Source organism: Hirundo rustica, chromosome 5, assembly GCF_015227805.2.
Source record: "Hirundo rustica isolate bHirRus1 chromosome 5, bHirRus1.pri.v3, whole genome shotgun sequence".
In the NCBI taxonomy this organism is placed as follows: domain Eukaryota; kingdom Metazoa; phylum Chordata; class Aves; order Passeriformes; family Hirundinidae; genus Hirundo; species Hirundo rustica.
In genome coordinates this window covers 6,390,033-6,462,121 of record NC_053454.1, presented here as the reverse complement: position 1 = coordinate 6,462,121, position 72,089 = coordinate 6,390,033, and the positions used below count along the sequence as shown (strand labels likewise).

Here is a 72,089-nt window from a genome sequence, read left to right as displayed (position 1 = left end):
GAAAAAAGATCATAATATTATTGTAAACCAACCTCATCATTAGGGTATAGAACTTAGAAATATTACTTGGTGGCACAGGAGGGGGGAAAAGCCTGGTAAGTCAGAGGATATAAATAACAAAAGCCACAGAGAATGAGACCATTTCAGATCCTCCATCTTGTCTATTATTACAAACTAGTGTGAAGTAAAACTGCTCATGGTTCTGACTGCACTGATGTAAAACCACTGAGTTAGGTAAACTCAGATAAGTCTGAAAATTTTAATAGAGTGAGTTATGAATTTGAAGTTGCTTTAAGAAGGCAGAGCATCAATCTGCTGTATTAGCAAATAAAAATATGGTGAGTCCAATACCTACACTGTAATTTGAATCAAGGTTTATTTTTAATAAACACCAGGAGGGGTAGCTGGTCCAGAAGATTAACATATGAGGCTCTTATCGCTATGCTGGTTCCTTTTAAACCAGGTTCAATAAATTACTGATTTCTGTGCAACACCCCTACATAAGAAACAACTATCAAGCTATTTAATTGTCCTGATTAAATGCCTTGGGGTTCTAATAATGAAAATCACCCATTGCAGAAGCTAACAATAACTCACTAGTACAGTGATGGCCTTGGAAACACTTTGCTTACAAAGAACAAACCACGACAACTGCTTGTCTTACTCTTTCCATAAAATGCAGTAGTCTTTAACTTTTACCTGCCTGGGTAACTTGGCAAGCAGCAGAGCTGTGCAGAAGAAATGCCTATGGAAGGTACTGCCATAGTCACCACTATGGTATCCAAAAGCACTATAAATCCACTGCAGGATGAACCCCCAGGAAACACTGCTAATACTGGGGTGAATCTCGAACCCACAACCTTCTAGCTGAGGTACAGAACTGCTACCAAATGAACCAAAGGCAAATGAGAAACATTCAAAGATAAATGAATATATGCCAAGGCTTATGTGTGCTGTCAAGCAATAAATACACTAGGAGTAGGAAGTGCAAAAAGTAATTAAGCTTAAGAAAGAGGCATATGCAAGCTATAAAACATTAGATAGAGAGGAGGACTAGAAAGATTGCTGAAGGAAGTTAAGAGAGTGTAAAGGAAAAAATTAATACAAGAGGCAGAGACTGAAGGGGAGATTGCATAAGAGGTTAAAACAAACAAGAAGATAATTTTCAACTCTGTAAGGCTCAGAAGTAAGATGTTGGAAAAGGGTCTCTAGGAGATGGTAGAGAAATTCTATTCTGAAAAGCAGACACTGTGCTGAACAGACCAAAATCAAATATTTCTAACCCCACATTTGGACTCTCCAAATGTGGATTCTTGTGGTATTAACATACATATCTTGGGGAAAACTGTGCGACTTTCACAAAACACTGCAAATTGACCAACTCACATATACATTATGTTATATTATGATATTGTTGGTTTTCCTTTGTAAGGACAAATGGATAAACTCCACTTGGTGTGAAATCACGTTCAGTGGGGTGGCTTAAAGTGTTTGGAAGGATGCCAAGAGACAGGGTGCAAACAGGCCAGATAGGGCAAAAACACTCAAAAAGCATTCTAAAAGTGATCTAATAATGGCCAGTCATATGGGTGAAAATGACATTTTAACTGCTAGAGGGCTCTTTTACACTTAGACAATGATGTAGAAATATCAAATGGCCAGAATACAATGGGGGACTGTAGAAGGACCTTTTTCATCTTGAATGTGTTAATATTGACTATTTGGGAAGCTGCTGTTGATGTAAGAACAAATATTTCTTACCAAGAGTCCATGTAAGTACATACAAGGACAGTTTCACCTGCAAAATCTATATTCCAACTGTCTATGGGAGGAAAGGTCCTGGGCAGAATGGCAAAAGGAAAAGTATCTTTTCTTTCTGGCAGTAAGCGGAAAGGGGTGGTGGTGTGAAAGTTTATTCTTCTGTGATGCATTTCTCTCCCCACCATGTGGAGTTTTAATTCTTAGTATTTCCTATGTAAATATTTTTTGAGTATTTACATTGAACAGTGTTAAAGTATATCACTTACCAAAGTTTGCAAAATACAGGTAACAGGGCACATACTAGTACCTGTACAGTGGTGGAGGTAGCAGCACTACCTATTCAGCTGGGTCTGGTTAATGAATCCAAAGGAAAGGTTGGAAAAGGCTGCAATTGGCTTCCTCCTGCTTCTCATTACATCTGACCAGTTAAAAAAGAAAGTGACTGTAAATTCTAATACAGTCTAGTCACCTTTGGCACTGGGCTGAGGAAATGAGACTTCACTGAGACAGAGGACCCCCACAAAAAAGTGTGAAAAATTGAAATGACAAGGTTGTGTTGATAGCTTGTTGAATAAACGAAGGGAATGAATTGAAATTTACATTTATATAGCACCATTCATCTACACTATCACTCAGGACTAAGGAGTTGGTGAAGGCATACTTTGCCAGCACAGCTGCACTCGGGAACAAAGTAGAATTGGACCAAACATCATTTTCCCAGAACCAAACCTACAAAAACAGTGGAGAAGGGCAAAGAACCTGTATAAAGCCTAAAACGGGTGGCAGTCGGGGAACAAGAAGTAGAGAACTTCATGCATGGAAGGTTAGGTGATGAGAAAGGTACTGAATATTATTTTTAAGTTTAGATCACCTTTGTAGGAATAAAACAAAAAATAAATAATCTAATCTTTTTATCTGTTCCAATCCAGAAACAGGTATCCTACCATTTCTCACTCTAAGAAAGTGAAAGCCTGCAGATATGGGGATTCAATAACTCAGCTGTTGAATTGTTACCAGTCCTTACAGTTAGAAAGTTCTTTCTAAAGTAAATCCTAAATTTTCTTCAGTTCATTTAAGTCTATTACTTCCTAATCAATTCTTGCTGAGCATGAGGTTCAACAGAAGAAATCGATCACAGTGCTCTTGATAACAGCTTTTTATATACTGAAAACTGGAATCATGCTCCTGTTGGTCCATGGTATAACTAAAGTGTGGCTCAGCATTTATCTCTGATGATCTGACCCTCCTTTTTCCTATGTATAATGTTACTGTTAAAATACCAGAATAAAGCACTCTTTCAGAGTCTAAATTGAGATATTTTCCACATGTTTAATTCATGTAGGTAATTGTATGTTGGATGTTTTGGAGCAATTGCTACTGTACACTCACTGACCTCCTTGTGCATAAGGAGAATTTGCCAAAATGACACTTACATACCTGTGGAACTCACGAGTTATTGACCTGATTCATCCTCCAGGGTCCTAGAGAGGAGCTCATCTCCAAGTTATTCCTTCATCCATCTCTGCTGGCAAATCCCAAGGCATCTCATGCTGATGCTGATGCAAATCTGCCTTTTTTTCAAGCATTTGCCTCCTAAAAATTAAATGCCTTAAAAGCAGCAAAACAACATCCACAAGGCAAGACAAGCTGGCTGTTGCACTGCTACCACTTGCTGGTGCAATAGTTGGTTGATTTCCTGCATAATTCATCGCTCAATAAAACCATTATTCCAAATGCAGCAGAACACATGGAACACAGATCCCACTGCATTTTTCCAATTTGTTCTGAATTTTAGGGCTATTCGGAAGTAGCTTGACCAGTATGTCTGACATGTGCATTCAGCAGAACTCTGTCCTTTCCTGTACGACATCAAAAGTCATACAACTCAGTCCCAAAATCATGAGACTTTAACAGTCCACAATGCTACAAAAATAAGTTCTGGGGTTTTTCTGCGGTGACATTTTTAGCTGACCAAATACAGGTTAAAAAAGCAAATTGCATAACTCCCACAAGCCATATCATCCCATATCTGCTACATGCTGAAAGCCAAATCCCACATGAACTGGACATGCAGATATTCACATTTTCAAGGCACTTCCTCCCACATTTCCTTCTCCCATTCTCCCCTCTCACCTACACAGTGATTTCCTGACAGCTATTCCCTGACCATCCCTATCCTTCAACTCCTACCCTTTGGCTGTCAGGGTTGAGGTGCAGACAGCTCAGGCTACTGTCCCCACTGAGCACGCATCTCCAAAGGGAAGGGGTTTTGTGAGCTGGAACATTTCTGACCTGTCTATTTTCTTGATGGTGGCAATGGGCATCCTGTGCCTCCTGATTTCAGCTCTGCCCCTGCATCAGAGCAGGCAAAGGCAGCCAAGGCTGCTCCTGAGAGCATTTCAGGTGCAGCCCACAAACAACCTGGTGAGGAACTCTGCAATACAAAATAGCATCGGTGCTGGTACCAGTAAACATCTTTCTTGTGGTTTCTTTTACCCAGATGAAAATGCTACTAATTCCAGGTACTAATTAATTCACCATTTTAAACAGTCTTAGACTACATATAGATTCATTTTATCATTACAATGTTCTTAATGTATTATTCCATAATGTAATATTCCATTAATGTAATATTCCATAACAATTGCAGGTCCTTGTTCCTCAACATTTACTTCTGTGAGTAATAATGTAGCATTGGAGAAGACAGTTTTGCTTAAGTGATAAATATTTTGCTTCAGGTGATAAATTTCCAGTTTTTAAGAAGAGTTTCTTGATTTAAATCCCTAAAAGTTCACATTGTATTTTATTGCAGAAACAAACTCAGAGAAGACCAGTGACTTCCTACCTGGCCTCAGATCTGATGTGCCTTACAGGTGGGTTCTGATGATGCCTCTGGCAAAGACACATGATATCTACATGATACCAAGGAATTCGCTCAATTTTGCTAGAAGAAAAAAGAAACAGCAAACCTTCCTTTCTCCTGAACTTTCCTTAACTTTGCAAGTGCTTTCAATTAGCTCATAGCAAAATGGGGCCAGGTTTGCAGGCAGAGAAAAACATAGAAGATTACAATGGGTCAGAAAGTAATAATGCAAATAAGGATCTTTGCTGGAGCAGGATTTAAATTAGTAAAAATATTACTGTTGCTCTGGAGGTGAAATCAGATATGGGAGAAAAATGTTAAATTAAACTTCAAGGTAAATTAAATGTTTTTCACCTTGAGAATAGACTCCTGGCCTGAGATACAAAATGTTGGGGTAACATACTCATATTGAGAAAATATATCCAGAGGAGGAAAATCCATGTGTGTAGAAATAAAATTTTAGAAACTATAGTGCAACATTAAGCAGAAGCAAACAAAGAACAGAGGGTTAAAGGAATAAAGAATATGAAGAATTCTGTTGAGAATATATAGTCCATACTCACAGAATAATTAAGGTTGGAAAAAATATTTAAGATCATTGGGTCTGACCATTAATCCAGCACTGCCAAGGGCACCACGAGGCCATGTCCCTGAGCACAACAGATATGTGTCTTTTAAATACCTCCAGGGATGGTGACTCCACTACTTCCCTGGATGCCTGCTACTCCATGAAATACTAGAAAGAAGAGGCAAAAGATGAAACTGAGTGGACATCAAGGGAGGGAGGTTTGAAAAGTCAGCAAGCTGTCTTAAAATCAACATTAGAAATTTAAAACTATGCCATCTTGGAGAGAGGACAGAGTCAAGAGGAATAAAGCACTTATTAGCGATGTCAAAACCTCTCCAGAGTACAACTGGCTGGAAAAGAATTATTTCCTCACATCAGAAATAAGGAATTTATTTGCTGCCTTGAAGAAGAGCACTGAATGGAAACCAAGCAGAAAGCTAGCAAGACGTTTGAGTGGGAGTAAAACTGAGACTTGGAGATGGAATACTGGTTATTCAGGGACAGCCAGGCTCTCCTCTTTGCCTAGTTCCCCTGGGATGATGTCATTCTGAGCAAATGAAAGCAAGGTAGCTTTGGGAAATTTGAGGTGGCTGACGAGAAAGGAATATTTTTTACCAACCACCAGTACCAAGAATCCCTGCAGATGAGTGGGTGAGATCTTATAAAAAGCCTTAGATGGCCAGGTACTGAGAAAGAGGCAGAAGCTAAAGGTCTGAGGATCAATGGTGTCAAGGAAAAAACAGACACAAATCCAAAAGCAGCTCATTAGAGTAGGAAGAAAGAGGGCAACGCTAGGCTGGGGTCTAGGCATGGACAGCTTGTTAGATAAAACTCCCATACATCTTGTGAAAATTATAGCATCTGTATGCACATCTGACATTAAGCTGAGTTCCCAGTTGTTCCTCTACCATAGTTTCTTCTGGGGACATCTGGAAGTGTCCTGGACCTACCTGGTTTGAGCTCAGAAGTGAGAGCACAGATGGTGGACCAGATGTACTAGACTTTGAAATATATTCATGAAGAGTAAAGGGGAGTTTGAGCTGTAGACAAGAAACCAAACTGTGTTGAAGGTTCATCAGGGGAGACAGAAAGGACGTGAATTAAACGCATAAAATGTAAATTTGGAATGTGGGGATGTTTTAGAGAGGAAAAGGAGCAAAGAAATTGGAGGCCTGGGGAAAGCACAGATAAGCTGAATAAACAAAATATAAAGAGCTATCATAGCAGTCATGTGCCTGCACAAAAGAAAAATATTCATCCAAAAAATAGATTCCCTATTAAGTGATTTTGCTTGATTTTTTTCATGCCACTCATGAGTTATCAATCTCCCCACCCATAAAGACAAATGTCGTATCGGCCCTAACCCATCAGCTATTCTCAATTTATCACCATTTAATATATATTAAAATGCTCTTACCTCTGATTGCAAAAACAAACAAAATAAGGCAACATAAATCAAAAAGAAAGGGAAAGACAGACGAGGAGGCTGAAGAGACGGAAGGAGATCTGCTGCTCAAAAGAATGGATTTTTTTTTACTCCTGATCTTTGCATCTAAGCTCTCAAGGCCTCTCCACCACAAAATAATCCAATGGTCTCACACTGTAAATCACATCAGTAGTTTATTAATCCCCTCACAACACAGAAACAAATGCTCAGCCCTTGAAGGAGAGTGGGGAAGCTGCAGAGTAGTAACAAACTCAGCAACCCCACGACTCACTCTCTCTCTCTGATCCCATTATAAACTAACACAATATTTTTCTCCAATTTTCAGTCAGTATTGCAGCTCGCAGCAGAAAAGATACTGAAAGCAGCAGGAGCCAGGCAGAGGTGTCAGACTTCAGAGCGGACACTGCCTTGGGACCTGGGGGGGCCAGTAAATCAGTGCACGCTTGTCAACAGCTCCAAGCTGCAGGAATTACTCGAGCGAAAATAACAAATGGCTGTCATTGTGGAGCCAAAAACCTGTGATTATAATTATCACATCCCCAGTGACCTTGCATAAACTTTAATCCCTCTCCAATGGAGCATTTAAATAGCCTGCATCTACTGGCAGGGGACCGTGTCCCCTTAGTTGAAAATACAGAGAGTAGGAAAGAAACGAGGCACAAAGAAACCACCAAGCCCCTCTGTGTCTTACAGCTTGTATTAAAGAGTTGTACAAGAAAAGCCCTGTCACTGTCATTTTAATTGATATTACATAGTCATCCTGAATTCAAAATGCCGTGGTGGTGTCCAAACTCAGCTAATCCCAGCACCAAGCATTTTAATCAGATGAAAAGGTCAAATAACACCAAGTTTTCATCACTGCATTCAGTGGGCTGAGAAAGTGGGTACACAAGGTGTGTGGATGGGTTGCTGAGTCAAGGAATCTTCAGGGAGGAAACCTCCTTCCACCTTGGAGATGTTAGCTCACCCTTGAAGGTCTCACCATGATCAAGACTTGAATGAATTCTTCGGGTTTAATAAACATCTTTTTCCATTGCTAAAATCAGGTATTTCAGCTGTTTAGGTATTTTCATAGTACCCTTACAGCCAGGACTTGATGTCTTTAATTACAGAATTAAGGAGAGGTATCTGCTAGTGCCTTGTTCTATTTCTCTAGGTTGTAAATATACTTCTATCCTATATAGACGGGTGTTGCAGAAAACACTAAAAGCTCTGAATCTGGGGAAAAAAAAAAAAATTGATTCTAAAGGATTTCATTGTCCTCATGTTTCTGGTCCTGAAAGGATTCTTTTAGGGGAAAAGAAATATCTTTTCATGTTGTTCTATGAGTCCTCCAAAGCACATTGAAAGCATAGTAGATGCAGGAATTTGATGGCATTGCTTTAAAATTTTAAGAACCAAGTTTTTCCATTATAGTCAGATTACTAGTTCACCAAAATTGCTACACTTGCAAACCAGGTGATTTCCCTCAGAAAAAAACAACTCCTGGAGTCAGCAGATGCTCCCACATACATGCAAACAGCAAATATGGGTTTAAAATATGAGACTTTATATCTTCCATACAGGTGTTAACAATGTTCTGCACAAGCTTTGCACCATGGTATCACACAGCAGAGATTTTTTTTCTTCAATGTTGCTGCAAGAAGACAAAACTAACTTATTACTGGAAAAGAGTTTTGTTAATTGCACAGTCTTTCATTAGGTTTCAGAGAGAGTACGAGAGAATTGCACATTCAAATTAGCAGTAATTTTAACAAATTCAAAACTTTTTAAAACAGAGAAATCAGAGGAACATTAAGTCTTAAGGGAAAGCCATTTACTGAGATAAGGCAAAACATATTAGTGTGTAGACTGGTGTATGTAATCCCCATCTGCACTTCTCTTATGCTAAATAAATAAAGTAAAAGTAATCTACAACAAGAGGTATATTTCCTAAAACCAGGAAATTGTACTGTCTAGAGAAGCAGAAATATTTGAAATAGATTAGTTCATGCTCACACTAAGTTTTAACTATGAATGTTGGAATTAAAGATAAAAATAACTAAGAAATAGCCTTTATATAGTTAAAGGACTAAAGTGGATCACAAAGGTGCTTAGTTATTTAAGGTGGCTTTCCAAGTCAATAAAACCCCAACACCTATTTCAAAGGGAGAATTCTTCCAAGCAGCTGCTTTAACCTAAACTCCATGTCCTGGTAAGCCTCCACCAAGCTTTCTCCAACTGTGTCAGCCCCACTTGACAGGGGAGTTGAAAACACAGCTACAGCTAAAACAAGTCTCCTTTCTGCTCTGTGTTGGAATTAGGATGTTCTTTGGACCAGAGAGACAGGGTGAGAAAGAGAGCCAGACCCTCACAGAGCTTTGCATGCCTGTGACACTCTGGAAATAAGTGGTGGCATAGGAGAGACAGGTCTTTTCAGGTCTTTTCTGGCACAGAACAGGAACTGGATTGAATCCAGGTGCCCTCAGAGGCTGTGACACCGAGGCCACTCCATTGCCACCACATAGTAACAAATTCCACAAGCCTCATTCATTTGAAATAAAAATTCTCTGATTGCAACACTGCAACATAAATAAATACATTAAATATAACGTAAAAATAGCTTGGCACTTTTATCCTCCAGTCAAGAATCATTCCAAATACCATCTTTCCTTTCCTGATTACCAATGTGATGCAAATGCCTGAATCTAGAGCTGTGTATTCTATGAGTTTCATGTATGAAGATCGGGTCTAATCCCTCTATTGTATCCCACATATTGGTGATGAGCTATCATCAGTTATCTTCTGTTTTGTTTCTCTTTTGACACAAAATCCAACCCCACCCATCCAGCATTTTTTTCCATCTCATCTTGGAGAATAAGCAGTTTCAGATTTTTTTTCTTTTTCTTCATAACTGTAAATAACTGTAAAACAACTGACAGTAATTATCATCAGTGTTAGGTTGACTTGATGTGGTTGGATTTGATTATATTAGAGGTCTTTTCCAACCTTAATGATTCTATGATCATTATAAGACCAATTTTTAGTTGTTTGTCTCAACTTGCATGTATATTACTTTGTGAATTCATCTCTAAGAAAAAAAGGACAAAATCTGGATTTTTCTGTGTGGCAAAACCTGGCAAAATCAAAATCATACATAAACACCTGATATCATTGGCAATTAGCCATTATTTACTATGAAGTTAGTACCATGAAAGAGGGCGTTAACCTGTTGGCCCTTTCTTCTCTATCATGAGAAAAATCACAGGCACTTGCCACCAGATATTTTATATTATGATCCTGTTCTGGCTATATGTTCATCAAAATTGAAATTCTTTTGTAATAGCCACTGCTGAACTGTAGAATTCCTTTGAAATTCTAGAAACTAAATGGTTGTGAGAAGAGAATTACACTCTGTGAATGAACATTTCATTTATTCTGATCTAAGTGGTCTGGGCTTTCTAGTCCTGTGTCCCTGACATTCCAGAAGGTGTAAAATAAAAATACAAAGCAGTGATGTTTGTGGGATACAGTGGGACCAGGTGACCGTACAAATGGGCCATTTTTGAGGAGTTTCAATTTCAGCACAGACCAAGTTGAATAAACAGCTCATAAACCTGCCTTCACATTATGGGGCAAATTGCTCATCTCTGAATCACAGTTGCACTTGGCTTCCCGTTCAGAACTCTTTCCACGAGTCCCACTGGCATTAATGGCAGCTCCACAAGCAGAACAAATAGACAATCATTTCATACTGAGAGGAGAATTTCCCCCACATGGTGTGTGTCCATCACACAAACCCACCTTGCACCGAGGGAGGGAAACAAACCCTGTGAGCACCCCCATCCCTACCTCTCCATCCCCTCCTCTCTGCTCTGCTGCCTGTGGCCACCAGCACCAGGCAGGCAATCTGACATTTTTAACAGCTTTTATCTTTTCATAACCCCAGCTCCCAGCTGTTTCACGTTTCCCTGCACTTTTCTGCAGCAATGCTGGGTTCACTCAAAAGACAACCCTAGCGTACTGAAATGCCAAAAGCAATCTCCAGCCCTGTGATATTTTGGCCTCCTAAAGACCCCATCCTGAGGAGAGGGTTACTCTGAGAATGCAGTGAGACCCAGATGAATAGAGATGTCACTGCCTTTGGTGAGATCTTGTGTACTTGAGCTAAACAAGGAACCTCACCACCCCTCAGCACAAATCAAAACCAGGTAGGAATGAGAAGACAGAAACGGGCTGCCTTGCCCCAGGTGAAATCACCCCCAGGGCTTCTGATCACCATGAATATTTGAGTGTTGGGCAATGCATAAAAATCTTGGCACTGTAGTGTCTTTTTTCCCAGCTTTCGAGGGAAAATGTACTGACTGGGATTATCTATTTTTCCAAATTTAATTTTTTTCCTTTCTAAGCCATACAGACCACCAGACTCGTGCTGGGTAGAGTTTAAATGCTCATAAGCTTCAAGCACTCAATAATTTTTTCCACAGGAGAAATATTCAAAGTATTTCTTTCATATCTTGCCTTTTTACTCCTTTCTCTTTCATTTAGCCCGTTCCTCAAGACATATGTATTGGTATGAAGTTCAGACTGGGCTCCAAGAGAGAAACATCTATATTTAGAGAGTGGTATTCCTCTGCCATGACTTCAAAAATGTTTCTGAATCCTAAACCTTTCACAGTGTTTCAAGACTCCAAAGAATATGGACCTGAACCTGGGATCTTCATCTCAAGATCTCAAGAAGCTTTTCTCCTGAAACTGGTGTGTTTTCCAGCAATAACAGTAGCCAAGCTGTTTTTTCTGAGAGAAAAAAAAACAAAACAAAAAAATAAAAAAAAAACCAAAAAAACACAAACAAACAAACAAAAAAAACCCCACACAAACAAGCCATTTATCAGAAAATCTTCATCTAGAATAAGCTCCAGCCAGCTTTAGTCCCAGGTGTCCCCCACAGTGTAGCTTCATTCCTCAAAATGACCTCCTGGAGTCATACAAATACAGCAAAAACAAGAGCCTGTGTATTTAAAAGATGATTCGGATTGGTACCGTTATGTCCAAAACCTGCAATATAAAACCTATAGGTTCAAAATTGAGAAGTCATTTAAGAGGCACAGAAATCACATTGACTACTTTTAGGTTTAAATTTTTGAAGAGTGTCGCCCTCAATTTCTCTGTCCTTTGAGGCAGAAATGTAGTTCCTCTTCCTTCTGGTAGGAAGCCGTAAGCACTGTTTTCATTCCTGATTCATTTCAGCTCTTTTCTCTGTGAGCAAGGTTCATGTGGTTTGATGTCTGATAATGAAGATTTGGCACAGCTTTAAATATAAGTAATTAGGAAATCCATTGACCATAACAAACAATGGACCAAAAAAATAAAAAAAGATGTTTTAGAGAAGGTACTTCCCAGTTGCCCATTATAGCAATTTTTGCCTGTAATTATAATTCACAAATTTAATTCACTCAAAAAACAAATACCTTTTTTCTTTGCTTAAATATCCTAAATCAAGCATTAAATTACAGCTCTTTCAGGAATGAACCTCATCATTAGCTTTCTTATGTGAAAGAGAAAAAAAAGTAACTCTTGAAAATCTGCATTTAAGGGATAAGTGCAAGACATCTATGCAATAAAATCCCCTAGTACACTTCCACATATCACATGCCTGTATGCTTATATATACATATATGCACATATGCATTTATGGATGGGTATTTCTATATTTTATATGTTTACACACACAAACAAACACCCTCAGAAAAATAAACCTCCAATGATAATGTGATCCCCACTAGCCCAGCACTTCAATTATAAAGCAATCCTAGCACAAATCCAGAAAATGTCACTGTCACATGCTTCTTTTGTATGCTGTTGAAAATACCTCCAAAGTTTGGAAATTAATCACACAGCAATGCCAATCTTTTAAGCCAGGCATCTATGAACCAACCTCTTCCCTACTGAATGAATTACATTGAAATCATATAATTGCAGGCTGCCATTCAGTCACCCTTAACAATAGGAGACTTTGAAAATTGGAAATTTTTTTCCCATCTGACTCCCAACTTGCAAGCATGAAGCATACAGCAAAAGCTTGGTGCCTTTTAAATTACCTCAAATCTACATCCTTCAGACAAATGAACAGGGGGGGGAAAAAAAGGGTGCAATTTAAGGGCAAATCATTTTGTGTTAATCCTTGGGAACTCAAAGCATGAAGATAAAAGAAGAAAAAATGCAGGTTTCACTTTGCTCATTATGGGACATTGACTTTCACCTAATAGTATGCAATTAAAATTTCTTCATGAGATTTCCTTATTGAAATAAGAAAGATAGTGCCGTGCTGAATGTGGTGATAGATCTGGTATAAACGTGCTTCCTGGACAAACTGATTTATCATGTCTCATTCCAGCAGTACTTTCTTGCTTGCTCATTTCTCATCTTATTACTGTGAAGTTGTAATTAAAGAGGATCCTCCCACAGAGAAGAGCTCTCCTTCAGGACAAGCTAAATTATAAATGCACTGTTCTTTCTCTGAGACAAATTTAAAGGGGCAGTCTGCTGTGGGAAAAATGCACAGTTAATTCTTGGGGCTCCTGGCTCTGTAATTTTATGCAGGTCTCTTTCTGTTAGATACAGAATAAATTTGGTTTGCAAACCGGGTTTCCTGGGCAAATATACCTCTGCAATTGACTATTTCAATTTAAATACAAAGACAATTCAATTAAAATGGTATTGAACCACTGCGGCTGATTTACTTCGTAGATACTTCATGTATGATCACTCGTATAATACACCGAAATATTTCAGAGGGAACAGAAAAACTATTTAAGGAATACAGAGCCTGCAAAAATTCTTCCTATTCTTCAGGAAACTAGAACAGTAGAACAACATTTGACCACAATCAGCACTGACCATTATGAGATTAATTTGCCAGGAAGACACTACCATAAAAAAAACACAAGCAATAGGCATGAGATCAATTTGACAACCTGATATCCTTCCTCTACCAAATTCTCAGCCCTTCAAACACATAGACTTGCACCAATTAAAATAAAAATAAAAATAGAAAACATTATTTGTGGTCCTATATTTGAGCTCGTATCCTCATTGCAATAAAGTATTTGTACTGCAAGCAATAGCGAAAATCCAGTTTTCGTCAAGGGAAGAGATTCCAAGGAAGGACACCCAGTCGTGCAGCTACTGGTTTTTGTGGCTTTGTATCCGAACACTTAAACCTGAATACAGCAATACAGGGTACCCCCATTAGACTCAAGCCCTCATTTTTGTTGTTCCCAATGAGAACATGAACTCCAGGAATAAGAATTATACATATCCCTTCACAGCAGCTCTTGTAGTAACTTCTGATGCTTCCCTGAGGACTCTGGAAAGACAGAATCAGTGGGTGAACTTCATAAACTGGGACAAGTAGAGAGGTATGCACTGAAAAATAAGGGTGAGCTATCTGAGCTTGGACTGCTCATCCAAGAATAAGAATCCTCTCTTAGCTATGGAATATATATGTACCTTTATATTAAGCATTACTGTCATGGTAGCCTGCCTTTAATGTCAAAGTGGGGTCTAAAAGAATTCAGATCTCTTGATAATGAAAATCCATCTGATACTCAAAAGGCTCACACAACAATGAAATAGCCTTTTACACTGATACATCCTATAGCTTTATATTTCTCCTTGAGCCCATTAATTTAATTGCATCTCTGGGTTTCATTTTAAAATATTTTATTGTAATCACAGGAGACAGCAATAATTTATTAATGTGCTCAGTAGCACTATGACACAGTAAGGGCAGAATTATATTTGCAGACATATAATTTCAGAGCTAATTCCATAAAAGTATGGGTGAACTTGATCCTTAAATTAAAACCATTGTCTTTTGCTAGAGAATTAAGACAGGCAATTCATCCTGTGTCATATCTACAATGTTTTAAATGTGATGCAAAGACCTGCATAAAAGTGAGGTGTTTGCAGCAGCCGATATGACTATAAGGGTCTAGATCCCATGAGGAAGAAAAATGAAAAAACAGTATTATGCTTATAGACAGTGACATATTATAACTGAGTATTTTTCAGTCCTTTTCAAAATATAAAGCCTCAAACTTTATATGTAAAAATGCTGAACAAAAATTACCTGAATTCAGCTTCAAAAACCAATATATATTGTATAAGTAAATATTATTTCATTGGTGTCTGTTTCTCCTTTACATGTTTTCTTTCCCATTTTGCCAAGAGAAGAGAAATTGTGGCAAGGAAAAAAGGAAGTAAAAGTAAAAGAAAACAACACAGCACCCCAAAATCCCACCATGGCTTGCTCCATCTCATTTTTTGCTGATAATTCTGTGTGCTCTAATAGTACTAGAGATTGCCTGTGCTAATGATTTGCAAATTTTCATATTCAATAGCTCATTTCCAGTTTCATGGAACACACAAGGTCACACCAACATAATGTGTTTCACAGTGTGTGTTCCTATGGGTGGCTGCAAGTTCTTAAGAAGGGGGAACATCAGACTGGTGACCTGTTACTAGTGGGGTTCCACAGGACTCCATCCTCGGCCCTCCACTCTTCAATAGCTTCATAAACGACCTGGACACAAGTCTGGAAGGGACACTGAGCAAGTTCACAGATGATACAGAACTGCCAGGAGCTGTTGACTCTCTCAAAGGCAGGGAGGCCCTGCAGAGAGACCTCCACAAATGCGAGGGCTGTGCAATCACCAACCGTGTGAGGTTCAACCAGGGAAAGTGCCGGATTCTGCACCTGGGATGGAGCAGCCCTGGATGTACGGGCAGATGGGGAATGAAGGGCTGGAGAGCAGTGCCATGGAAAGGGACCTGGGGGTCCTGGTCAGTGGAAAGCTGAACGTGAGCCAGCAGTGCCCTGGCAGCCAGGAGGGACATCCCTGTCCTGGGGACATCCCTGTCCTGGGGACATCCCTGTCCTGGGGACATCAGGCACAGCCGGGCAAGGGAGGGGATTGTCCCGCTCTGCTCTGGGCTGGAGCGGCCTCACCTCGAGTGCTGGGGAGCTTTGGGTGCCACAATAAAAGAAACACATTAAACTATTAGAGAGTGTCCAAAGGAGGCCACGGGCATGGTGAAGGGCCCTGAGGAGAAGCTGTGTGAGGGGAGGCTGAGGGCACTTGGCCTGTTCAGCCTGGAGGAGACTGAGGGGAGACCTCAGTGCAGTTACAAATTCCTCATGAGGGAAGAGGAGGGACAGACACTGATCCCTTCTCTCTGGTGACAGTGACAGGACCCAAGGAATTGCCTGAAGCTGTGTCAGGGGAGGTTTAGGTTGGATATCAGGAAAAGGTTCTTCCCCCAGAGGGTGTCTGGGCACTGAACAGGCTCCCCAGGGCAGTGGTCACCAGCCTGACAGAGTTCAAGGAGTGTTTGGAAAATTTTCTCAGGTCCATGGTGGGACTCTTGGGAATGATGCTGTTCAGGGCCAAGAGAACTGGATTTGATGATCCTTTTGGGTCCCTTCCAACTTTGCAGATTCTGTGATTCTAAAATCCACTTCAAAGCTCCTTTTCTATAAAATTTCTAACGCATTTAGATATCATATAAAAGGTGAGGTCTATAAACAGTCACAAAGCAGTCAGAAAAAAGAAACATAACCATTAACTCAATGTCACTTCTAGTCAAGTAAACATCCACAAGAAATTCTTTTTTGAGACATATTCCCTGCTCTGACAAAAACTTCAGTTCCATTTGAAATTATACATGGTATTGGTTGTAAAGAGATTTTTTCTTGTTAGATCTCTTAACACAGAGAAAATATATAAAGTTCCATAAAGTGACTTAAAAACCTCAAATACTCTTGCTCTCCTTTCCAAAGTGTCTATTATCAGAATAGGTCGACATACCTGAATCTATAGAGAATTTCTTGTGCAGAAAATTCTCTGAAGCTGCATATTGCTTGCCCAGCTTCTGACAAGGAAGAATTTGTTTTATGGATGAATTATTACCTATTAACTTACAGCATGGCAAATAGAGGTGCTGCGAGTAGCACCTGGTCAGAGCCAAGTAGACAAGATGAGCTCTCACCAGCTCATGGACTAAAGGGACAACCAGATACCAAGCAGAAGTAAAGCCAGAAGTGTCCATTAGCTCTCAGTCACAGGACAGGCAGGGATTCAGATATTGCACATAAAGAATTACAGTCTAGATGCAGAGAATAAATAAAAGAACATCCACAGCCAGCAGATTCTTCTCAGTCCCTACTCCCTTTTGTTCCTACCAGTTACTTCTGCTGGCTGACAAATCATCTCCCTGACACAATAAATTTGTTATGGAACATTATCTCAGGCTGAGGGAGGTCAGGATATGCTAAAGGTCATGTATGTATTAACCCACTACATGAGAGTCCCCACCCTTAGTTTAGAACATAGTCTTAAATTATAAACTATTGAACTGGCTATAACAGACCCCTCATAAACAGCCTCATTTACCTGACACGGTCTCAAGATCTGCCTGCACACCTTGAAAACAGGCTTGTGTCCTGTCGCTCCAAGGTATTATTAAAGGCAAAATCCATGTTGTCAAACACTGGGCTTGTTGAAGCCCCAAAGACAAGGGAAATGAGGACAGTCTGATTCTAGCACCAGGTAAATTTGGGTGCAGAGCACACGCTGGATCAGGGTCTGGTCTGAGACAGCCCAGTGGAGACCATGGCTATGGGAGTCTGCACTTGACTCCAAGATTACTTCAGCACTTACAGAGGTATAGGTATATTGTATATTTATGTTTTCTGACAGAAAAACGGTCATGGAGTTTTGATTCATCACTTCTTAACCTAGAGGAAGAAAAGGAGGAAAGAAAGAGGAGTCATTAATGTCTCTATATACTACCATTTACTTGCAATTTCTAGCTAACTGAGATTTGGGACAGGAGATCAGAAATCAAAGGCCAGTAAAAGGATCTTTCTGCAAGCAGCATTTTTGACTCACTTTCCTTGACAGAAAACCATTCTCTGGCCAACTGTGGGAAAGGGAAATGTTGGCTTAGTGCAAAGAGCAAACACAGAAATCTTTTAAAGACACAGATATCTTGTATCTCTGCCTTCAGTGAGCTGTTTCTCCTTTTTATTCTCATTTTCACTCTCCGTCTGTCTTCATTAGTCTGCTGGCACTCTGCTAGGATTAGTGGGCTAGTTTCCATGGTTTCTTATTTTCACTTTCTATCTTTCTTTGCTTAACTCATTAAATTGCTCATTACTTCACTGCACTTTACAGGAGACATATTTATTGTATTAGTTACACAACGGCCAGATTAGTAAGTGATAGGCAGTTTGCTATTTGAAAGAACATATTCTAATAGCAGAAAGGAAATTCAGAAGACACAGATATTATCTACTAGTTGTAACATAACTGGGAAAGCTAGTAACTGCTAAATGTTTACCCTTTATCACTAGAAATATGCTACATGATTATAAAAAACTGGTGCAGCACCCACACTGCTCTTGCTCCCTGGAAAAGGGAAGACACAAGCACAGCTCTCAGGATCAACACCATGATTACTTTCTCCTCTTTATCTACCATGAGAAATTACCATGATAAAGATACCCAGACAATGGCTTTTTCCAAGTTTGGGAGGAACATACTCGAGCCTTGCTCTGACTGTTGGAATGGAGTGGAGCAGGGGAAACAGGGAGGAACCAGGGCATCACAGGCATCATCCTGGCCATAAGAAGTCCTCCAGCATGAAAACTGAGCTCAAACTCAAAGTTTTGGCACCATTTCTCATATTTCCACCTGTCTTGGTTTGAAAGACAGGTATCTGCTAGGGAGAGGCAGGGACTCCCTAGGAATGGGGAATTCCAATCCCTTCCCTCCAAGTTATTATAATTTAGAAGATTAAAAAGGCTTTTCAGTCAGAGCTATGGGGAAAGGAATAACAGTTCTTTACTAGTCAATATAACAGGACAAACAAACAACAACAACTACAGCAATCATAATAATAATAAACAGAACCAAGAACCACGAGGGGCTTTGTCTCACAAATCCCGGGCAGTCTGATCTCTTGGGACCCTGAGAGCACCAAGCTGAAACGGTGGCAAAACTCTGGGGCTGATGGCTGGAAGCAGTGGGTTGTCCCCAGCAGGCAGGGGGGTGTCCCGGCAGGCAGAGTGAGCAGTGCTGAAGAAGCCACAATGGCTGGACCGGGGCTGACCCAGCTCCAGCAGGGCAGGTGAGGGGCTCCGAATTCCTGGGCGTTCTGGCAGATGATGGATGGTGGAAGAATTCCAAGGACCAGATCCCCCGTTAACAGTGGACTCTTCACACAGCCAGCGATCGCCTGACCGTCCTCTCCGATGCCAAGAGCAGGAGGAGGGCACACTCAGCTCCCAGAGCACTGAGCCTTTCCCTCCTCCAAACTTAAGTGACCTACCAACCTTGCCACTTCTTTAGTGTGGGTCGAGCACCCTCTAAGCATCAGTATGTAGTCTCTTAGCAACTTATGGGGGGGGGGAAAATTCTATAGGGAAAGAAAAAAAACCCCAAAAACCAAAAACAAACCTAACCCCCAACACCACCGTACTTGTACTAATTGTATTACAAGAAAATTAATTCTGATTAATTTCTGATACTCATGTCCTAGTAAAATTCTTGAGTAAAATGACTTTTTACTTCAATGGGAGCACAATGGGGCTGGCTGAGAATACTCGGTCAAGCCTGTATTTCAAAGAAGTTTTCAGTCCTAATTCAGTTTCCTGTGGTCAACTTATGGAGTTTTTTATTTGTTTGGTTTTCTGACTGAGCCAACCTCAACACCCAGTTCTCTGCCAATTCTCCTCCACTGTCAATTCTTCATTTTTCTAATAAACCCCACTTCCTCATCCTCTCCATTCAAGTACAGTCCATTTCCATCTCTGGTCAAGTCACCAAGGGTGCAGAACAAGACACACTACCTTGCACCTCTCACTTACTCATTTGATCTTTCCCACAGTTAAATCTAACCTAGTTGATTCAATTATGCTGAAGTTTCTCAGATGCTGAATGTAATCATCCATGCTCTGTCTCTTTAGTTTGACAGGCCTCCAAGACAGAATTCCTTTCAGCTGAATTAAGATCTTTCCTGCAGTTAGTGAACAGTATATACAGGGGTTCATGCCACTCATTCATCTTCTCTGGGAGTTCATTTATCACTTAAAGGTAATCTACTGTGGAGAATTTTGATCAAGAGGATGCCTGATTTTTTTTTTTTCCTTTCTTTGTTTTTTTTGTGGTTTAAAGAAAATCCATCAGTTTTTAAAAGATTACCTTGGTCCCTTGGCCAAACTTTGTAGACATAAAGGGCTCATCACGGGATTTATGAAATGCAGCTTTCCTTTTTTATGAGTTGCATGGAAATGACATTTCCTTTTTCTCCAATAAACCCTGTGAATGTTCTTATTTTTTAGGATGTGAACAGGAGCAATTCCATTTCACCATCCTTTAATGTTAGCCTTCTGCTTCCTGCTTTACAATTTCATTTTACACATTCTGGCATAGGAAGCACTGATGTTTGCTAAGTTTGTCAGTAAGGCTTTTCTACAGTAAACTTTATCTTGAATTCCTAGTGATAACAATTTTGCTCTTCAAAATATATCAAATCTGTCCAAGATCACTGTTCTATCATTGCCCTTGATAGGGAATAAGATCATCTTTTGTCACGAAGAAGAACTTGTTTTCTGATATTTTTATATCCTGTAAAGCCTTCAAAAAACTGCCCTAGGTTTAAGAATGCTGCATATTTGAATATTTCACAGTTCTTCAATTTAATTAATTTTCTTTAAAAATATTCTTGATGTAATACAGTGAAACAAAAAATATATCTCCTCAAACTTCAAAAAAAGAAATATATGAGGGTACAGCAGAATAGCTCATATAAGTGAGACAGATATGAAAAAGACATTACTAAGGTTGAAAAGCACCAAGAGTAACCCATTTATTTCTCAGGGCTGTTTGAAAAACACATACACTGCAATTCTGTATATGTATGTTGTTTCTTAAAAGATAAATGCTTCAGTAACCCCTGCTGTATAAAAATCTCAGTGTTAAGTCTAAACAAGAAACTGACTATCCCTGAATCACAAGCCCACTGAAAAAGGGACGACAGGAGAACAGGGTTTGATGATAAAGGGAAGAGGAATGTGCTACTTGCAGGCAGGGCTGGTGATGGAGAGCCAGATCTCCCTTAGCACTCATCAGGCAAAAACCTGCTCCAAGAAATGGTGCTGGGAGTTTTGCAAGGTGGAACTGGTTGTTACAGCTTCAGATATGATGGACATGGATGTTTTTTATCATTGTGGCTGGAGCTACCATTACTGTTAGAGCTTCTTAGCAAAACCAAAAACTGCAAGGATTAATATTACTTTTTAACATCTGCATCTAAAATATTATTTTGCATTTCAGTAAGCTTTCTTCCCATGATTTATAAACAATAAAATACATGGGTAACCAAGGGAGTACTTTTTCCTCTTACAAAAAACGGACAAAAATCAAATACTTTTCACTGTTCCTTTGTTAAATTAAGGCTTTTTAGATGAAAAACTACTTTCTCCAGAAACCTATAAAGTAGCATGCCTGAAATACTTTTTAAATGGTTTAATATTTTTTAAATGGTAATAAAACTTGATATTTAATTATAGGAAAATAAAACAACCTAGTTTTAAAACTCTACTCCTTTTTACTTTGTCCTTCACCTCTATGTCTTTGGCACCTGATGGTACCAAATTTCATTCTCTCTAGAGCAGGACCACTGGTCAATGCTTACACAGTTCTGTCAAGTCAGGAAGACCATGTTTCCTCTTTGAAAATATAATACCACCAGAGCTTGGCCTAAGCTACAGTCTGGCAGAATACACCTCCTCCAAGGGGGAGTAATATCTGGAGGTGTTCAGACTGAAAACAGCTTATGTATTCACTCAGAAATTGTTTCCCACGGTGGGTGGGTGGGGGGAGGGGGGGGAGGGGGGGAGAAGGCGGAATATTGTCACATGTACTCTGCCTATAAATTAAAACATTGAAAATACCAAGACTCTATCACATTCAATCCAAAAAAAGCAAATTTGGGCCAGCTCCCATTAATCCTTTTTGAATTACACACTTACAAGCAGAAAGCACAGCTCTGTGGCTCTTTTATTACTACCTTTGAAGAGCAGACAAATCTCAGTCAATAACATTTTCATATTTTTATGAAGTTGAGAACTAAAAAAAATTGTGCCATATTTTAGCACATTATTCAACATGTGCTTAAGAATCGAACACTTCAAGTACAGCGTTTCCTTGACATCCATCACCAGGTGGTGGCACCAGGCTTGACATGCAGTGAACTGACCCAACAGAGACACCTCCACCCCATCTCACTGATGCACTGCAAATTATGCACACCTAAAATCTGCTGTCCCACCACAGCATCTTGCTCACCACACCACTTCAGCATTTAGGGTATCCTCTTTCTTATTTAGTCCTCTTTCAGTGAAAGCTCAGCCCTGTAACACCCTGACCCTCCTGTCCCCACTTCATCAGAGCACAGACCTGCGAGGACACGAGTGGCTCTGTGAGCCCTGGGGTCCAGCACTGGCTCACATGTGTTACTGGATTGGAGCCAGTGTGTTCAGCATGAGACATAATCAACTTCCTGAGACTTTTAGATTCCTATGTTGGAGAGCATGTTTACTCTGTGCCTGCTCTTATTTGTTTCGACAAAGATACTGTGTTCATTAAATAATCAGAGCTTTGCTTTTACTCATTAACAAAAGCATTCATTAGTACATCATGGACATGTCCATGTGTCTATAGATTACTGTGTGGAAACGCAGTAATTACAAAATTAGAGATTCTATGCCACTGTTGTTATTTTAAAATCTCTAATAGAATTGGTACAAAGAGCAGAAATTCCATCCCTCTTTCATCATTACCTGAACCTGTAAAGTGAGAAAGTCTGCAAAAAAAGGCCTAATAACTCACCATATTCCCCGACCCTGCTGCTATTACAAAATAACTGCACATCTTGTGGTATATTATTACTTAAATAAAAGCATTGATACTATCCTGTCCTAAAGGATATTTTCTTTGTTTCATTGCAATGCTCTAAGTTGTGTACAATTATCCCTGCTTTCTTAGAAAGACTTAGTAAGGAATAAGTAGGATCAATTAGAATAAGAACAGAAACATTAAGTATTAAGAAAAGCATTGGCTTGCAAGGAACCTATAAAAGACAAGATTATTGCATTCTTTGTTTAGTACCCAGGCAGCAGAATGCAGGACCTGCTGGTACTTTTTATGGCAATTTGCTGTGATATATCAGATGAAGCTCTATAAATACTAGTAAAAAACTATAATTGCACTCCAGAGCAAACAAACTTCTTCCAAGCATTGTAATCTGAATGCATCATACCCAAGTGAGTGCAGGAAGGGCTCAATGAATCAAGCTGTCCCAGACTCTAACTGAAAAGGCGTAATCTGCTTAAAAGAAGCACCAAGGGAACAGAAATACTATCAGTTTCAATGACAACAGTTATCTGGTTTATTTAGCAGTCCCTCTCTTCCTCAGCTCCCAGCATCCAAGATACCCTACAACTTTCTGCTGTCTTCTTGTCCAGGTTTCCATATGGCCTGAAACTCACCAGAAACAAGGGGCTCTCTCATGACACACCAGTTTGGGAGTTTGGCCTGGTTAATTATTCTGCTGGTAGTGTAGGAAAGGATCGGAATTAAATTGTACTTATCAGGTACGTGAGATAAACCAATGGAAGTATCCAGTCTCCCAAGCCTTTTCTGCCCAGGCAAGTACCTCATCACATGTGGTACCATGCAGACATGTGCGGCTTGAAGAGGTGATGTGATTTACTCAGTGAGAGAGAATAGGCATTCAGTTCCAGTCTGAAATGAGGAAAAAATGAGCTTTGTGGTAAATCTAGATACAAAGAGATTTTTGCCCTTGCTCCTGAGATAATTCGGTCTGTTAAAACTCCTGCAGTTTTCAATGAAATAAAGATGGAACAATAATAAAAAAGAAAATTCTCAGATTTAGATTAATTACTTAATCCACAATGAAAAAAGAAAGTCGTTATAAGATATACACAGTTTTCTTTCTTTTTGAGAAATAATTCTGTAGTTCTGTTCCTTGATAGTCAATTCATTTATACAGTTATAATCAAAACCTACTTCATTTACAATAACTCTTTGATATCTAATCTATTCAATTCAGTAGCAAGTTATAGATGTGCTGTTTCATATCTGTAAGATAAAACATGTTAGTCACCTAAAACATCTAACATATAAAAAAATACAAAAGCATAATGATGTTATCTTGTTAGTACTATATATATGCAAACATTCTGTAGACATTTCAGCCAGGAATAATAAGAGATCCTTAGAAGATAGGAGCAAGATACCAGCAGGCTTTAGCCCAAACTACAGACCAGACTAAACTCCTATGGAGCGGTTCAGTCAAATTTACACCACTCCAGAGTATTATTTCCAACATTTTTTAAAATCACCCCAACACAAATAATACACTAGTATTACGACAGGATTACCATTACTTACTGCAAGAAAAATGTAATTTACTGCAGGTCTTATTTAGTCATGGTTTTCCTAGAATTTGTCTGCTCATGTTAAGATTGATTTGGCTAGTCTATATCAGTCAGACAGCAAAAGCAAAAATTCTGCCATAGAATGTATGAACCCAGAAATGAACAGGGAACTTTTCACTATAACACTTGAAGGAAAAATCCTGGCAGCATATTAAATATTTAAACACAGCTCTGATAGCTCACATAAATGTGTGAGCAAATCAGAAAGATTTTAAAGGTACCAAAAATAATCCAGGAGGTTTGAAGGCAGAGGAAGAGAAACTTAATAATAGCAAGATATTCTTTAACAATTTGGTCGAATGAGGCTTTGGGCAACCTGGTGTAGGGGAACACATCCCTGACCATAGCAGTGGAGGAGTTGCAAAGAAGTGACCTTTTAAGTCCCTTCCAGCCCAGCTCTTTCTAGGATTCTACTGAGCAGCTCAACAGCCTTAGACTGTTACCCTGTGGAGCTTTCTCTGCACTCATGCTCAAGCCAGTGCTGGTACCTCAGGACTGGTGTTTGGCACACTCAGCCCAGCAGAAAACCCTCACTCCTTTCCCCTCCTTTGTCTTGCACAGTTCATAAAATCAGGTCCCAGTGGGACAAGAGCACGGAGATGGTACAACCCCTTCTCTGCCTTCAGGAAGGGAGAGTCTGTGCTAGGGATATTTGCAGTAACTCAGATAGCACTTGGTCCACCTGACCTAATGGTATCAGTATCTTTCCATTAATTACATGGAAGTGGCATCATTTGTTAAGCTGGTGTGAACGTATGACACTGGCGTATCGGGCCCCCTTAAAAATACATATGAGTAGGCAGAGATAAAGGGGAAAAGAGAAAGAGAAATCTTGAGAGCGAAGAAGAGAAGCACTATTAAACACTTTGTACTTATCTTGCTAAGGAAGAGCTTTGTTCCAGGGGGAAAAAACTCTCTCTTTGAAGCTATCCAAACAGTAAACAGCCCATTTTTTAAACAGTGGCGTATCTACACCAATGTGTACATCAGAGGACTGGCATGAAGAAAGCATTTTTTTCTCAGAGATAAAATAGCAGAAAGGGTCTCTTGCCCTGGTGATAATTTGGATCTTCCATTTTACTTGAATTTTCAGAGCAAATCCAGAAAAAGTCTATTAATCCCTTAAAAAAAAAAAAAAAAATATATATATATATATACACAAATAGATAAAGAAGTGTTAAGTACGCTGATTCATTGATTCTTGCAACATGTTTCTCTCCAGAGATAAATAAAAAGGGTTTCAAAGTCTTCTCATCATATTTGTGCTCTCTGTTTTAAGAGACATCAGGGCTCTTACACATTTCCATTGTCTAGACAGATGTTTTGGTGTTATAGTCCAAGAGGAGGACAGCTTCTACAGCCCAGCTGCACACAAATGCTTGAGCTCTCGGCCATGCAATCACATGCTGAGCTGGCAAGTGGCACAAGGGGATAAGGAGAAATTCATTCCTTAAAGATTCTAAAGATCCATACCCTAAAGGCCTTAACTTTCTTAGTGAACTTTTTCTCTCTATGGGGAGCTCCCCTGCACCATTTAATTGCCCTTCAGGCTTGCCTGCAAGGTGAGAGATGGGTTCCAGGCCTCTTTCACTTCTGGGGATTCTAGCCCCCAGAGCTGCCTTTGTTCTTCCACAGGAGAGAGGCAAAGGCAGGTACAAGACTCAAGGGGGCAGAGGATGAGGAGCAAAAGGGAACATGACTGCATTTCCATACTGGAACCTCTCCTCAAAGACAAGGACCTCAGCTGAGCTCTTTCCCATGCAGAGGTGCAAGATTTAATTTTTTCTTCAAAACTTAGAAGCCCCTTCTAACCTTTAGCTGGGTGAAAATAGTTCTGCTGACAATAATTCATAATCTAGGAGGGTGTTAAAAAACATTCCGTATTACATAGTGCCATTCCAGATGTTCAAGCTTCTGCAGGGCAGGAAGTTGCCATATTAAATTATTTCTTCTAGTTTTGCAATTTAAATGGAGAGATCAACATTACAGCCTTGGCAAGCAATGGAAGTGAAAATAGACACTAAAAAACGTTGTGATTTCTCCTCATGCAGCAACCACCCATTGATGAAAGGCAGCATGTGTTTCTCTCCTTCAGAGGCTCACAAGTAAATAATCATCAATTTACGCATTCTAGCACAATACCTCTGCCTACAAATTGCTTCTTCAAAGACTTCCTTTTCCCCTGGAAGCACGACTTCTAAGTGTGTTGAAATTACATCTTATTCTTTTCTTTGAAAGATCTCTCACTGCACAGCCAAATAGAGATCATTTGCATAATTCTTCTTTTTAAATTACTTCAGGTTGATACACGTTCTTTAGTGAATTGTTATTCAGCAGGACATGGTCAGATGCAGATAAAGTGCTATAGAAGGTGGAAGTTAACATCCTCAAATCTGATAAAATAACATTTCAGTTTTAAACTGATACTGTAAATCACAAGGGATTACAAAGCTCTAGCTTGATTCAGCTGTTGAAACAGACTTAATATCAGAGCATCCTTTTGTTCAACAAAAGATTCTGCTCTGAGCCATTCTCAGACTTGTAGCAAGCACAGATTATCATTCCAGCAGACCCTTACAGCCAAATGGATTATTTCCTGAGTGGGCCTGATCTCTGACTATATGCTGACTATAAAATAATACATTTAAGATAAAATTGTAATATGATTGCTTATACACTACATGTATAAAAGCAATAATAATTCAATAGTTGCTTTATAAGGCTATTTTCAGCTTCCCTGATTGCATCAAACTTTTTAATAACTTCATAACTCAAAGTGTTCTCATTTCCTTTTAGAAGTCTACAGATCTGTTGTTCTTATTGTTTACAGTGAAAGAAAACTTCCACAGGGTTTTCACAAACCTTCACAAGACTTGTGCAAAGACTTGATTCTGTTTACCAAAAACGTGAAAGCACCCAAAACCCCACATTGCAGAGGCCACATCCAGAAAAAAGGTTTACCATTTGTGCTCACATGAATATCAGACCTAAATATCACAGTCTGAAAACAAACATCGTCTTAATCTCATGGCTTATCTCTGACCAAAATTCTCAGGGCAAGCACACAAGAATAATCTGTCAAGGCAAGTTGAACAAGGACCATTTCTTGGCATTGCAAAAACAATTTTGGAGTAGGTACAGTTCAGAGCAATCTTTCACTGTTTGGCAGCCTTTCACTGAGGCTACCAAAACAGTCTTGTCTCTGGTGTAGAAGCACTTAGACCAAAGGGAAAATATCCCCAGCAGTCATTTCTCTCAAATCCAAATGCATTCACACACACATTCATATCCTGAAAAAGGATATGCTAAGGACAGATGGTCCAGTGCAATGTCATGTATTTGCAGTATAAAACATTCAACCCGAGTGTACAGTCAGGCATTTTTGAGGTTTTTCCGATGTTTGGGCCTGTTCTCTCTTAACCTTCTCTCTCCTCTAGACTCAGCCTCAAATGGAGCCAAAGCATAGTGTTGTAATGCTTTTTCTCTGTAACATGTGATCTGTCCTTGCCCAGCAGTGCCCATCCCCCACACTGAAATGTAACCTAACTCTCTTCCACTCCCACTTCTCCCTTATGGGGTAGTGGTTTGTCCCTGCCTCTGGGCCCTGCCCCCTGGGGAAAAAGCCCCGACAGGGGAGGGGTGAGCTCTCTCTGGCACCGGGGAGTCATTGGGACGGGCTCCAGCCAAGCAGGGCAGGACTCAAGAATAAAAGCTGTAATATCCCACCCGGTGAAAGAGAGCAGACTCTTTTCCTTTTGCCATTGGCGGTCGTCTAGTCTCATAAAGAAATACAACAGCATAATAGGCAGCTATGTCCTGGTGTCATTAGAAAATGGGCAGCAAGAGAAGGTGGGTTTAAATTAGGATGGTTCTGATGGAGTGAAGGAATATTTCTTCACCGCCAGCTTTAAGGGGTCTTGATACAGTTCTTACATAAAGAGCAGAATCAGTAATGTGTTTGGCCATGGTGCCTTGGTTTGTTGCTGCAGCACTGGGGATGCCTAGGCAACTTTCCCTCAAACTTTGGATGAACTGATTGCCATTTAATTCCCAGAATCAGGTAAGAGGAGGTATATTATGCCCAGTAAAGCAGGGCTTTTCCTTTGAGTCATGAAAACATTTGAAAGTTTATGAAAACTTTTGTCTGAACTGATACAACTTACAAGAAAAAATAACTTATTTTTCACATAGCTCCAGACTAAACTCAGCAGCTTGATCCATGCTGTCTTTGGACTGTCTTTCACAGTCCCAAGAAAATCACCATCACTTTTCAGCTAGCAAATATTTCCTGGGGAAAACTTGACTCTGGGTCCATCACCCAGTGTTACAACTGCCCACTTGTTCTATTTTTAATCTTTTCTGCTTCTCCCTTTTAGTACTATTTTCCCACTAAGGAGCACTCTTGTCACAAGCCAGGCTCACTGAAAAGTCTCAAAGAGTCAAGGATGTTGCATGGCAGTATCAAGAGTAATAATTAACACTATGAAAAAAAAAATTAAACTGCTAATTCCCTCTTAGGAGACTTAACAAATAACATTAGCCTAGAGCATAACTAAGCACATTTTAACACAGTTCTTTACAATAGGGGTTCAATTACCCACAGCAGATTTTTTTCACTGTAGTCATAAATTTAATACCATACTAATGAGTCAGTGAAGAGCAATCTGATGGGTAGTTTCATTCAGACTACAGCTGTTAAGAACGTTTTCAATTAAACATTCTTTTTTCTGAAGATACGTTTTTGTCAGAATGTAAATGCTTTGCAGTTAAATATTGATTTCAAGAATTTATCAAGAAAAACATTTCATGAATCAGGATGGATTCTTCAAACATCTCAAGGAAGAAACAAAACAAAAATCTGCTCTTCTGAGTGCAGATCTGGTATTTTAACATAGCTCTGCTTTAGAAAATAAGTTTGAAGAACTGTGATTTCTTTCAGCACAAACCAAAAAATACTTCCCAAAACATCTGCAGAAACAGAGTTCTTTGACCAGCTTTGATTCCTTACTTTAAATATCTGGGAAATAAATACTGTCATTGACAATGAATTTTGGGAGGTTATTTTACCATTCCGTGGACATCTGATGGAAAAATAAAGCAGCAAACATTAAGTGATATCTTGTTGAATGTTTAAATTGTATTAATTACATCTGTTAAATGGACTATGCTGTTTATAGACAAATGTTGAGTTACTTTTGTGTGTTAATCAATAGTTTTGATCTTGTATTGATAACATGGTTTTAGCTATATAGCTTCTCTATTAGAATGAAATACTGCTAAGTTTATAGTTGTCTTGTTAGTTGAAAAAGTTTCAGGCAATTCAAGGAAAAGTTGGCTTAAATAACACAGAAAATGGAAAGATAATAGTGCCTAGGAAAAGTTAAAACATAACACAAACCCTAAGAAGTACTGGGAAAGTAAAAAACAGTGTGAATAATGAGATCAAAATATATATTTAGAAGACAGCTACAGATAAACATTTTTAAAATAAATATGACTTTGGTCCAAGGTCTGAAAGTGGTCAGCTGCCAAGTTCTAAGTAAAATTCTTACTTTCCATCAAAAAATATTTAAATAAAGGGCCAAAGTATGGTTCTTCATCTCAGTATGGTTGTGTAGAAGCTCAGATGATCTGTAAGGTTTCTATCTCCAGTAGAAGTTCCAATCTCTGAATAAATGTGGACTCCAGGTTCTGGATTGAGGCAACCATATGATTTCTTAAATTATACAGGATCTTACAGTGATGTCAGAAAACTCAACATTAAACATTACTGACTCTGATGCTGACAAAAATGCTTTTGCATTTTTGAGCCTAGTCAAACATGAAGAAACATTCTTCTAGAAATGAGACAAATAAGGAATCAGCAGACAGCTGTGGTGTTATGCAGAAGATTCCAGTCTAGTTTATTGTGATGGGCAGTTACTAGAAATAACCCCCTGCAGTTAAGGGTCTGACCCAGCACGAACTGAGCTCAGAAGTTTTGAGTGATTCCTATATTCTCTAGACCAGAAAAACTCATTGCTACAGAAGAACTCTTTCTCATATAAGTAATTCAAAATAAAGCATTCTACATGCCTGGAAATCTGCACCTGGGCCCCAGGGATGTGCAGTGTCACCCTCTGCCTCTTCCATCACCTTCAGCTGTTTCAGAGCAGAGAGGGCCCAGATTTTTTTTATGCAGCTCTTTCTCTATGTGGGGAGAGAAAGGTAAGCCACCAACTAGACACCAAGCCTTCCTCCTATGAAATCAGCCTGAAACACCTCTGGAGGAAGATTTGAATAAGAATCTATTTTAGCCCAGCATGAGACTCAGTGATACAGGTGGATTTTTTTTTCCCCCCTCATTTTATAGCTTAATTTTATGCCAAGTTAAAACCGGATATCATCTACAGTTAATGAATGGTTTCTTTCCTCTTCTTTCTAGAATTAATATTCACAGAACATAAAAATTGTTAAATCCTACCAAATGCCAAAACCACATTAGCCTCTGAGTAAACCAGAGTCTTGTTTAGGGATCATCTTCCTCCTACTGCTTCTCTCCAGTGAGTCCCTGTCTGTGTGCTGAGACTCAAGCAATTCCTAAGTGGCATTAGAGTAACGTTTCTGAAACCTCCTCTTAACAGAATATTTAAGTATATTCATTTTTAAAACGCCACTTCACAAGAACCCTTCTCCCTGAAACTGAGGCTTAAAAAAATAAAATATGTTTAATAAAATAAATAAAAGAGTGCAAAGTGTGGGGAGTTTCCTGTAAAAAGTTTTTTTAAAAAAGGAAGAAAAAGGGATTTGAAGGCTGTAGTGCAAGGAAAGTATTGTTTATAGCAAACTGTGATATGCAAAGAAAATTGGCCAGGTGAAAGCATATGATTGTGTTACAGCAAATGCCAGCTAAATTAATATCTAGCACTAAATAAATCTCTTAATAAAATTACTGCACTCGAGTACCCTACACACTCTGCATATGTAATAAAACTCTTTAAAATGAATAGCTGATAAGAAAATGAACCTGTTCGGGGAATGAATAAACACACTTTCACATATACACACAGAAATACCAAATGGTGAAACATACTCATAGTGATTATCAGACTGTTAAAATAATAACCCTGTGAAACAAATAAATCTACCCCACAGCAAATTATGTCTCTGCTGTACTTATGGTGAAACCTTCTACAAACACCTGATAAAGGAATAAACCTTTTAAAGGAATAAATTGACTGTACAGTAAGGTTATCCACAGATTTACACTGGACTGCAGTGATAAACCTTCTTTTTCATTAGTCCAATAGATCATGGGATATACAGTACTTATAAATGTTTCAGCATTAAATATAAGCTGGAATGCTCTGCTGTATGTATGCATTTGAGGGCAGGGGGTCAATAAATAGATTGAATGTTGTTTCACAAAATATCTGTCAGTGTGCATTAGCAGAATACCTGATGGAGAGATGAGCTGGCTGTAAAATATCCCCTGCACACCAAAACCTCCAGCCCACAAGCAGGCAGCCTGGGGCTCAGTAGGGTTAAAAATCACATGAGTTATTTAAATGCTTAACACCATGCACACAGAATTTCAATAAATAAATAAATTTTAATATATACATTTCTGCTGGTGGGTTTTAAAATTTCTAGGTACGTCTGGCCCAAGAAATGGGCAGACGCAATACCAGAGACCTGTGTCAGGCTCTGAAAAATCAAAGTGTAAGAGGTGCTGTGAGCAAAAGCTACAGTAGAGCTAGAGGCCCTCCCCATGGCCATGGCTCCCAAAACGTCCTTGAATTGCTCCTACACAGAAAAGGGAATGAGTCAGGATCAGGCCCCAGCTCCATCGTGGGGGACAAGAGCTGTTTCTAAATAATAAACTCTAATAGAATGCAAAAAAGAACATTTCCCTCAGGGGGAAAAAAAAAAATCCAAAAATCATCACTATTGAATAGGCTGTTATCAAATGAATCCTACATTAAGTATGGACAGTTTTGAGGATCAGAAAAAAAGAGATTCACCACTCCACTCCCCACTAGGCAACCAAAGGGAAGACAGGAAGAATCCTTGTAGAATTATAGAATAGTTTGGGTTAGAAGGGACTTTCAAAGGCCATTTAGTTCCAACCCCCTCTGCCATGGGCAGGGAAACTGGCCACTAAACCAGGCTGCTCAAAATCTGGTCCAATCTGACCTTGAACCCTTCCAGGAGTGGAGCATTCCATCCCAGTTATCCCTCCCAACCTCTGGCAGACACTTTTAGTGGCAACATTTGCGACTCAAATTCTCAGAGCAGCAAGGCCACACTATTAACTATTTTTAATAAATTCTTAAAAATATGCACACACACACAAATTGTAAAAGCTACACCTGTTTAAATTCCTAGGGAGCGGAGGCAAATCAGCCCCCAGCTTCCTGTTGACTCAGCTCAAGCTCTGAGCTAAAAGAGGGTGAGGAAAAGGAATAAGAAAGAATGAGAAAACTTCTATGTTCTTGCCACTCTTCCAGAAAAGAGGAGGGGCAAGCAAGTAATGTGGAGAACAACTAAGATGAAATGTGATGTTGAAATGAATAAGTAAGTTCATTATATTCTACAACATGATAAGACTTTGCAGGCCTGATTACAACATTAAGGGACGGTGCTGCAATATTATAAATTACCGGGTGAAGCACTCCTGTTTCTGTCTCTATATTTCTAAGGTGGGAGAAGTTAATTATTTTTATAGGTCTAGATATTGCAAGGATGAGGATATCAGAATATCTTGTCATCAACTCTAAAGACAGCAGTGGAGAAGAGGAGGGGAAGAGGGGAACCACCCCATTTAAAGAAAATTATTATAAAAATACTAAAAATGATATATAGATTTTTTGACCTACATCCATCATTTTTACATGCCTAGGTACTTCATGCCTTGTCTCCATAAACCATCAGGCTGTTATTTTTCATGAGGCTGAGAGTAAATGACCAAAACTTAAGACTTGAAAATAAATAAATAAATATATAAATAAAATATATAAATAAAATCAACATGAACAAAAATGTTAATGGGAATTTGTATGATTTTATTATTATTAAGGAACACAGGGAGAAGAACAGCATTTCTAGCACTCTAAGTGGCCTGTGTTACAATCAGTAACCCTGAAGTATATTCAGCAATCTTTTTTTTTTTTTTTTTCAATTGCCCACCGCAGCCTATATTACAAATACATAAATCATAATGTTTCAACAAAAGCAAAATTTAATTTTCTCCTTTCAGCTGTTATCTGGGCTGGGTGGTATATGGCAGGCTGCGGCCGAGTCATTTATTACACTTGCTGAATGGATAATGGCAGGGAGAGTCTATTATACCCAGCTTTGTTAGGGCTCTGAATGTGCTACTGAAACCTGTGGCAGTCTAAATCTCTTTACATCTGTAATAGATACACAGCACTCTATTATTTCATGCCAGAGCAAAATTAAATAGTTGTGGGGAGGGGAAGGGGAGGAAGCAGGGCTGGGGGGAGCAGAGGGGCTCTGGGGATGGCGCAGGGCGCTTTGCTGAAAGTGTGTGAAAGGCAGCGGGGGCTCTGGGACTCCTGTTCATCTCACGGGCACGTTTTTGGTTTGCTTTTCAAGAAGCCAGTCTTAAACAGGCACTGCCTCTGTGCTCAGCCCATGCAGTGAGAGGCACCTCCTCCAAGGGGGTATTTTGCAGGATAAAGACAACCTTCTCATGCCATGGTGCAGCCCAAAAAATCTTCTCTTGTGCCCATGTTCCTCCCTCCCTGAGGGTATCCCTCTGTCCTTGGCATTCAGTGCACGGGCAGCACCTCCTTTGCCAGCTTTAGCCAGGCACCCTTTGCAGGAAGATGTGCAGGGAGCTTGCACTGAAGCTGGTGGCCACACAGTGCTCTCAGGCTCGGGGCTGCAAAGGGACTCCTTCCTTTCATCGTGTGCCAACACTGGCTCAGGAAAGTACTGCCATCCCCTGATCCTCCCCCTCCCACCAGAAATTACCAAGAGGCAGCAGGCAACCTCACATCTCCATTGGTACCCCCCTCACTAGTGACTTCTTTTCAGCCTGTCTGCAGTCCAGGAAACTTGCAACAGCATCCGGTGGCCTGAGATAATGATTTTCAGGGGGAAAAAAAAAAAAGAAAAAGAAAAAAAGAAAAAATCTGCTAATTCTGAAAACGGAAACCCCTAGATTTCTAGACAAATACATGATTATCATGAAGAATTGAGGTTTGTCCTTGGAGGGTTTGTTAGCTGCAAATTTTATGGGCAAATGCATCAGCAGACATGGTTTATGTACAAACCAAGGTTCAAACAACCTCCTCTGGTCACAAATTTGTGTTTGGTTTAAGTACAAGCCCAGCCTGTAAAGCAGCCCCCAGACAGAGATACAGGATTCAGCACACTGGCTTCCCACCAGCACAAACACACAGACAGGAGGCAGCAGGAGCTCTCCAGCTCAGCAACCTCTCACATGGGATTTGCCTGGCTGCCCAGCTCAGCAAGAGTGGGCTACAAAGAGGAAGGGCTGATTCTTCAGAGCAGGAAAGTGGCTGCTTGGTTATTAGACCTGCTGTCTTCTTGACAACAGAAACCATTAGATAATGGAGGGCAGAAGGCAAAGCCTTCTGTGACAGTGTCTGTAAATAGCCTTTTCAGGGTGTTTGTGGCAACAGTGTTTTTTACACTATTCCTGTTCTGTTCCAGCACCATGGACCATGCTCTCTACACACACTTAGTGGAGACAGGGTTGCATCCTTCCCATAGAGCCTCCAACCAACAGCTGCAAAAAGAGAGACAAAGCAGCCCACTGGGGCTCCAGCAGCCCCCACAACACCAGCTGCATGGGACTTTGGGAAATGCAGTCCCTGGGTTGTATTTGAGGTATAGAATCTTACTATCATATAATGGTTTGGGCTGCCCTGGGGAACACCAGTTGTCCAAGAAGACTTTGCACATATGGAGAAGGTGACACATGACTGACTGGGTTAATGCACATGCTTGTGTTTCCCTCTGGTGGTTGGGATCAGTGGCTATGGAAATCTCTGGCAGAGTTCTCTCCAAAATCTTCTTTGGTTTACATGGTACAGACCCATGTCACAAGTGTGGTAACTGTACACATGAGCTGGTTTTCATTAGATGGGCATCTCTTAAAGACAGCATCTGAACCCATGGGTGCAAAGCACAGACCTCTAAACAAAAATTACAAAAATCAGGTTAAGAGCCATTTCCTAGGAAATAATCCTAGGAAGCAGCAAAAGAGAGGGGTGCCTTGAAGTAAACAAAATTCTCTGGACATCTGCTGCCTTGCACAGCATCCTTGGGTTAACATAGCAATGCCCTTAGCAGTGTTGTGCCAAAGAGACCCAAAGACAAGAAAATCAGAGACAGAATAACAAGTTTCATTAAAGTTAGCCTAGACAACCTTATTATAACCCCCAATAAAAAACAGAGTTTATCTTTTAGCTCCCCTTAACTCTATTATCAAGCAAGAATTCTCTTGCTGCTTTGCTTGTAATAGCATTGTCCTCCTCACAGATAACAAGAAGAGACTTACCCCATCCTCCTACCTGCCAAATTTTCTACCAATCTCAAGCAAGAGGATTAAAACTGCTGCTGGGTGAGGCTGCAGTTGCTCTGTGCCTGCTCACTTTTTAAAAAGCCATCTTATCTATGCTCAGAGAAGTAAAGGCTGTTCCCTCAACGTGTCGCTTTGTTATCGTTAGCGGGCTCTTTCACCATCACACTTCCAAAGCAGATTGATTCAATCTGCAGATAGCAGTGTCCCACTCCCTGGAGGAGCTAAAAGCCCCACAATTCCAAACTGTTCCAGCAGAACATTTTGTCTTTTATCATTATAAGGGCTCACACATGGAAGCAGGTTGTTTAGTATTTTTCTCTTGGAAACAGTTCCTTGACTTTCAGGGGACATCTACTGACTGTTAGGCAATGACTCCCATTTGTTTCCACGTGCTGAATCATAGGATGGTTTGGGTTTAAAGATTATCTAGTACCAGACCTCACACCATGGGCAGGGACACCTTCCATTAGATCAGGTTGCTCAGAGCCCCACCCAACCCAGCCTCGGACACTTCCAGGGATGGAGCAGCCACAGTTTCTCTGGGCAACCTGTTCCAGTGCCTCACCACTCTCACAGTAAAGAATTTCTTCCCAATATTTAGTCTAAAACTATGTTCTATCTGTTTAAAACCATTCCCTCTTGTGCTATCATCCATGCCCTTATCAAAAACTCCTCTCCAGCTCTCTTGTGGCCCCTTTAGTTCCCACAGGCTGCACTGGTGAGCGAGGAGGTGAAAGGAGGCATGCTTGATTAATGGATTCTTAAGTACCTTTTATGACCACTGCAAATCTCCCATACTGATGACTGTCTGTCCCCATGTTCCCATGATTTGAAAGCAAACATTTTGCATCCTGCACAAACTTCACTATAAACAAAGACCAACAATGCCTCAACTTCCAGATAAAGTCATATCCTTATCCCTCCCCGCTGCAAAGTTGTATTGCAATATATGACAAAGTGGCACTGATGCTATCCCAAAGTATCAGAGCCCAGCCCTGAGTTGAAAAGACCTTTTTGGATGGATTTGCTGCATCTTTTGAATTTTTCAAGGGCAAGCATGCAATCACAGGTTCAATGGTAAATGCATTAGATTGGATGTACATATTACAACAGCCTGAAATGGAGGATTAGTTCTAACCTGGATTCAACATTTGAAAAAGTCCGTTTGCATCAGATAGCTTGAGAATTTCACCAAATTTGTGCTTCTTATTCATGAAAGAATTGAAGGATAAATAGCACCACAGGGCAAGAAAACAAACTGCTCTTGCTGATAAGCTTATGGACACCAAGTGCCTCAACAAGTCAACCCACACATTCATGGCATTGCATATGTTCCCAAGACTGTTTGGCACTTCCTCAGGGTTTTGCAAATTTGGTCGTGACAGAAAGGCGACAAAACTGGGACCTGAACATCTTCCCTCCTAAAAAAACCCCAAGGGTACAACTCTGCTTCAGTATTCCAATTTTTTATTTTATGAGTCCCACTGCTTCACAAAATGGTGCAGCCAGGAAGAGGAGGACAATTTGCCACAACATCAAAAATATTTCCCTTTGCAAAGTTTTCTTATAAGACAATCTGGCATTAACCTTCTTGTCAACCTTTAAGTGTTCAATGATCTCTGAACCTTCCTAAATTGCTGCCAATGATATTCAATAGAAATGAACATCAAAGAATAACTGTCCCTTGTGGGACTTTCTCTGGTGTGATAACTTTCTTTTCATTGAACTCCACCTCATTCTCATCTCTCAGTGCCTCCTTCTCATATTTCTTACTCAGAACAAAAATTTCCCAGCTATTTCCCCTCCATGCCATTTTCCTGTCACTTCTTATTCATTTCTCCTCCAGATTCTCATATAATAAAAGTGTACCAGATTCCAAATACTGTCCATGATTTATTTATTTTTTTTAACTTCTTATTCAACTTAAAATCTTTGTTAAGGATAACCAGAACTCAATAGTATATACAACTATCATATCTATGCCGATATTATACACATAACTGAAAAAGCATCTGATGCATCTGCTGCCAGCAAAAGACTAAGAAGAAATGGGTCACTTTGGTTGATTGCCTTTCCACATCACTTTTACCCTTCCACAGAAATGCTCTGGTATTACGAGAAGCCATCACTGAAACTGCTGCGGTATCCTAGTTTCTGGATTAGTTGAGGACCCAGATTCTCACAGAATAAAAATATTTGAGCAAGGCTCCAGAAATTCAGCATGAACATGATGCAAACAGTCAGGGTTGGGGCATCTCTGTAAGCACATCTCCTCCTAAAGGTCCAGGTCATCTCTACAAGCTTGCAGCTATTTTATCTCTACTAACTACTGTGTCATACAAAAATGTGATGGGTGCTTTTATAGTAGTGAGATTCCCCAAAGGAATCTAAAGGTGACTGTCCTCAAGTTCATTTGAAAGTGTGTGGAAACTGAGAACCTACCTCCCTGCAGGTCCTTTTGGAAAGCTCCATCCTGAGTCATTGAAGACGTCCCATCTCTACCTCAAGGCATATTGTACAAAAAATTATTTTTATTTGGCACTGTGGAAATGGCTCCAGTCTCAAAGGAAGTTGCATTGCCCCTGTCCTTAGCACTGCACAGAAATCCAGGGAAAAAAGTTATTATTATAATTTTCTTGTATTTTATAAACTAAACCAAGAAGAAGGGAAAACTATCAGAAAACACTCCCAACAAATGATCATGTAGAGTTCAACTGATGTAAAACATATTACCACCCCAAAAAATTTAAATTGAACCTCAGCTCCCAGTTTCTTGACAGGAAACACACAAATCTAGATCTCTGTCTTGCGTATTTCATTTCCCTCAGTGAAAACACAGAGCAAATTTTTAAAACATGTATTTTAAAAGAAATATGAGCATACTGATAACAAACAGACGTGATTTTTCAAATAGAAAAGATAAACACAGACACACAAACTTCTAAAAGAAATGATGTGATGTTAACCCTGGTTTGAGTAGTGATCTAGTGATCAGAGACACTTGCCTCTTCTGTTTGCAAGGCTTATGTTGGTCCCACAGGAGCTTCCATTTAAATAGGGGAGGGATTTCATCTCTAAACAACAAGGATGGTGTCAGATGTAGCTGACACACCAGGCGTAAAGGTTATAATTTCATGAGGCTTGAATGTTTTTTAATTTCAACCAATTAAATTAAACCCTCAATCTGAGGCCCATAGCGCATGGTCCTGAAATGACCATTTACCATGTACATCAGAAACTCAAGAGGTTTCCTTTTCTGTGTTATTTCCCCAGCCCAGTGACTAGATGAAAGGAAATCACTGAAGCGTGAGCACTATAACAGTATAAAATAAAGTCAGCGATGAAGGTTTCCAAGGGATATTTTTTTAATGCTGTTACACTGCTTAATTTCAAAGCTACATGCTCAAACCCATGTTTTCTGTTGAGTCCCGTTAGACTGTAAGAAAAGAATTCACTATGTAGATTTGTAATTATTTCTTCATAGGGATTATAGCAGTTTGCAGTACCTGGGATTGAATGGAGGGCTGCCTTCTCAGCTATAGCTAAAGAATCACACACTTTTTGCAGCATAAATAAAATGGCTGAATAAGAAATGTGCAATATCCCTGAGATTCACAGGAAGTTCAGGATCCAAGTTCCCCCTCCTCCCCACCATGCCAAGGAATTTAAAAGTTGCACAGAGTTTCAGGGCTCCAACAGTAAAGCTTAAAGACACCTCTCCAATTGCTCTGTCAGCTGCAGACCCTGGTTTCATGAACATATGTCTACAAGGAGACATTTCCATTTTTGCAGCTTTCCCATGAGGCTCTACCCACTTATTACCAATGGCAAATATTAATGCAAAGTTATTGACCCAAATCACAAGATATTTGTATTGCAGCTCTTCCATGCATTTGAACACCAAAAACCTCCTGACTCATGGGCAAGGCTGATTTCTTACCAGAGAGAGCAGGAGGAAAAAATAAATAATTCCATCAACATTTTCTTCTATGAAAGTTCACCACATTTCCTCCAATACTAAAACTGTAACCCTCTAAAATAGTAGCATGGAAAGGCCACAGCCAAGATAACCACTACATGCCAAGTGCTTTTGGTTTCACACAAGGAGGAAATGAATATTACTTGGACCCAGAAGAGCTTCAACAGCCCACCATGGCTCAATAAACAAGAATCCAGAAAATATTTCTCTTGTAAGGCTAAAGCATGGCTCTGAACAGGTCATTCTCACTTATCATTAATCCTGTTTTTCAAACAGAGAAGCTGATACGGTAACTTTTTTTTTTTTCTAATTCAAAGACATAAAAAAGATATTTGCATTAGTACTGCTAATGTTAATGCTGAAGGAACAGCACCTTTCCCAAAAATGAACCTACAATAAATAGATATCAGCCAGTGGCACTTATAGATGTTTCCCTAATCTTAGATACTCCTTGCCTCAGAAATCATTCAAAACAACAACCGAAAAGAAAACATCCAGACAGATTCCAAGCTGGCATTTCATTTCTATGTCTCCACATTTTCAAGACAAAAATCATCCTTATTAGCCTTTCAAGAAATTCTAAAACACAGGAAGGTCTGAGATATGAAAATTACTGCTAATAAGAAACTTCTGTGACTTCAGAGAGAAAATCCTAATAATTGATCATGATTACTATTTTTTCCTCTGTTTCTATCCTGAGGTAAACCCTACAAGCCTGTGTGCAACTGGGCACTAGGGGCTGCATAAACAACCAGTAAACCACAGAACTGAGGGAGGTTTCAGTGTTTGATTTGGCAATCACAGATGAGTTTTGCTTCAGATAAGAAGGAATCAGTCTTGTTGAGAACAGTGCAAACACAGAAGCAAAAATCCGTGGAAAATTACAATCAACACTTTGCAGTTAAAGAAAACATATCAAGTTGTTTCAAAAAACTGTATGTTGATTCCATTTTAATAGTAGACAACAGAATTTGGACATATACTAAGGAGTTCCTGTTGGGAACCAGGAGCAACCAAGGGAGTAAATGTATCTTTTCTCTCTTTTATATATTCAGTCCCACCTTAATTTCTCCTTCCCAAAATATTCATATTACAGCAAAGAGGATTACAGGAAAAGGAGAAGAAAAAAAAAAAAAAAAAAAAAAAAAAGCAATAGCAGGTAATAGAATATAAACACTTTCACCTCTGGGTCATCAATTAAAATCCAATCCCAAGTGGTAATGACTAAACGTCATTATCCTCTGATAGCTGTTCAATTGCATATTTGAAATGGAGTTTCAGCTCCCCTCTGCTGGGGCTCGCACCAGATGACCAATGCTCTGGTGATTTTAGAAAAGGCCTCAGAGAGCAGAGATCATGTGGGGAACAGAGGTTGCATTGGGGCTTGGTTCTTTGGCCTTAAATCCCCTCCCCAGCTCCTCCCTACATGAACTCTGATTAAGTATCTTGCTATGTCCTGTTCTTCCCGGTCAATATGTTCTGTCCTGTGCCTTGGTCTCCCTCCCTTCCCCTTGGAGAAGGGAAGGCTTTGGGATGACCTAATTAAAGTCTTCCAGTACCTGAAGGGAGACTACAAGAAAGATAGAGAGAAAATATTTACAAGAGCATGGAGCGACAGGGGAATGGCTGTAAGCTGGCAGAGGGCAGGTTTAGATTAGATATTGCGAAGAAGTTCTTTACTGTGAGGGTGCTGAGGCACTGGCATGGGTTGCCCAGAGAAATAATGGATGTCCCAACCCTGACAGTGTTCAAGGTCAGGCTGGCTGGATGGAGCTTTCAGCAATCTGGTCCAGTGGAAGGTGTCCCTGCCTCTGGCAGGGGGATTAGAAGTGGATGATCTTTAGAGTTCCTTTTAACACAAGCATTCTGAGCCTACAGCTGGGGTAACTGGGCTAACTGCAGAGTGCATACTTCAGATGCTGGTAAGAGAATTTCTCTTTCTTGCTCCTCTGCTGCATCTTGGACAGAAAAGGACATTTTGGGACTGAAGCTACTATAACCTTCTCCACGGATCCTCCATTTTGCAGAAGAGACATCTGGGTATCTGGTAAAGCCTCAAAATGGAGTTCACCCTGCAAAGTCCATGATAGCGTTGTGGCAATGGTGAGTGCTGTTGGTCTCATTGTACTCACCTGCAGGAGAAGATGAGCTGCTGGTGCCAGGTAAGTACAGACCCTCATTTCCAGGTGTGGGACAGCAGAGAGATGTGATTTTGCGGAACATCTGCAGGACTTTCAGTTGCTGCATTTTAGGTGTTTGCAGCCACCTCCAGCTCAGCCACTCCACGATGGCACCCCAAGTGTTTCAGGGCAAAGGCAGCTTCAACCACCACAAAGCTAGCAAGATTGGGATAATCGTTAAACCTCATTTCCTAAATCCATGTTGAGAACAGCTGAAAACTGGGCTTATAGCAGAAATACTCCTGTAGCAAAAATTCTTTGTGCAGGCCATCAATGTGCCCAGCCAGAGGGGAGAGGTGGGAGAGAGTCTAAGTTACACCAATGTCGATTCCCTCCAGATTCCTATCTTTAACCAGCCTGACCTTTTCTAAAAGGGTTACATCACACACAGACCTCAGCTATTACCCCTGAATGCTATTTTCTGTGCTCTAGAAACCCCACTGAAATAATCTGGTGACAAACCTTGTTCTGAAAGCCACCCATGAGCAGGATAAGGCCACTTAGGAGTTTCTGTCCAGAGTGAACAGGGAAGTCACAGCCTATTTATTTCTTTTCTTAGATTCACAATCTGGGAAGGAGCCAGAGATTCTAAACAAAGATAAGGTGAAAAGAAATGGACACGACATTAAAGAAATAAAATCCATATCAGGGCAATAATGGTCATAAAGCAATAAAGTGGATGTATAATAGTTCCTGGACTTTTAATTTGTGACTAATTTGTTGCACAATGAGGTTGCAATTTTCTAATTGTGATTGCCATTTTAATTTTACTCATGGCTGTGCAACTAACAATGTATAGTCTAGTAATTAAAATTAATTGTACCTTCACCTGCATATTTCTATTAGGCTGTTAAATTTAGTCAGTAGGCTCAATGATTTTGTTCTCTGAGAGATGCTGAATTCGTTTCAGTGAGCCCAATTATGTTACACTCTGTAATTCCTGTATGAAAAACAAGCATTTTAATATGAGGAGTTGCTACAATCCTATTTTTAAAACTGCATATTCAACACCAGAATACAGGCTGACAGGAGATACATGTAAGGGACTTTTTCTTTTTAAAAATAACCTGCTTGTGAGGTACCTTTTACAAAACTAGCAATTACAGCCCCTAGGAATAAATCCAATGAAAACTCAACTAGATAGTCATCATTCAATTAATTTCATGAACAATTAACAGATGTCTCCCTAACCACACACACATGGTTTAAATTCAATCAGAATTTTATGACAAGCTGCACGTTGCATATTTGAAGGCGCAGAAATATAGTGACAGAATAAACTGTTTCAACACAGGGGCAAAACTATGAAAACCCATGTTGTCACACAGGACCCTTTACAGACATGTCCCAAGTGTCCAGAATCCATAACACTTCAAATCCTGTAATGACGTTTTCTCCAGAAAAGGGCATTGCTCGTTTTCACACTGCAGCCATAGTTCCTGGCAAATGCAAGACTATCAAAATATGCTGTAGTGAGTTAATCATCAGTGGTGATATTTTTAAATTGGCTTGTAACTTTGTCTAGATCAGAGCAGTAACAATCCAATGCAATTCCTCTTAAACCCCGCAGTGTTGTACAGATTTACCCTTGGGACCTCAAAATAAGCATTTAGCTCCTCTTCTTTGGAGACCCTCAAATGTCTCAAAATAAAAACAAAAGCTGAATAGGGCCACGTAGGTCTATCCAGGTTAATTTAACACTTTTATTATGGCTGGGATATCCTGGCTGTCAAGCAACAGAGAACTTTGATGTCAACATGCTCCAAGATGTTCTAATTAAACCTCTTCTTGTCCATCGTATGAGGTTCAAGATGTTGAAGTCTGCTTTTACATTGTGTAAACTTCAGGATCAAAGCTCTAAGAAAGTAGAAGAGGGACTAAGAGAAATAAATCTGGTATAATCTCAAGATTAGCACCAGGAAGCCAGGATGGAGCAGTTACATTGCAACCAGAAGATCTGTACCAGTCAGAGCAAAAACCAAACTACAAAATTGTCACTAAGTTGCAAAACTTCCTTCCTGTAAGGAGAGAGTCTTTGGTGGGTGTAGATATCTGACTATTCTGATAATGAACATCCCTATGTAAAAGCAAACCACTTGACATGTTGGCCCCTTTTGGTCTTTTATGAGTCAATAGCTGAATAAAAATAATCTCCAGTTGTCAAGTTAAAGTACAAAGAATATTTACTGAAAAGGTGTCAGTAAACCTTTACTCCATCAGAACTTGACAAAAACAAGCAGTGAGATTATGTCAACATTCAATCTAGATTTTACATTACTATTAATAATATGCAACAAGTATAGTCACATGATTTTAATAAATACCAACAAAAGTTGCTTTACCGAGAGTTATGTGGACCATAATGAAAACAGAGATTTTTTTTCTTTTTAATTAATAATTTTTTACTCTAGAATTAAACTGAAAATAATCATAATCAAGAAGAATATCTGTAAAAGTTAATATGGACAAATATTATTATATAAATTAAACAGATTTAAAGTCAGAAAGCCCCTAACTCAAAATCCAGAGTTAAACTGAGCATCCCTCTTTTACTCCTTTCCTAGTAAATGCAACAATATATATAACAAGATATAACAAAATAACATCCCTTTAACCTCTTTTACCCTGCCTGGCCAGTGCACATCTTCCTTATCTCCATACTTACCCATCCAGCAGCTGACCAACCCTTCCACCCTTGTATCCCCCACTATAACCAAAGGAGGAAGTCCATGGCCATGGGGAAGATGCTTTGCAGTGAACAGGGCCATGGTTGTGCCATTTCCTTCTCTGCTCCTGCTTTTAAACTGGACCCTATGGCACTGCCTTGGCAAGCACTGAACATATGAAATCACTGCTAAATCATGTGCAATTCACTCTCCTCCAAGGCATTCCTCCTTCATCCCTCTGGCACAAACTGAATATGAACTGAATTGCAACTAATCCCTTTGATTTTTATTTTTTTTTTACCATATACCCTTTATTAATAATTTTCCATATAAACCATTGTTAAATAACAACAGGACCTTCTCATAACACTCAAAATAATTGGCTATTTTGGATGATATTATCAAGACTGTTTAATGTGACTTGGGTGAGTGACTGTTATTCATGCAATTCACCATTAGCCCCTTGACCTGGATCATTGCTGGAGCAAGTTTTATGAGCTTAATTGCATTCCCCCCTTCCTGTGTAAATTAGTCTGCACAAATAAAATTTCCTAGTTATTGTGCATCATCTTATTCACAGCTATCTTCTTCCCAGATATCTTCTTCACAATTAGGAAAGTTATTAAAAACCAGAACAAACTCCAGTTGTATTTGCTAAACTGTATGAAGCTGAAAAATAAACCAGTCAAAGTGTACCAGCTATTGTCATTTTATTAAATGAACAAAAGGGCTTTTGTTGATTATGATTATATGTGACCAGACAAGGAGAAAAAATCATGAGAGATGATGGAGACTAAGAGCTACTACAATACTGGGAATCACAAATCTTTCTGTGGGGGTCTATATTTGTTATAAGATGGGGTTTTATCTTCAATCTAAAAGAGACCTTGATAAAGTATCTTTTGACATTTTTACTGCTCCTTTAAATGAAATATTCCCTATATCTTCAAGAATCAGCTTGAGTGGAATTGACTCAGTAGCTCAGCTTTACAAAGACAAGGGAAACATTTTCTAATTTAAAAGAAATTTGAGAAAATAGTTCCATTCCCCTCTCTATTATCTTACCATTCTGGAGCTCAGGTTTCCGAAACATCAACATGCACAGTTTGCTTTACAATCCTTCTGCAGAAATTAGCTGACGCCCATCAATGTAGATAACAGAAAGCTGTGGCATTAACACTTGAGAGTGCATTAATCTTTCCCAAATTAAAATCTGCACCACAGCATTTAAGATTGAGGCCACCATGGTTCAGTGCTGTTTGACCGCCAATTTTGATAAAAGTGTTTTAAGAGAGGTGAGACTTAGATAAATTGCCCATGGTTACACAACAGCAGCGAGGGTAAACGCTCAGTCTATTGGCTGCCATCACAGTGGGGTGTCACGGGTGTTTGCATGTTTACATAGAGCACAAAACAGAAGGAAAAGCAATACATTGCACTATATTTCTTGGAGGTGATATCAATATTATATTTCATTGGTGGGAGACAAATATACTTTCACGTTTGAGTATCTGAAGATAAAGGCACCTTTGGTTGTAAAACAAATGAATATTTTCCCCAGTTCCCAAGCCAGTCACTTCCTCTTGAGTTTAAATGCGATCTTCCTGTGCTGAGTGGGTGAGTTAATCTTTAGAGATAACACCCACATGTAGTTCTCAATCCAGGTCTGTATGAAATGAGCTTTCCAGTCAACACAAAGCAAGCAAGTCTTTTACCACATGGCGTAGTTTGCACTGGCTTGAGTCCTGCTCACTTCAAGAGTAATGCTCAAAAAGGACCTGAGTCTAAAATTCAGTCCAAGTCTCTCAGCTGAATCACTGCTAAAATACAGAATATACCTCTTCTCTGCTTACCCTGTTGCAAAGGTTTTGTAATGCTTGTTCTTTTGTTTTCAGAAAAAAAACCTTCTCCTAGTAAAATATTCAGAGATCTCTGAAATAAAGGCTCTGTCATCCCAGTGTTTTGAAACTACTATTTCACTGCTGGACAGAAGAATGTGGGAGCTCTGCAGGACTTTCAGTCAAAATTAATTGAGTTCCTGGGATTTTTCAAATGACCTCCAAGTCCCACCATTTTATAAAATTTGTATTCAGTCTGATTTTTTTTTCAGTGCAAGAGCTCAAATAGATCTGTAACAATATAAATTATTAACAGAACTGAGAATACATTTCATTTCTTGACCCCAAAAACTGTACCCTAAGACTCGATTCTTGTTCTGCAACAACTACAATTTTCACTTAGATTACTTATTTTCTTTCCCTGTTTGAATGTGGAATAGTGAGGACAAGGCATTAGAAATTAAAAGAAGATGCAACACTGATGCATGTTACTCACCTAGCAATGAAGTACACTGCAAAATATAATCAGTCTGCTATTTGAGTTCTCTGCAAAATTTGGAAAGCAATTAAAGCACTATTTTTTTTTTTTTTTGTACCATAATTATAGGTTATGCTGAAGAGCAATCACTGCCAAGTGGTTATCCCAGAGAAATTGGAACCAGACTCCATGGCTGGTCTTTGCTAAGGGCTGGGAGCTGATGTCCTTGTGGAGGAGCTGTGAAGCAAAGCACCAGGGACTGAATCCCTCATGCCAGCTCATTTCTGACTTGCCACAGCCAAATCCTTTCATTGTCTCAGCATCAGGCCCTCCCAACTATGACAATATAATCATAAACCCACTTCCCAAATCTATGAGAGTTATGAAAAGGAAAAATCTAGGAAGCATTTTGGCATTATAGAATCCTTAAGGTTGGAAAAAAATAAGATCTCAGTCCAACAGCTAACCAGGCACCACTGTGTTTACCACTAAACCATGTCCCCAAGAGCCACCTCCAAGTGCCTTTTGAATCCTCCCAAGGAAAACCACTGTGAAATCATAACAGTATAAACCGTGTGAAATAAGCTTTTCTAGGAGAAACTAAATATCAATTGAACCACCAAGAGTTAAAGACCATTTCGCCAGAGCTTTTGCCTTGGAAATCTTTTGCTTTCAACTGGCATCCTGTGCCAATTTGCATTCTGAACCTCCAAATTTTGGATTCAAGCTCTCTTTACCATTCTTTACTATTTACTTTATTCAAGCATATGTGAGCAAACAAACCAAATGAGAGTAAGCTTATGTATAAAAGCATTTAAAGCCAAGTAATCAAGTTAAGACATTTATGCTGTGAATGATGTGATGGAGTTCATCAATTGGCTCTACTACAACAAGGAGGGTAGATACAACTAAAATGCTACAAAAGATGCCTCAGTCCCTAAGGCTCACAGTGGCATAAGTAATCGTAGGAAAAGAGGTGAGGAAAAACTAAACTAAGTGGAATTGAAAGTGTGAGTCCTAGTACTTATATTCTAGGTGTCCCAAGATTTAAATGTTGGATTACGAGGAAGACACCAAAAATTTTGGGGATGAGAGCAATGGGTAGAAACTCCTCTCTTCTGGGTCATAGAAACATGATTTGTCAAAGCAGGGGACACAGGAGACAGACCCCTCTCCAGAGGGCAGCAGAACAAAATCCTGGATCAAAGTCCAGGAGCTACAAACTTGTACAAAATTCACCACCACCTGCTTCAGAAGCCAATAGTACTTACATGGCCCTACAAGAAAATAAACACTACCTGACATTTTAGGAAGAAAAATCAAAATGAGAGGCTGCATTGTACATGACTTTAAGCTTAGCTGAGAACATGAGAGCAAATAAAACCTTTGGTGATGGAGCTGGTCATGTTATATAACACATTGCCATGGTGATAAGGGAAAAAATGGAAGAAAAAAAAGGAAAATAGTAAAAATAAAGGAAAACAAAGGAAAACAGAGGAAAATAAAAGAAAAAATATTACTATTTATCTTTTAGTTATAACATAGCCAGACATTATATCCAAGGACAGCTTAGGCTCTTCTGTATTTCTTGGGACTCTTTTTCACTTGAAAACCAAACTAAATTAAACTGAAAGGAATGCATATTGCTTTCTATCTCCAGGGGTCTTGTGAGAGCTCACAAGGGCTGCTTGGGCCAAATGGTGATAATACAACTTCTAGAACAGTTTGGTTTAATTTGCAGACTTGATTCACAATATGAAAGCATGGAGTAAAGCAGATGCTATCAGCCTGTGCTGATTAGACAGGTCAATGTGATATCAATGATTATATTTTTGATTTGAAACCTCCCTGCTTATCCGACTAATCTGTGCTACTAGAGGCTTGAATAATTAGATGAACTAGACTGAACATGAAGCTGAACTGTCCCTCTGAAGAAGTGGAGGATAAGCCAGAGGATACCAGTCTTTGCCTGCAGAGAGACAACAGGACAATCCACCAAATAAGGTAGGCAAGAATCCTGCAGAAATGGAAACCTGACTGGTACAACTATCCATTGGAATGGACTGTGGTAATAAGAATAATTGGTAACATCTGTAGTTGTGTTGTATTGTATTGTTTCATTAGAAGTTCCAGCACGTTAAATATTGTACTTCTGGGATTGGTTATCACCAAAGGGAGCTCTGGCTGGGGTCTGACATGGGATGTGAGACTCAGAAGTTGCATCTCCAGATGAGTTCCCAAGGGGAATCCATACCCATCATGCCAGTCACCCCAGCAACACCTTTTCCAGGTGGGACTGAACATACTGGGTAAGACATACTGAAATAACAAAAAATCAGGACTGCTCATGTGTCCAGATAAGAAATTACAGCTCTGAAAAAGCAACTGGGGCTGCGGCCTGAGCAGTACCTCTGTGCACCCCATAACAAAGCATGCAAGTAAGGACTTCAGTGCTGCTGTTCATATAGCTGCAGAGATTGCAAACAGCCAGGAATCTGGAGTGACCAGAGACACTGTAAATTGTCTTCACATTATTTAATTGTAATTTGTTAAATATAAAAGCTTGAATTAAAGTCAACCCACAATGCCCTGTTGCATGGAAGCACACAGCTCCCTTTGAGCAGCCAGGGATCCTGCATGAACATCTGAGGCTGAATTTTAAACTCATTCAGGTTACAAATAATGGTATTCATGCAGTTGTATAAGAGTGACCTGCATGTTCCTGATTCATGGAGGGTTGGGATGGAGTTGTTAAATCCAAGAAGCAGCTAGGCTTTAAAGATTTGCAATTGCACCAAAAGCCCTGATAAAGAACAGTTGATTTCTCTCATTATGTAAAATGTGGATGCTCTTGTCTTGGCCAAAGAGGTGAGAGCATAAGATTTCCTGCTACTTACAGGTCGTTTGGTTGAAAAATATTATCCCTTTGCAGTTTGGTCTATTGGCAATTAGATAACAAATACAGGATATGTAGATGGAGTCAAAAACATTACCATGCTTTACAGCCTGCTTATAAAATAACTCTCTAGCTGGCAATGCAAAATGAAAAAAAAAATCCGAGATAAAAACCACCAAACAGAACTGTAAAGTAGCGAAGCCCTGCTGATTTCGACAGAGCTGTGTGAATTTACTGAGGATTCTGTTCCTTATTGGTGAGTTTTGAAGCTTCTATAATTAGCTAAGAAAACTCATTAAAAGTACCTTCTGCATGCAAGGTTTGTTTCCCATGCAAATTTTATGTCCTTTCCAAATCAGGTTCCATGCAAATGTGAAATTCACGCCAGAAACATCAGACTTTTTGGAGATGCATGTAGAGAAGGAGCTGTGCAGAACACGAATGGGATAACAGAAAATACCAAACAAAGATATCCACAAAAATTATTTTGTGATCATAGATTGACCAAACACATGTTGTAGTGCACTAAATAGTTAGTTCATTTTTGTTATTAGAGTGCACTGGGTTGTAGCTTTCCCCACGAGACTAGACGGCCGCTGATGGCAAAAGTAAGAGTCTGGCTCTCTGGCACCAGGCTGGATATTACAATTTTTAGTCTCAAGTCCTGTTCTGCTTGCTGGAGACCTTTCCCGATGACTGGCCAATGCCAGAGAGAGTTGGCTCCTCCCCCTTCGGGGCTCTTTCCCCCAGGGGGCAGGGCCCAGAGGCACCACCCAGTCAGGGAGAAGCGGGAGGGGAACAGAGGTTACATTTCAGTGTGGGGGATGGGCACTGCTGGGCAAGGACAGATCACATGATATAGAAAAAACATTACAAATCCGATGAAATATAAACCCAATTAATGCATTACAACACTGGGTGGTTTATCACATTTCCACACAAAAAATAGTTTTGTTATATGTTGCACATGGCATGTTCTATACCCCCTCTAAGTTGTGGTGTTGGTATCCACTGGTCAGTCCCTCCCTATGCCCCCCCCAGTTGTTTCCCATTGGTTGTGGTTCCTCTCCCTGCCCCTTCCCCTCCCCAGGTTTAAAAATGCCCGTAATGAGAATTTCCTGTTTTTCTTTTCCTCCTGGGCTGTGAGTTCTACAATAAACCTGTGGGACCGTGGTCCCGAGGAAGAAAAAGAGTATCTCTGTCTTTTACCTTGAGTCCATTATCAGGGTAACGCACCAGGGTCTGGAGCTAGCCAAGATTTGACCGCAAGAGCGAGGAACCTTGATAAACACACAAAGAAATTAAATATGGTATTTGTTAAACAGAAAAGGTCATAGACTCATAGAACCATTTAGGTTGGAAAATACCTCTAGGACCATTGAGTCCAACCATTAACCTGGCATTGCCGAGGCCACCACAAAACCATGTCCCCAAGTACCATATCCACACTTTTTAAATCCCTCCATGGATGGTAACTCCAACACTCCCCTAGGCAGCCTTTTCCAGTGCTTGATCACCCTTTTGGTGAAGAAATTTTTCTTCATATGCGATGTAAACCTCCCACAGCACATCTTGAGGCCATTGACCTCATTCTAACTCTTGATTTTTGAGAGAAGAGACTTTCTCCCACCTGGCTACAATGGTCTTTTAGGTAATTGTAGAGAGCAATGATCAAAGCTTTTAGGTCAACAATTTCCATTTTTTAAATTATCACCTTGAGTAGTAGGATTTTTTTTAAGAAAGTAGTTTGAGATGGGATTATCTTTCCCACTGGTCCTACAATAAACTTTCATCATTAGTTGCACAAAAAAATTACCAGATTTCAAGATGCAGGACTTGAAAAGCTCAGGAGCCAGAGACAATTTCTTTGCACCACTAAAACCAAGACACTTCTGGAGAACAGTATTTCTTACTATTTGCATATAGGCACATATTTACATCACACTGAGAAGGACTGCTACCCATGAAATGAGTGGCACAGCGTAACAACAACCACAATAATGACAATCTTTTCATTCCATCACCTGCACCATGTCCCACTAATCTGTGTTTCTGGAATTGGAGCAAACATCCCAGGATCTGTCAATCTTAATATCCATCTCTGCATTCTCTCCTTCCCTGCACTGGCTCAGAACTGTAACAGGTATCTATGTCTTGCCAAATGCAGAATTTTTATTTGAAATTAATATTTAATATTAACATAAATGCAGAGGGGTTTGTACATGCAGTTAAAATTTACTTAATTCAACAAATTCTCTTAATCAAATCCCAGGCTCTGCAGTCTCCTTTAAACCCTGATGGGCAGCACACATGAGGTGTGCCATGTGTCTGGGTTTGACAGTGAGGGGAACACATGTGCAGCTCTACCAGGACGAACCAGTGCATCTCACACTGCTTTACATCCCTGCTGCCACTGCAATTGTGGCCATTCTGTGTTCCATGATAATTGCAACAAGGTTTTGTAAATCAATTAAAACCCACATAGTCTCCTCCTGGTACACAAACAGCACAGAAATGCAGTGTCTTTTTTCCCCCAGCTATTCAGCCCTTCGAGTTACATTTTTGCCACCTTTTACCTCAACATCCACATTGGGGCTGTCAAGCCAGCAAGCAGCAGTGACAGCCACATCTTGAAGAGCCATCTTTCCCTCTCAAATAATCTAGTTTGCAGTGGGTATCTTTACCTACTATTCTTCTATTTTCCATCTCATGAGCCGCCATGAAATTGGCATTTAAAACTAATTGTACGGTAAAACCCCGCGGATCCCAGAAGCTGTGTCTGAGATTTGTGGCGAGGCAGTGGGACCAGATTTGCCCCTGTATTAGTTTTCTGTCTGCTACATAACTGTGAATGAGTGCTAAAGGGGATTATTAGGCCCCAGTGGTGAGATAGAGTGCATATAACTAATCTGCATTGCTTATCTCAAGCAGACAGTGGTCTGTCAGGACCTGTCTACATGCCCTCCATGCTTGTCCCTTGCCTTTATTGTCTTGCCTCTGCTGTTGCTGCTGGTTGCTCTCCTGTGCTCTTATAAACAACCAATTACGGCCCCAAACAGATGTCTGTGGCTATGATCAAATAATTCAGTTGGAGTGAAGAGGCCTTAAACAGGTCAATTCCATTCAGTTAGACATGGTATCTGAGCGAAGGCGAAAGGAGGCACTGCAGGGTGACCTGAACTTGTGAGTTATTGAGAGCAGGTAAAGTTAGGACAGCAGATAATGAATCAGCTTATGCTGGTTAACACTGTAAAAATACATAAAATGAAAGCTGAAGAATTATTTAAAATCCCTTTTGCCTCCAAAACCTGAATGGATATTTTTAACGGAAAAGGGAATTCCTTTAAAAGTACAACATTTTCATATTATGCATTTGAATTAATAAAAGACACATTCCTCCCTGAAATGAGCCATTAGTTTATAAAGCTAAAAAATTATATATAGAAACAGAATAGCAGCAGTAGGAAAGCTTGGTAGGAAATTTTTAATTAATTCTGGTACTGATGAACCATAATCTCCACAAAGGAAATTTGATACATGTGCTTTTGACAAAGTATGATTTCCATTAAAATATTGTGCAAACATCAGGGTTTATAGCTTGCCCATTCAATAAATTTGTATTTAGCTTTTGTCTTCCTCAGTCTGCAGAGGAAACAATGCGTATCGGGCAGATGCTCAGGCATCAGAACAATTAATGTAGCCTTCAAAAAGAAAAAAAACCAAAAAGAGACCAGCTCTAAATCTTTTGTGCCTGTGCGCCCACCAACCACCCCACACACGATCATAAAAATACACGGTTGTTTGATGGGTAGTTATGTTATGCTGTAACCATAACCAAAAGCCATGACCAAGGGGGTGAACGAGAGAATCCTTTTATTGTCCCCTCCTGATTCAATAGCTTTTAAAGCAAGATTTTCCATTCTGCACTGCTGTCATGCAGCCACCCAAGCATAATGGCCTGATCACTATAAATTCATTGGGGATTGGGCCCAGAGAAACAAGCAAATTCCCTTGCAACACCAAATCAATACTATTCATGTTATGTCTAACTAAGATACATAAATGTTCATAGGCCTAGGTAAGGCATAGCCAGCAAAAGAGGGTTGCAAACCCTGGAGATATCTGAGACAATTTCACTCAGTTTCCCAGAAATTTCTCAAAAAACTTCTCAGACACCCCCACAACCAGGAGAGAGTCTTTTCCCAAAAGAACTTATGATCTCTGGGCATGATTTTAGCACAGAGTCCCATGTAGAAGGCAGAAAGAAACTGGCTCATGCATGAAGGAGCATTGGGAGGGATCAAGCATAGAAGCAGCATCTCTGGATCTTTAACAGCCCTTTTATCTCAAAGCAGGAACAAGATGCACAGGCTTTTCATACTCTTTGGAAAAATAAATCCTGTAACAAGGGCAGGGATTTTGGAAAACCAGAAGATGAAGAAGAAGCAGCTGTAGGTGGCCCTTCATGGAAACTGAGGACAAAACCAGAGGTAAACAGGAAGAAATCGCGGGCAAATCCAGAATATATGAAATGAAAGAGACTGACATTTTGTATGCAGATGGAATAGACAGATATAAAGATAGGAAAATGGAAGATAAGAGAAGGACTGAGAAGAGGACAAAAGGCAAACAGGTCTTTAGTATTGGTGAGACAACACAGGAGGAACATTACCAAGGCTGATATCCACATTGAAGGCTGATTTAGAAACACTAAAGAAATTATTTAATGTTTATTACCAAGAAAGAGGTAATTAAAATAGTTTTTAAACTTATTCTCGTGATGGAGTACAGGTTACTGGGGGGAGCTAAACCATGGCTCAAAGGAAGCCATGGTCCAATTTCCAGTTAATTCCTTGTTAATCTCAGTGTAGTCTGGACCACAGACTTTAGCGCTGGAAAGGGAGACCATACCTGGAAACTTCACAACATGTGTGGTCCCATGGCAAATTTCATAATAATAATTAAAAAAAAAAAAAAAAAAAAAAAAAGGTAAAAAAACCCACAGCCTGGTCCTTCAGCTTATTTTGCTGTGCTGTTTGCTGCTAGAGCAACTCAGCATTTCTCAGCTGCCTGACAAGGCTTGTCTAGCAAAACATTCTCAGATATACCTGTACAAACAGCTGATACCCCAGATCACACTCACAATTTTCATGGAATAAACCCATGATATTTACAGAGAGTTTTACAGATTGTTAACACACCCTGTAATTTGTACCTGCTTATCTCTACTCCATACAATTAAGACTTAATCTTTCATTAAAAATCAATTTCTCCCAAACCACTAATTGTAGGTACTTCTCCATCAGCTAATTCTGATTTCTCATTAGGGGACGCCTTATTCACAGTATCTGAAGACCAAAATAATGCTGTCCTTCATCCTTCCTTCCTGCATGTTATCACATCAAAAATAAACTTAGTTATTCTACTTTTCTTCTCAGACACAGGCTTCCTATATTGACAGCTTCTGAGGTGTGGATTGATCACAAAAATAGAATATATCACAAAATAGAACAGAACAGAAATAGCATAAACCACAGCCAGATCACAGAAAATCTGAGGAAGCATATTCCTAGTCCATTTTCTTGCTGGAAAAATTGAAAGTACAGAACATGCAGACTTCAAGCCTGGAATGCAATTAAACAGCTGAAATGCAATCTTTGAAACTGTCTTAGGTGTTTTGTTATTAGCTGCTCATCATCTTTCTGAATCCATCCATGCTACTTCCCACCCTCATGATTAATATTGGCTCCTAACAGTCTAAACTGCTAAATTCAGACAAAAATAAGTAAATTCACCTGATCTAGTTGAGTAGAAGTTTTTAATTTTGGAGAACTATTCAAACAGTACTGTAATACATTGACAAAAGCATAAAATATTTGAGTCAACTGTTTTAACCTGTTTTGTAAAAGCAGCCCACTGAGAAAGATCCTGTACCTGCAGACTCTTCTGACATCCTGGGGCAATGCCGAAGCTCTCAACTCAGAAACATGCTCTCTACAGCCTTTCAGACAAATCTATACCACCTTTGGATATTTAAGGAAGCACCAACAGCAGAACAACCTATTATTTAAACAAGGGACTGACCTGCAACACCTGCCCAGTGCTGTGCTGCATTTAGCTCACCAGCTGAAACCCCTCTGCTCAAAGCACTTAGGAACTCTATTAGTCACAAGTGTAGTCAGTGAAACACAGTGGCCCAGAGGATGACTCAAATAGCTAAAACCACATGCGACATTCTCTGAAGAAAAGGATCAGCTGAAGGAGAACAAGAACCAGGAAATCCTTTCCTAGTGCCATGATTTAAAGGAAAATAAAGAAAACCCTTAAGTGTGAAGTCCGTCGCTGAGCTGGTGCACAAACATTTCACACAGAAGACTGCAAATGATGCAATATGGCTTGTCCTTGGGCTCTTTAAATCCCATCTGCAGAATCCTCTGCAGGCACAGGGCTCCCACAGACCACAGCTAAATTACAGCTGCATTTCAGTGACTTGCAGCTATGTTATTTTTCCCATACCAATAACAATGTGCATCTACGCATTGCCAGGCCATAGTGTTGGAAAGATCGGTTCTGCCTTCAACAGCTGTTTGCACCTTTGCTGATGGCTGTCTTAAAACTGACTTTTATACAACCAGCCCCTGCATAAAGCTACCTGCTGGATGGATACCCTTGGGTCACTCAAGTACAGTTTTACAGATAACACCAACAAGAACAGGGGCCAGAATATTTCTTTATGGCATAGGCGAGCCTGAGATGCTGCTCACAGAAGGCATTGTAACTCGATTGTTTGAGCACTTATTGTCAAAAGTATCGAGAGTTCATTAGATAGTAATTAAGCAAGAAAATACCCACAAGGAAATACTAAATCCTCATGAGGGAACACGGGCCAAATCACAGAGCAGAGACCAACTCACAGGTGCAGGCTCCAAGAAAATAAAATTAGTAAATAGCATAAGCAGAACAAACTGATTTCTGTTCTCTCAAGACCACCATAAACCTGGCTTGGGATTAGTCCAGAATACCAGGGTGGGAAGAGATTCCAGGCAAGTAATGCTTGCTGATCCCTGGAGGGTTTCCAGTTTAGCACACAAGTAGGTGTATTCTCAGCCCAGATACTCTTAGAATCATTGTACCACTGGTTTGTGCTGAATAACTAATTAACCTTAGCTTCAGCCCAGAGGAGGTAAAAACCATTCAACATGCATTTAGCAGTGATAAAAATCAATCTGTAAAAGAACAGATGTGGCCCCTGGTTTGGTTGGGATATTTCTGAAATATTAAACAATCCTTCCTGTAATATAAATAACAGGAGAATAATTGAATTAATATTGACGAATAGTAATTGCTCCTTGTTCCTCAAGTCTGCCTTTTATTAGTGGGAGGAGTGGTGGAGGTTATTGTCTCAAAAAAAAAAAAAAAAAAAAAAATCCCGAGGCCCGGAGGCACCTTTTCTGCCTTATTATTATTGTAATAATGAGGGCAACTGATTTGATCTCTCCTTACACAATACTGCAGCACAGCGATGGCTAAATAAACAGCCAAAGTCCTTTTGTCCCTGTGGGCTGTTTCTCGGTAATTAAAATCAATAGGATCTTTCTCGGAGGATCTCTTTAACCTCATAGAGCTACACTGTTCTGAGCAGCCAATGTAAAACAAACAAATGAACTCACAGCCCTTGTTGATGGAGAAAATAAAATACAAGCAACAGATTATTTTATTAGGAAAATATTGGTTTTGGAGAAGGGTCATGGAAGAGGCTGTATTTAAACCTTTAGATTTTTTTTATTATTATTTATTTCTCCTTTCCCACCCCCTCCCCCCCCTCACACTTTCTTAAAAAAAAAAAAAAAAAATACTCTGGCAGCATCCTGTATTCCCAGAGGTCGTGTGAGCTAAAACAGTCCATTGATCTCCCTTCTTCCAGAAGGGGAATAGGCAACAGAGGAAAATAAACATTGCCCACTTGAGGCTTGTGACGACTCAACTTCTCTGTGCAAGGTGCTGTGCATTTAAGGTTCAAGAGGGGAATAAGTCAAGGTCCCCAGGATTTCACTGATGCTGGTACATGCAGCTGCATGTAATTATGGACAAGGACAGTGCAGGCTATGGGGGTTGGGGTCCCTGGGTGCACACCAATCCCGTGGTAGATACCACTGACACTGCTCCCAGGGAATTGAGGGGGTGATGACCAGCAAGACACGTGCAACAGTCAGGAACAAAAGAATTTGCACCCACCATGGAAGATTTTTGAACCCTGAGCTGTCTTGGAAGATGCGGTGCTGCTGAGCACAACATTTCCTTGGGACAAATCTGCTCAGGGATCTCTTGTCCAGGTGCACAGAAAGATTAGCTGAGCTTTGGTCTGACACACTGGCAGCCTCTTCTTGTGCTGTCCCTTGTTACCTGGGAAAGAGACAAACTCCCACCTGACTGCACCCTCCTGCCAGGGAATTTTAGAGAGCATTAAGGTCTCCCCTGAGCCTCCTTTCCTCCAGGCTGAGTTCCCTCAGCTCCCACAGCTGCCCCTCATCAGCTGCTCCAGACCCTTTCCCAGCTCTGTTGTCCTTCTCTGGAAACACTCCAGCACCTCAATGTGTGTCTTGTAGTGAGGGGCCAAAGATGCTCAGGAGTAGGTGGGGAGAGTGAGTCTTGAACTCAGAACACCTTAAAACTAGTTATTACTAAAGGTACATGAGCAATGTAGGAAATGCTACAAGGAAACCTAAGCATGAAGCTGTTCTCCTTGGTATCTCTGCTCCAAGAGCCAGTTTGACCTGCTGACAACAGTTGTACATGATGCAGCCATGTACAAGCAAATAGGAAAGCTTCCAGTGCCTTTCAGGACAAAATGAAAGGAAAATCCCTCTGTGCCTGGGTTTCAAGCATTGTGACTGTTGTGGCTTTGACCACCACAAAGCTCTGGCTGGGAACAAAGAAGACCTGAGGCATGTGCTGCAGATGCCACTGTTATGTTACATGTGCCATCCAGGCAGGCCAGGACCTGCCAATTAGGGTTAACTGATGTTCTGTATGTAAAATCCACTTCCAATTGCTCTTAGACCCAGCAAGCTTTAATCTTATAAACTGGATGGTTTTTGTTCTCAGGTTTGTGCCTCTGGAAGATGTAACCTCCGGAATGTTTCAGAAAAGTAGGCCAGCTGTTTTCAAAGGAAAAAAAAAAAAAAAAAGTTGAAAATAAAACACATAGGCATTAAATAATCATATGTTGGGAAATCTTTCCTCTGAACAGCAGTAACACCTTTATGTGCTGGGCAGCAACTTGCTATTTGCAGGTGAGGTGGTGAAAAGAAGCCATAACCATGGAAATTTTCAAGTTAAGAGCTGTGGAAAAAAAAAAAAAGAAAAAACAAAAAAAAAACCAACAACTCTGTGTTCACTTGCTCAGTATAGGCTTCCTTAGATTCTACTGGCTCCTGGATAAATATTAACACTTATAAAATAAAGAGATCCTGTACACAACGAGGCAAACTGCACACGGGGTTGGGAGAGGTCCTGAAGCTGGGTGGGACTGAGCCACCAGCACAGAAGGGAGCAGAGAAGAGACAGATCCAACAGGCACGAGGCAAATCTGAATTTTCTGTGCCAACAGCAGAAGCAGCCTCTGCAGGAGTGCAGCTCCCAGGGCAGGTTCTTCCTGGGAGATGCTCAGCAGGGAGGCAGGGGTGTCTTATTTTATTCCAAATTCAGTTAGATGTCAGTGACCACCCTTGAAATGCCCCCATTGAACTGCAGAAAATTAACATTTGACAGCACCACAGAGACTCATCAGCTCTCTCCTGCTCTCCAAAAGCAGGGTCAGGTACAGCTGCACCATTCTGATGGATGGTTATCTGACATTAGATACCTCAAACATCAGAGACCCCAATTCTTCCCCACCCATCATTTTCAGCATTTCACCATTCTTACCCATAAAATGTTTTCCTAATTTGCAACACTGAATGCAACTTGAGCCCAAAACAGCAGTAGATAATTTCCTCATCTCCCACAACAAAACCTAACACGTAATACTTGAAGACTATATTAGCGCTGTTTAACCCAAATGAAAAAATCAAATATTCTTTTAGCATTTGAAAATCTAAAGGTTTGGGGTCATTTTATTACTGTGCTTTTATTCTCTCTCTAGTTTTTCCATCTCTTCCTTGGACCAAAGTGACTCCAGCTTGGAGTCCAGGCATTTGGGTGTATGTGATGAACTGCTTCTCCCTGTTGGAAAAAGACTTTGAAAGGCTTCTCTTTGTTCCAATTTGTGCACTTCTGACAGTCTTCATCCCTCAGAAAGGTGAGGATAACCTTTCATAAGACACATCAACATTTAATTCATAAGGATTGCAGAAATGTGTTTACTCCCTTGAATTTCTACAAATTTTATTATTTTACAGGATTGAGATTTAAAAAGTTGTTCTCAAGTGAAAGGGATAAGCAACTTTGGTTTTTAACAACTTATTCAAAAAATCCTCTTTCCTCTGGTTTCTATCATCTTTATTCCTACTGCTGTGGGGCATGTTACAGTTTTATAAAATTTTTGCTGTACTATGCACACTGCTAAAGCTTCTGTGAATGGAATAATTTGTGAACATAATATTGAATTCTTCACCTTTTGTCTGCATATCCATGGAAAGGAAGTATTTTTTACATATTTCAAAACAAAACAATCAGATACAAAGGAAATTATGTAAAAGCTGATTAAAGATAATGGAACTCTTGTGAATAAAATTGCATCACTTACCTCCATGCATGTTATAGACAATTATAGGTTAAGTGTGCAGAAAGCTGGTGCTTCTGGTTTCAGTTCAGGGAAATTCTCTTATCGCTATAATTTGCCTGAGAGAGGAGATGAGCTGAGTTCCAGCTCCTTTTCCATATAAAGGAATTAATTGATTGTGTTTATACTGCGCTGTGCTCAGTAGATGATATCGATTCTCTGGTTTGTGGTTCTCAGTTTGAAGACATCAAACTCGGATGAATGCGAACAGCTGGGGGCTGGGTATGAAGAACCACCCAGGGGTTTCAGCCAAGTAGTTTAGGGCTTAGGGCGAAATTTTGGTTTGGTATAGTGGTTGGGGTTTTCTAAGAAAATAATTACCTAATTAATTACTTGGAGCTAAAAATATATGGATAAACTTTGCTAGGTAATAGCTCTCCCAGGTGGACCATTTCCTCTCAACTCATATATTCATTTACTGAAAGACAAGGGGAATATAATTTCCCAAACTGCTCTCAGATTGTGGCTCTGCACAGTGGGTGAGATGACTTAGGGAGTCACAGCCGCTTTTGTAAACTATGAGTTTCTGGAGTAGTGTGGATGTTTTATTCTCTGAGGCTTGCATTTCATCTAAGGACCCTCACACTTGAAAATGTCTGTCTATCAGGCAGCTGTTATTGCTGATCTTGTTTTTTCTCTGTGTGTCTATTTGAATTATCTGAACTGGAGAAGAGTGTCAGTGTTAAATGTGAGTGGCAGGTTTGTATTATCTAGTCTGCAATTACAGCAATTGCACCTCTTAAGATACTAATCAGTTGGCCACATATTTTAAATAAGCAAATTATTTCTCAAGCTCTGTGCAGCCATCAAGCCTGCCCTCCGCAAGGGTGCTGAAATAATCCACCGAGAAACTCAAATCCAGTCATCTCTCCCTAATGACCCATCATGCTGCAAGCTCTACAACGACCATAAAAAAAACATGCACAGGCAGCCCCCAAGGCAGGACAACAGTAACACCCCATCCAGCAGAGAAGCCAGCCTGAAAAGTTGTGGCAAACAATTTATTTTCCCCCATTTGGGACATTCATGCATAGTTCACTCTGGCTCCACTCTGCTCTGCCATCATGGAGTTATCTGGCCATTTCTACCTCATGAGAATAATTTATCTGCCTCTGAACGTATAGATATTCAGATACATGCTGATTATTCTACATTTCATGTGTGGAGCTCCTACACAAGGCTGGCAGTATCAGACCATCAGAAGAGACAAGACCAAAATAGAATTAAAATACTATTTGCTTGTGCTACTTTGCTGTAAATCCAAAATTACTCCACAGAAAACAGGGTGCATTTAAATTTCTACGAAGTCAGAACTCTCTATGATTTTGAACTTGCAGCAGCATTTTATACCCACTGCTAAAAAGTGCACCTTGCTGTGCAAGGTGGGGGTTTGGACTTTGAAAGAATTACTCCTGATTTACAGCAGTGCACGTGAGTACTGAGTCCACTAAGCAGAGACCCTGCTCTGAGCCATCTCCATATTTACTTACCTCAGTAAGCTTATACATCTTTAAGGAATGCATTCGTTCAATAGATACATAAACTCACATGGATATTACAGAGTGAATATCCTCTGTTCCCTTTTCAACCCTGTCTCTCTGTATTTAAACAATATTTCTTCTTCTAAATTACCACTGAGTTGGCAACACTTTAATTTTCAACCTGAATTTGTACAGGACAAGAAATTTCATTGAATAGAGCCTCTCTCCTTAAGCTGCCTTTCACAACCTCTCATGGCTTTTCAGGCTTAATTTTCTGTAGATTGCTTGCCCACTCAATAGGAGAAACTGGAATGCTCGCAGCCTGCAGAGCTGGTGCCTGCAAAAAGATGTCAGGATTGTTCACTGCAGCCCCTGGATGGAAGCTTAACTGCTAGTGGCTGCTTTTAGCACGTCAATGTGAATTACTTGACTGGCAAAACTAAGCAGCAATTAAACACCTCACCACTAAGCGGAAATGAGAAATTTACTGTTTGGTCTTCAGATAAGCTAGAGCCTCCTGTGAGCTACTGTTATCAAACCCCAGGGAGGACCAGTTAGAGTCAGAACAGTCTCAGTCTGTGGCCAAAAGGGGAAATATTTCTAGTGATAAAAATTGATTTCTTTTTCATTCTCCCCTTGTGGCTTTGCTTGAGTGCTGATGGCAGAGGCCATGAGAAGGGAAAGGCGTAGATATTACACCTGGAAGCAAGAGCGTTGTACTGCTGAGTTAAGTTAAGGACACGGTGGATGGGAACAGGACAGGCAAAGCCCTCTCTATTCCAGCAGCCAGCTTAATAGAGGACAAAGAAATGAGTGAAAGTTCACTTGCACACACAGAGGAGGCAACAAGAGAGAAACAGCTCTCCTCAGCAGTATCAACAATCCAAGTCTGAGATTTCCCATCGGTCCTTTTCTACTCGTCTGTCAATGTCTAGAACCTCAGTGAAGACACTAATATATTGCAGAAAATGCCAACAACCACTTGATATTACCTCACTTTCTCTTTTCTCCTTCCTGAGAAAGGAGAATTTTCATCCAAATTTAGCTCATCTCTAAACAACTACAAGCAGACTACAGGTAAGGGAAAGGAGAAGGAACACCCAGGGGAAAACTGATATCTACTTCTACAACATTTCAAGGTCCTCATCATAGTGATATGGTTCTCCTTCACTGACCTTGGTCTTTAATTGACTGATGTTAGAAGTGTAGTTTTCCAGTGTGTGCTGTCAATAAAAGCCATTCAAATATTTTTAGACTGATTTTTCCGTGGACTATTGTTGATAAACTGTGCATATCCTCTGATCCACTCACAAAAGAACAATTTTTAATATCCAGTGTGATGAAGTCTGATCATAGGGCTGTTTCCTTCCATGGTGATCCCATAAATCCCTCTCCTCAGTCAAGGTCACTTAGGCAGATACTCTTTGGTATAGGAACAGCTAAAACAAATGTGATTTATGTGCTGCTTTCTGCTCCTGGATGGTTCACATCTGGCTAGTCCACCAGCACCTACATGGCATCTGGACAAACATCAGCTACTGGGAGGTGCTGAAATCACAGCTATAACAGAGTAATAGGTGAAGTCTTGTGTGTTGAGAATGTAATTTGTGATGTTTCTCCACCTGCCACTCACGTACACACACTTTATCTATACTTCATGAGATTTCAAAGGCTGTCTGTCAGACAAGAAAATTAATTAGTCAATAGGTATTCCTCACTGTCACTTGTGATGAATTTAAAGCTTTGGGGAACATCGGCTTTAACAGCAGTGCCTGTTTTTCTCAAAGTCTTGATGATAATTGCTGCATGTTTTATTTAACTAGTGATGAGATGAGGCTGAAGTCTATGTTTCATTTTGCCACTCTGCTTCTTTGATATGAGACTCTGGTCCTTCACTTGAAAAAGGGGTAAGTACTCATTTTTCCATAACAAAACTCACACCTACCTATAGAGTCAGAGACTGATGCCACAGAGTGAGTCAGATTCATTCCTCCTCACTACGAGACACACACCGAGGTGCTGGAGCCTGCCCAGAGCAGGGCACAGAGCTGGGGAAGGGTCTGGAGCACAAGCCCGATGAGGAGCAGCTGAGGGACCTGGGAATGTTTAGCCTGGAGAAAAGGAGGCTCAGGGGAGAACTTATCACTGTCTACAACTCCATGAGGTTGTACAATTCAGCAATTTAACTGTAAGTTCTTCAGGTGACCAACAGCTCTAAAATGGGATTTGCACAGTGCCTGGCATAAGAGGACCTCATCCTATTCACTCATATCAACATCAAACAACACCTGGAGCCAGTTTTAAGAGTCAACGCTACTCCTCAAAGCCAGAATTACACTGGAGAAATGGGCCATGGCAGCTAATGCATTTCTGGGTAGTTTTAAAACATCTCTGCACAGAATTGTTAATTCTGGGTCTGACAGTCCAAAAATATGACAGATTGGTTCGCAATTATTAAGGAATTCACATTCCTTCATGGTTTTAGGCAGCTGACTTCACTGTGAAAACCAGGTGAGCAATTTTAAGAAAATTGCTCTAGCATCCAAATTTGTCACTAAGTAGGTTCTTAATTTTCATGCACATTGACATCAGTTCCTTGGTTTTACACAAGCTGTGCAGAAAACAGAGACACACGGGGAAATAGGAGCTACCACAGGCTACCTCCAGAATCTCAACAAAAATTCTACCAAGTGAGATTGTGACAATCTCTCTGTATTGCCAGTACCCATTTCTCTCTATTAGGGTGGCTTGGTGCATCCAAAATAATTTGGATCACTATTTTAGGATAATGTAGCTCATGCTCTACAAGTCCTCTTTTTTTCTCCTCTCTAACTGAAAAGAAAGCCAAGGGTGACAAGACCAGGCATCTCTGTCTCCTGCTGGACAAAAGAATTCTGTATCATGTATTCAAATACAATGGCTTGAACTTCAAATTCCAAACACAAAATATCCTCTTCCCTGTGTCTGAAAACAATAAGTAGTTATAAATTATACCATGTAGCCCCAAAAAGTCAGCCAGCCATGAAGAAAAGGTAACCCTCCCTCTGCAAATAACAGGGCTGACCTTTTCCACAGCAAGATATAATGCACCATCAATGTTCAACATTTTAAAGTAATATCTGATCTCTAATAACAGAGTGTCCAGGCCTTGGGCCCATAATCCAGTAGTAACACCAAAACCAGAGTTCCTATTCGTCAACTGCTCATCATTCCACTGTATCAGCAACAGCAGTGACTTTTCCAATGATTCAAAGGGCCCATCATGTTTTCTCCTATATCAAAGGCACCTGAGTACTTGTTGCTTTGTAATAGTCTGGAATATCTAGGTCCAAATCCCAGCTGAATTCCCGACCTTATTCAAATCAGAAGCTGATTTCTACCTTTGCAATGGAAAAACAGGTTGAGGGCCAAAAAACATCAAAACTGAAGAAAACCAGATCCTTCATCTAAGCGTATATTTCTTGGTCATAAAAAACAAAGGGTTCCTGTCCCGCAAGCTCTTCTACTGCCTTCCTGCACAGATCTTGCCTGTGTTTGACTCCCCATAGCTTGGCCAACCCACACCAGACTTACTTGTTCTGCAAGGGAAATCCACTTTTTACACATATTACTGATAACTCATCTGGGCATAGAGATTTAAAAAGAAACGGGCTTCAGTGTCCATTTGGCTACAAGCACTGCATTTTATTCTGCGTTCTGGAGGCAGGTTATTTGTTGAGCCAGCCCAGAGCAGCTAGTCCAGGAACAGCTCTGTGTGTTTCACTAACCACACTGGCATTATAGCAATATTTCATGTGCCTAAGGCATTCTTGGAAGTCAGGACTAAGGTTCTGTGAAGTGTATTTGAGTGCAAGTCACAAACACAGCGTTTCTGTGTTACCAAAAATCCTTGAGTCAGAACTGCCACCAGCGCCAAACACTGAGATTACAGGTGAAATTGGTGAAGGCTTCCTCTTCCTCCTCATGTTGCATCAGCTCATGTGAGATCTACAATTTATCTGTCTTAGCCATTCTTTGTACCCCCTTTTTAGCATCTTACCTGCACAAAAGAACAAACAGCCCAGAACAAAACACCAGTGCACCACATTCAGGTCTGCCCCCAACCCTGCATGGCATCTGGACAGGCATCCACTGGGATCAGTGCTCTGGAGGCAGTGGGAATTTTTTTCCCTTTGTGCCCAAACAATTTAGAGAAAAGGGGAAAAGAGATTTTCAGTGTGGCAGGTTCTCATAATCAGATTTTTTTCAGTATATTCTGGGATGGGAGGTTGGCTCTCCTCCCCCCTCTCAGCAAGTCAGTCAACCTGGAAAGAAGTGGGATGGAAAACTCAGCTCCTGATTTAAAATCATTTCAGGCTGAGTTTTTGCCAGAGGAATCACAGCTGTGACATGCCCACCACTCTAACCATGGTGAATGAATCTGGCCATGAATCGTTAAGCTCCCCAAGCATCCACTGCTCTCAGCCTGCCACTAATCACTCAAAAATCTGGCTCTCCGGTCTATTTGTTGTAAGAAATTGCTCCAATTCAAAAGGATGATCTGGAAGTTTAATATTAATCAAAGCAGGGCACGTACCAGCAGAGATGTAGTTTAAGCCTAAGTGCGAGATAAAAGAAAATAATTGTGTTCACCAAATTCTACACTGACACTAGAAAAATGCCTCACCACTGTCAAGGCAAAGCAGAGGCATCCACCAGCCACCTCTTGCCAGCCACTGTGGGGCTACAGCACATGCAGAAGTGGAGCTTGATGTATTTTTTCTGTCCAAGAGGATTGCTGGTCCAGCCAAAGCCCAAGTGAGATCCAAAAAAAATTCAATTCAGGGGTATCATACCTGGCTGTAGATGCTGGATTTGTCATCTAAACTGTTACCCAGGCTGCAGTGAGAAGTGGGAATTTGGGGGCCATGATTCATTTCATCCTAAAGCAGCTGCCCAGAGCAGATTAAATGAAACATCATTAGAACTGGAATTAGGAAGGACACCTGGCTGTGGGGCTCACAGCAGCAGTGGGGTAGTAGCAGCACCCTGGAGCTCACCACGGGTGAGATGAGTTGGAAACATCTTCATTTAACAGCTGGCAAAATTTGAGCAGCTCCTTCCTTTGGAAGCCCAAACCTTGTTTCCAGAAAAACCTGTTCAGCCCATTTCTAATTAATTAAGTTCTGCTTTAAAACCAGTTGCAGTATGGCTGCACTCTGCAATTGTCCTCCAGTGTCAAAAAAATGATACATGTGTTAATATCCTGCACATTTTAGGCTCTGAGAAGCACACTGACCCTGTGGAACAGTCATTAGTTGTTTTTTAATTAACTGCTCCACAATTTCTCCCAGATCTTGCAACAACTTGCAGAAATGGGGAAGCAAAGCTGCTCAGCAACAAACGGCAGCAGTTGTGCTCATATGCCAGAACAACTTTTGTTCTCACGGATGTTTGTCACAAGGCCGTCTCCCTTTTACCAGTACCAAATCTACATCAAATGGAGTTTTTAAAACAATGTAATGAGAGTACTCACCATTAAACTCCCATCTTCATTAGTACCTCATTTAACTGTTGAATTTATATCCCGAAGCATCTTTAATTTATTGATTGCTTCTAACAGGGTTTTTCTCCCGCATTATTTTTCTTTCTATTTAGCATCAATTAGTGGAATCTGGGCAATGATTTGGATGCAGATTTTGCTATAGCAGGTTACAGATATTCAAATGATTTTATTAAGCTGCCACCAGTGATCTCATAGGCAAAATTTCAAAACTGTAGTCTCCACCAAGACACAGCCACCCTTGCCCGGACCATTCAAATGCACTGAGCAAGGAAGTCAGAGTCTATCCCCTCTCTACTCCCCCAGGCAGTGGTTGGAGTTGACCAGGCATGCATTATGGAATAAAACACTTGAATGACACTGGAAAATCATTGCAAGTTCCTTTTTACATTGCTTAATGTCTAATAAAATCTGGGAAGGAAAATATGCATAGAGGAAGAAAATTACCTTTCAGACCCCCACTAGTACCAGGAATCAAGATCAGGACAATACCTGAAGCATCCTTCCCCTCTGCAAGCTCACAATGCGGCTTTCCTATCTGCTGAGGCTGCTGATGGAACATGGATACACAGCCTCAGAAGGCAGGCCACAGAGAGAGCTCTGAGGTGTTCTAGAAATCCCTGGGTAGGTGCAGTAATCGTCAGGACCTCATTTGGTCACAACCCCAGGAAAGGGCTTGACCAAAACCATTGCACAACACCCGCTTTTCTCCAGGAACTAAATGGCAAAGGAAGTGAATGCCTTCAAGAAGGAAAGGACGTAACATTTGAAAGTGAGACACAGAAAGCCTGGAAAGAGTATGAGATCAGTTAGGACCTTCTAACACGTGATCTAATCCCCCTAACCTCAAGGGCCCCCATCATCTCAGCTAACTCACTGTTGCTCTTCCAGCAGCTGATTGTACGAGACAAATCTTGCTGAACGTCCTCATCCCAGAGCTAAACTTACCGTGTCCCTGATCACACAGTCTCCTTCTGCTGGACTGAAGTGAACAGCAATACCAGCAAAAAACAAAAAACAAAAAACAAAAACAAAAAGGTAAGAAAAACTTTTAAAGGAAAGCATTTCACTGAAACCTCAATTACATTGTAATACATACAGCTTGAACAACTTCTTTTTCATTGATGTATTCTCCTACCTAACACCAGGCTCTCCCATTTCCCTCTGTGGAGGAGGGGAAAAATGGGACACCCCCATCACTTCAAACCTGCCTCATTAGAGCCTGCAGATGTTACCAGTTTCTTCCTGACCACCAGTTCAGAGCCTGCTGGAAATGTGGCATATAACTCTGGTAACACCCTTAATTACAGCCTCCTGGCAATGCCTTCTGCAGTGCTGTCAGAAGGGAGCTGCCCTGGATGCAGGAAGCATCACTCTGGGTAAATGTGCTGCCGGTTTAGAACAGGAGGTTGCTCTGAGTCAGAAAATAAGTGGGGAAAAAATCAATTCCGAAATTGAGACCATTCACCAGCATCACTTGGAAGGTCTAATAATAGGGCAGTACTTGGACCTGCTCTTGTGTGAATCAATTCTTAACCTCTGCCCTGGAAGGGGAGGCTCTGGTCCATCCCATTACCTCAGGATGTTCTCAACCCTGGCACCAAACAAGTCCCCACTCAGCACCCACAACCACACCTGCATTTGTGGTACTGTTGCTTCAGCAAACCTCCTTGGGCCGTGCAGGGACAGAGACAGGTGTTTATCAACAGTGCAACACACAGTCCCAACCAGTGTGGATGTGAGCAGCTGTGCAGCCATGCCCATTTCACACGATGGAGAAACACACTCACAGGGAGGATAAAATTTCCATCTTCCATCTTCCTTTCTTTCCTCATTCCTCCCACATCGGTCCCGGAGTGGCATTTGGCAGTGGCATCACCTGCATTACTTTGGTGTGGTTTTGGCCCCAGACAAGTTGCAGCCCTGCAAGGGCCCAGAGTACCCAGTGGTTCAGGAGCAAGGAGAATCTGTCTCAAAAGCTTCCACGTACTGTGTTGATGCCTTGGGAAGGCTGACCAAGAGACTGGACAGAGCTAGAGAATAAAGTAGGTATTTATTGAAAGGCCTTAAAGGATACATCTGGGTCAGGACAGGGCCTGACCAGGTCTACACTCAAGGTGGACCCAAAATGGATGACCGGTCATGAGATCTCACACTTTTAAAGTTTTGATTTATTCGCATATTGGGGTTAATTGTCCAATTATAGCTTATATTATGAAGTGCCATCCTTCTTGTTTTCTCTATTCCATCCACCATTGTTTGTACTTTTGGGCCTGAATGTAACCATTGTCCTTGGTCTTCAGCAGGAAAAGGATTTGTTTTGTCTACCTGCTCTGTGAAGAGAGCTGACTAACACTTAATATGAGGCTCAGAACTGGACCCCTAGGCAGCACAGAATCTGAATAACATGAAAGATAAAACTTAAGGCATCATTTTCCCCCCAGTCAGGAAAGGCCAGTGAAACTGAAAGGAAGAGGTTCAAGGAGATCCTTCAAGGGCACGTGTTATGTTACCCACTTCTGCTGCAAGAGGTTGTGTGGCAATCATGTTGTAAATAAATTAAGAACTGTGATGTGATGCCTTAAGTTTTAGCTTTCATATTTTCCAGATTCTGCACTGCATTAGTATATAACTCTGAACTTCATATAAAGTGATAGCAAGTTCTCCTCACAGTTCAGTCAGACAAAGCAATCCTTTTCTAGTCCAAGAAACAAGGACACGGTTGCAGCTTCAGGCCCAAAAAGTATAAACAGTGAATTGAGGAGAGCAGTCTGAGAGGATGGGACTTGGTAAATGGACCAAAACTTATAAAAGTGTGAAAATATGTGACCCATTGTCCATCTTGGGTGTAGCCTCCATTGGGCTCTTGCAGTGCCCAAGGTGCATCCTTTGAAGGCCTTTTTAATAAATACCTACTTTATTCCTTTAACACTGTCTAGCCTCTGTTCCAGGTAGCCTCTCAAGGCATCAGTAGCACCCACCCAAAAGAACTAGGGAGCTTCAAATGTACAGCTCTGGAACCTTGACTTCAGGGAAGCAGCAAAAAAAAGCTCTAACCCGTTCATTTGTCCAGTGATAACCTCACAGAGCAACACTGCATGGTATACACAAAGCATCATTTGAGGCTAGATATGACCCCTGGGAAAGGAATGTGTCTAAGTGCTGCAGCTGCCCAAAATGTTCCCATTTCCAGTTCAGAAATCTCAAAGAGCAGCCAGAAATAAAGAACTTTTAAGTGGGCCCTAAGGCATCAAACCAAACCCTCACTCCCTAGCAGGAGCAGTACAGATTATGCTTGAAGTGAGAATGGCTAGATGGAGAAGAAAAAATACCAGGAGGTGTTTTGATGAGTTCCTATGAACTTGAAAAATCCTATCATTGGCTATAAAGTCACTGAGGAGATTGTGAATGGTGATTGTGCAGCTCTACAAGGTAATTTATCTCCCTGACCAGTACTTCGTAAACTGTCTACTGAACTGCCCTCTGTTAAAACTAAAGATATACAGACACTTGTAAACCTTATCGAGGGGAAAACAACTCAGATAATTTTACACATTTAAATGAAAACCAGATTCTTAGCTTTTCCAGGGGAGGAAAACATCAGCTCTGCTACCAGGGTCCAGTCACCCACGGAAGGGGGGCCAGTAACAGCAAAGCTGAAAAATTGCTCAAAAAATGATGCATGTGGCTGCTCTGACTCCTCTTAGTTGTAGCAGAAAACTGTTGCTTACTGTACTAATTTTCTCAGCAACTTTACCAAGGCTTGTCAAAAAAAAAAAAAAAAAAAAAAAAAAGAAGGCAATTTTTTTGTTCTGCAGCATTTCTTCAAGCATTAGACTCCATTTTCACTTGTATCAGGGAAAAGGTGTAAAGGAGTTTCAGGGAAAAAAAGGCTGATTTACTGTGGCAAATATAATTTTACAAGATCAAAGACCTCACCTTTTAATCATTACTTGATTCCAGGAATGGCAATTTAATCTTCATGATCTTACATCTAAATAGGAGACATGCAAGCCAAATTAAAAGTCAGGATTCAAATTCAAAGGCCCTAACATCTTTAGAGTACCCTCCCAAGTCCAAAGGGTAGGAACTTTCCTAGATTAGTTCGCAGAACCTTGTGGTAATCTCACAAGTTCAAATGTTCTTGTGAAATTTCCATCCAATTGGGCGCATCTGAACTGGAACCAGAAAATTGTCTTGGTAACCAACCTGGAACTAGATCAATAAAAAGTGGGGCACATCTGAAGATTGGACTCTGAAACTCCTCAAATTTGAAAGGCATTAGGTAGCACTTTGATAAGCCACCAGGCAGGGGAGTGAGACAGGACACTGAGCAAAGCAGAGCCCCAGCCTGTGCACACAAGCAGCCTTGTTCTGACACAGCCAGCCCCAGCACGACAGGCTCACATCAGGAAGGGGGGTTTTTGCTCATGCAGTTTGTGGGGTTGTGAGCAGGAGTGGCTGGGAAGTGCAGGGACAGA

The 72,089-nt window shown here is 40.4% G+C and overlaps 1 long non-coding RNA gene across 1 annotated transcript; it reads right to left on the bottom strand.

The window, feature by feature from the left end:
• Positions 1-38,302: 38,302 nt before the first annotated feature.
• On the bottom strand, positions 38,303-55,831 carry LOC120753269 (uncharacterized). The gene is made up of 4 exons (XR_005701037.1): positions 55,737-55,831; positions 51,012-51,082; positions 50,108-50,228; positions 38,303-38,359 (listed from the first exon to the last, which is right to left on the bottom strand). It is a non-coding gene; the product is annotated as an uncharacterized LOC120753269 (long non-coding RNA).
• Between the last annotated feature and the right edge of the window lie 16,258 nt (positions 55,832-72,089).